General features: G+C 42.4%; 2 protein-coding genes across 2 annotated transcripts in view; one reads left to right on the forward strand and one right to left on the reverse strand.

The window, feature by feature from the left end:
- Positions 1-4,913, forward strand: part of LOC109400069 (transmembrane protein 245) — a gene marked incomplete at its 5' end in the record, with an annotated part of 16,226 nt that extends 11,313 nt beyond the window's left edge. Inside the window, 2 exon segments of the mRNA XM_062846286.1 lie at positions 3,859-3,895; positions 4,467-4,913. Of these exon segments, the coding sequence (XP_062702270.1) occupies positions 3,859-3,895; positions 4,467-4,658 (229 nt within the window).
- Positions 4,914-26,634: 21,721 nt separating this feature from the next.
- LOC109400071 (1,5-anhydro-D-fructose reductase) lies at positions 26,635-59,237 on the reverse strand. The gene is made up of 7 exons (XM_029851843.2): positions 58,951-59,237; positions 58,645-58,825; positions 40,984-41,165; positions 27,686-27,802; positions 27,497-27,612; positions 26,950-27,201; positions 26,635-26,877 (listed from the first exon to the last, which is right to left on the reverse strand). The coding sequence occupies exons 1-7, from the start codon at positions 59,020-59,022 to the stop codon at positions 26,847-26,849; spliced, it is 951 nt and encodes a 316-aa protein (XP_029707703.1). The 5' UTR covers positions 59,023-59,237; the 3' UTR covers positions 26,635-26,846.
- Between the last annotated feature and the right edge of the window lie 12,852 nt (positions 59,238-72,089).

Here is a 72,089-nt window from a genome sequence, read left to right on the forward strand (position 1 = left end):
CTACGCGGCTGACTCGTAAGCGGGGGGGTGCGTCAGGCCCCAGGACTTTCGTCCCTGCTGCCCTGATTGTCGGGCTTCAATGACAAATATGTGTCATAATGACAAACAGTCTAATGGCACCTTTATTCTCAAGGAGCTCGATACACCTCCTTCTTGAAGATATGATCATTCCAATGGCGTTCTTTCATCATAGAAGGTTTCTACCAGGAATCGGTCAACACTCATCAACTCATCGAGCGATTCTTTTTGAACTAATTCGTATTAAATTATCAATAACTTATCCGAAAGTTGCGCAAATTCTTATTACCTACCCAGTCATATTTTGATCCGCTGCTTTGGCGTCTCCTTCTTCTGAGACGAGACATAATTGCCTGCTCCGGTAGGATTTTCATCCACCGCTAAGGCATCTCCCTCTTTCGAGACGAAATTTTTCTGATCCAATCAGATGCTATCCGTCGGAATCGGAAAATCAGACTGTTCATGTTTATCTTCTCTGGTGGCCCGATTTATCACGGTTACTGTAGACTCAGACTCCTTTAAACACCAACAAGCCTAAATAGGGTATCGCGCCACTTGGGCGGTGGCTTCTATATTCGTCTATTTTCCACTATAACTCAGTCAATTTTGAACCATTTGTCTTGGAATGTTGTACACGGGTAGATACTATACCTATCTCACCACATTCCAAAAGTTGTGTCAATGTGTTCACATTTGACTGAGTTATACAGTCCCGATTCGTTCGTTGGCGGCTCGTTAGATGGGCTGTCTCGATAGTTGAATGTTCACTGGTTGGGTCAAAACCCAACTAAAAAGCACTGTCAATGTCAAAATCGATGTCAAAACGAGTTTGACGTCTGACCGCCGTCGCATCGCAGCTCCTATGTACAGAACGTTTGTGCAAGTATGTAAGTGTTCCGTGACGTATTTCTCGTCACTTGCTTGTGTCTAGAGCATTTTGATCAGTTGTCAGTTGCCCCAACTAACGAACACGATTCGCTAATCGGGGCGCAGTCGTGACCCAACGAGCGAATCCTCACTGTAGTGGAAAACAGACGAATATAGAAGCCACCGCCCAAGTGGCGCGATTCCCTACCAATTATCAACGACGCTGATAAAAACTAAATTTATATTTATTACCGTGTTTTTGCGCTTTTCATTCACCTTCTCTACAGTAACGAACACTCGAAAATACAGCATCTTGCACACGTTGCAAACGGTATGCAAATCGAAGCAAATGGGTTCTAAAGCTTCCCAAACATATACAGTGAGGATTCGCTCGTTGGGTCACGACCAGTCTTGTTAGCGATCACAGTCTTTGACACCTTTTCGTCGATATTCGGCTGCCTTTGTCTCCAACATTCGCAACACAAGCGATCAAACTACTGTACGGAACAAAAATGTCGAATGAATGCGCTTGACCACGATTGCGTCTTCGGGAGATGGTTCGGTTTTTGTTATTCCTGTCTTTCCCATAAAGAGAGCTGTTTTGGATAAATATATGTGTCGTAATCGATTTATCACACACGAATAAACTAATATTATACCAATCTCAATCAAAATTGGCTGAAATCTTGCAAAAAGCTGGAATTAGACAAATGTCATCGTGTCAGACGACGATGATTTGATCCACTTTTTATTTATTGATCTTCGTTCTGCCGCTCGTGTTGTGTGTAAAAGGTAGCGGTCGCGCTCGAATGAAACAAAGCAAGCTGACACCCGACCGCGGCAACGAAACGCAGGTAGTGAAAAGTGTCGAATGTTTACAAGCCTGGTCACGACTGCGCCCCGATTAGCGAATCGTGTTCGTTAGTTGGGGCAACTGACAACTGATCAAAATGCTCTAGACACAAGCAAGTGACGAGAAATACGTCACGGAACACTTACATACTTGCACAAACGTTCTGTACATAGGAGCTGCGATGCGACGGCGGTCAGACGTCAAACTCGTTTTGACATCGATTTTGACATTGACAGTGCTTTTTAGTTGGGTTTTGACCCAACCAGTGAACATTCAACTATCGAGACAGCCCATCTAACGAGCCGCCAACGAACGAATCGGGACTGTATCTGACAAACGGAACATTCTACAAAGATGTAATTTTGACTGATTACTTGTCGCAGTTAGCTTGAAAAAATGTCAATTTCAGGTTTTAGAGTAAAGTTGGTCCATTTGATTAAATGCATAACTTGAATTCGACCCAATTAAACTGGCACCACTTGAAATTCACCACATTTGGACATTCGCTAAAAAAACGGAAGCCAACAAAGACAGAACAGGCATGTGTTACATGTTTGCTATTTTTACTGATAACAAGCTCTTTTCAAATTCCAATTTAGATTGTTTTGTTCACTTCTGCCCAGAACAAAAGCGAAGACTATTTATTGCGATTTTTTTTTCGACTTAGACTTTGATGCGATAAATTTCGTCGTACTCATATTTCGCTTTCGATTTCGCTGCCAATCTCAGTCGCAGGGTTTTTGCAACTCGCCCGATAATATGACAGTTTTCGCCGGCCGTCTCAATGTTTACCATTAAGGTCTTTTGTTCTCGGTCCACCAGCTGGTCATGTTTACACAACAAAATCAGCTGGTTCACCGATGTTTACGTTCATCCTTATTGTTCTCGGCTACCAGCTGTTTATGTTTTCACAACAAAACCAGCTGGTTTCGCCTGAATCGGGGAAAGAAGGCGAAAATGTGTCATAAATGTTAGGTTAGTGCCATATTTGAGCGAGTTCAATTTCGTCGCCAAAGTCTGATTATTCGTAAAAAATACAATATTTACTTTATCAAAAATACATAGAACTACTATAGGGGCAAGCGTCAACAAAGGCACCGCCGCCTGTTGAACTAAGGTGGTACCTTCCCTAATAGGACAGATCGGCGAAGTACTAGATTTGTAGTAATGAGCTGAATTTTAGTATGGTGAGATGGTCAATTCTCCGTTTTTGCAATGAAATGGTGCAAAAAGCGTGGGTATTATTATTCCTTGCCTAATTTGATGCTGTTTGAGCAAAACTTTGGGCAATAGTGTTGTTGTTTTCTCCATTTCTTGCAACATAAACAACATAGTTATTCAAAGTTTTGCTCAAACAGCATCAAATTAGGCAAGGAATCATAATACCCACGCTTTTTGTACCATTTCATTGCAGAAACGGAGAATTGACCTTCTCACCATACTAAAATTCAGCTCATTACTACAAATCTAGTACTACACCGAACGTGCCCCATAGAAAAATATGATACAACCCTATCAGTAGTGTATATGTAATACATTATTATTAGGGTTTGTATAAAAGTATATGAGTGTATTGGTGCGAGTATGAAGATTTACTCAGACTATCATGAGTAATTTCACTTTCATCCGTGGTGGCGCTGCTAACAGTGACCCCCGATTTTCAGTAGTGCTGCTAGTCTTCTTGATTAACTGGTCTTCGACAAAAGTCTTCACTGTTTAGATGCTGAGATTCATATCAAGGCAAACATATTGATGAACATAAAATAAACTTCAATGGACTCAAAACACAAACTTAGATTCAGTGTGAAACATTTAATAATAGATTTGTCTATTCTTTTGTTATAGGTTCGGTTACGCGTCCATTTGTTTGATTTGTTTATGTTTGATAATATTCATCGTAGAAACTGTATTATTGGCTTAGATAATAATTTTGCATCGTTTATATTTTGTTTAAACATTGTTTTTACTTTAGTTTTTTGTGAAATTGTGTCACTAAATAAAATATATGCCTATATCTATGTCAATATCCTAGTTAGGTTCATAACTTTTCAACCAGGTTTTGTTTTCTTTTCGTTTGTTATTGTTCTCCATCAACTACAAAACTCAACTTTTGAATAAAGTTTATCTAAAGAGTGGCAAGCATTTGTCCACGGGGAAGTAAGTAACGGTGGTGTGGTTTTTGAACTTCCCCTTTGTCGAAATTCCCCCGCATTTACATTCCTTTAGATATTTGAAATTACTCTCTGATGCGATCGGAACGGTAGTGTATTAGGTAATAAATTAGATTAGATTCGTTTTAGTTTAATTTAATCCAATTGGTTTGGAATCATTTCTAAAACTCTCACATCTTTTTCATCAATCATCATTCAGAAAAACACCTGCCAATTATCTAACCCAAAGGACAAAGGATGCAAACTATCTCACCTCACCGTTAGCTTTGAACCATACCGACGGCAAGCTCCATTGATCCGTGTGTCCTTTTATTTTTAACAACCATTTTGCTTCACATTAATTCACCTTCAATCGGAATTGTGTAAATGTTCAAATTGATTCAGTAGTTCATGTCCAAGGTATATAATCTACCAATTATTTCCATTTTGTCTTCGTTTCACTATCACTGCTCAAATAATGGATTTTCCGTTATGCCTCGTCATCATTCATGTCGTGTTTGTATATGACTTTGTTTGAATGTATTTGTGCACACACACGCGTACACACCCAACAAAAGGACCAACTATCGCTTCAGCGGTTACCCGGAAATGGCGGACGCGTCCGGATCAGCGCTGATGATGGGCTATCAGCCGATGGGACCACAACCGATGACGGCGACGACAACGACGACGGCAGCGACTACTCCGGGAGCAGCACCCCGTCCTACGTAGAAAGTCTACGCGGACCGGAAGATAGTTTTATTATTTGATTTTTGCAGTTGCTCACTATTACTGAGGACAGGTGCCTAAAGAGTTTAGAAGGAAGCTTGGACCTATTCTGGAGTGGTGTGGAAGCTTTGATACGGGCCAAAGTGTAACGTTGACTATGGATTATTGCTTAGTGTTTTATGAAACTCGCATTTGCCGAGTTCAATATATTTGTTTATACTTAATTATTATTAATAAATGTGATATGCTGTAGTTTTAGGAAAATTCACTGATTAAATAATAGAAAGCTCTCAATAGTTAATATTGTTTTACTAATGTTTTTTATTGTTTTTATTCAAGAATGTGAAATTGTTTCGCCTAGGACGTGCCCTTGCAGGCGCTTCGAACATAGCCCAAATAACATTATTATTCAAATTGATATGAGAAAGCCATTATAAAGCCTAAATAGGATCAAATTTTATGACATGTTTAAAATCTCTAAAAAATCTCTTGAGTGTTCCTCGTTGAGACCGGCCCAATATTCACACCAACGAGGTCGAAAGAGAGGTTATAATCTCCAGTTGCTTCTTTTCTTCAGCTCATCAATGTTATTGGGGATCTCGTCTACAAATGCTTTAGCACTGAGAGCGTACGCCAACGTTGATTCTGCATTGTGCGTCATATGACATTCGTTGAACCGGGTCGGCACTTCTTTCGCTCGCTTCTGCACTGGATGCTCACTGAATGTTTCATCAGCTGGACAACCTCGTTTCCTACTTGGATCTTCCTCAACGTCAAGAATTTCACTTGTATCAGCTGGTCTTGGAACAGGTTCATCTCCCGCTTCATAATGTTCAGCATTCACGTTTTCAGGTTGCGCCTCTTCCAGATAATTCTCCGGCTCGATTACGATTCGCTCCTTGCTATCCAGGTAATCGCTAAACTCATCCACGTCAACAGCAGGAAATACTGTTGGCTTCTTCTTCTTTCTTTCATCAAATATAACGTCACGAGATTATGTATCCGCTTGTGGCATATCCAACCATGATGTTCCCTTCCCTCGTCGCTGTTTTGGTACTTGCGTGTAGACAATTGATCCAAACACTCGGAGATTGTCTGTGTTCGGCTTTCTCGAGTACCACATCTCGTACGGTGTCTTCACTTCCAAAGCACGAGTCGGACTAAGGTTACTCAAACTTCAAAGCACAGGCTTTTTGAAAGACCAGCATCACAGATCATCGAACAGCATCGAACGGGCCTTGTCCAACAGAGTCCTATTCATGCGTTCGGCAACGCCATTTAATTCTGGACTGTTGCTTCGATGGTGATTCCTTCTGCTCGACACAGGCTCTTGAACATTTTGCTTGAGTTTTCTCCTCCATTATCACAACGAATCCGTGCAATCATCCGTCCAAAGCATGATGTCGCCTTCGCTATGTATTGTTTGAAAAAATCATACACTTCATCTTTTGATTCCATCAGATAGACTACGGTAAAGTGGGTGTAGTCGTAGTCATCTATAAACATGACAAAGAAACGTTTCCGATACCACGTCGCAGGCGTGTAAGGTCCTCCAACATCCGTGTGTATCAGCTTCAATGGACGGCTTGATCGTCTTCCAGTTGACTCTCCAAACGGTTTCCGAGACTGTTTGCCTTCCATACATTTTTTACAAATGCTAGTTTCCACTGATTCAGGAAGCTTAGAATTTATTTGGACCATTTCATTCCGCCACAGCTTCTTCAAGTTCGCTCCTGCGAGAGTCCGTAACGTCTATGCCACAGATCGAAAACTGCACTGTTCGCAACATGTGCCATGCCACGGCTTCACGCTTGAATTCCAAGTTCACTTTCGCGTTCAGCTTATACAATCTTCCATATTTGGTACGGTACGATCAGGCTAAGGCCGGGGTGGCCTTTGCTGTGTACATAGTAGCCGTCTCCATTCCACTCGGTCCATGGCTGTTTGTCTCCAGTTCCGCACTCTGCTTAGGGTCCGCAGATCCTCCTCCACTTGGTCGACCCACCTAGCTCGCTGCGCTCCACGTCTTCTTGTACCGGTCGGATGACTCTCGAGAACCATTTTAGTCGGGCTGCTAATAGCAGCCTGCTATCCGACATCCTGATGACGTGATTCGCCCATCGTAGCCTCCCGATTTTCGCGGTATGGACGATGGTTGGTTCTCTCAGCAGCTGATGCAGCTCGTGGTTCATTCGCCTTCTCCAAGTCCCGTCTTTCATCTGCACTCCACCGTAGATGGTACGCAACACCTTCCGTTCGAAAACTCCAAAGGCGCGTTGGTCCTCTGCACGTAGGGTCCATGTTTCGCGCCCACAGAGGACGATCGGTCTAATCAGCGTTTTATAGATAGTCAACTTCGTGTTACGGCGAACTTTATTCGATCGTAGAGTTCTGCGGTGTCCAAAGTTAGCACGATTTCCTGCCACAATGCGCCTCTGAATTCCTCTGCTGGTGTCGTTGTCGACGGTCACCAGTGCGCCCAAGCACACGAATTCTTCAACCGCCTCGATTTCATTACCGTCGATATAAATTCGGGGTGGCGGGCGCGGTGATTCCTCCCTGGAGCCCTTTGTCATCATGTACTTTGTCTTCGACACATTAATGACTAATCCGATTTGCCTGGCTTCACTCTTTAGTCGGATGTACGTTTCCGCCATCGTTTCAAATTCGCGAGCTATATGTAATATCAATATCATCAGCGAAACCAAGCAGCTGAACGGACTTCGTGAAAATCGCGATACTCGAACTACGCATATAACATACAGGGGATGGCCAAAATGTTTGGGATAGGCAACTTTTTTTCTCTAACAAAAAAATTCAACATGTTGTAACTTTTTATAGAGTGCATAAAAAAATCTCAAATTTTGTCTGCTTGTCAACCTATTATATGTGCATCATTGGTACAAATTTGGGCTTGATTGATTAATGTTTCGCAAAGTTAGAGCCGTTCGGGTAAAACACTATTTTTAAGACAACTCATTTTTGAGCTGTCATATCTCGGATACCAGTGAACCGAATTGAATGAATTTTTTAACGTTTATCAACAATATATTGATACTCAATACGACGTTATAAAATATAATATTTTCTCACGGCGAATTAAGTTATACCGGGTTGGAATTTTGACCCATATAGAAGAAAATAGGTCAAATTTACAATACCACACAAAAATTACGAAATGTGTTCTTCCTTCAATCTAAATAGGCTCCAATATATCTGATTAGAGATAGCTTGAGAACAGAGGTGGAAAATCTTTGGATATCAACACTAAAATTTAATGACATTGATGTAAAAAAATACATTATTTCGAGAAAAATTAAAAAATTGTCAATCCATGATAACTTTTTTCAACGTTTAAAAAGTACCTATGTTTAAATAGTTTGTGAAGCATTTGCATAGTGTTAGTGTACGTTCAAAATTTAATTCAATTCGGTTCACTGGTTTCCGAGATATGACAGCTCAAAAATGAGTTGTCTAAAAAATAGTGTTTTACCCGAACGGTTCTAACTTTGCGAAACATTAATCAATCAAGCCCAAATTTGTACCAATGATGCACATATAATAGGTTGACAAGCAGTCAAAATTTGAGATTTTTTTATGCACTCTATGAAAAGTTACAACATATTGAAATTATTTACGAGAGAAAAAAAAGTTGCCTATCCCAAACATTTTGGCCATCCCCTGTATATGCATAATTTGCCATAGCTTTTCTCGATCGATTGTATCATCATACGCCGATTTGAAATCGATGAACAAGTGATGTATAGGCACGTTGTATTCGCGGCATTTCTGCAACACCTGGCGGATGGCGAACATCTGGTTCGTTGTAGCGCGTTCACCCATATTGTATTTTTTACGAATAATCAGACTTTGGCGACGAAATTGAACTCGCTCAAATATGGCACTAACCTAACATTTATGACACATTTTCGCCTTCTTTCCCCGATTCAGGCGAAACCAGCTGGTTTTGTTGTGAAAACATAAACAGCTGGTAGCCGAGAACAATAAGGATGAACGTAAACATCGGTGAACCAGCTGATTTTGTTGTGTAAACATGACCAGCTGGTGGACCGAGAACAAAAGACCTTAATGGTAAACATTGAGACGGCCGGCGAAAACTGTCATATTATCGGGCGAGTTGCAAAAACCCTGCGACTGAGATTGGCAGCGAAATCGAAAGCGAAATATGAGTACGACGAAATTTATCGCATCAAAGTCTAAGTCGAAAAAAAAATCGCAATAAATCCAGCCTGATATTGCCCCACGAACTCTCTTGCAATCGGTGATAGACAGCGGCATAAAGTTTGAGAGAGTATCTTGTAGGCAGCGCTCAGCAGTGTGATCGCGCGATAGTTCCAGCAATCCATTTTGTTGCCCTTTTTATAGATGGAACACACGATACCTTCCATCCATTCCTCCGGTGATACTTCCTCCTCCCAAATCTTGGTAATGACCCATGCTCTCACCAGTGCTTCTCCACCATATTTTAGAAGCTCGCTTGGTAATTGATCTGCTCCAGCGGCTTTGTTGTTTTGACGTAGGACTACGTCTCTGTTTTCTATACCCGGTGTCATTTCAAAATTTATGAACCCAAGAGCGTTACGTTTGAGTGAAAGATTTTAAACGCTCACTGTATCTTTCCCACTGAACGAAATGATAAACAAATTCCGTTATCCGAGAGATGAAACTCCCGCGTTCAATTTGTAATATTCGATGAACCTAAAAATCATTGATAAATAGTTGAAAAGTTGTTTTAAAGTCAGACATTGAAATCGCTGAAATCTATAAATATGGGTAGCGGACAAATTTTCTCGTTCAGTCTACCAACGCTCTCTGATTGGTGCACATCGTGCGGTGGAGCTACGACGCAGGAAGGAATGCGATCATGCGAGAGCTGATTGTCAGTTCCATTTCGACCACCGTCGAGGAGAGAGCAGTTCGCAGTTCGTTGATTTCGTTGGAACAACCAACAAAGGTGAATGTCACCTCCAGCTGAGCAGCGGCACATCAACCCAGCGACGACGCTCGACTTTCGATAGCACCAGGAATCGCATCCAGGGCAACAAGCGGCGGGCCAGTTTTCGACGGCATCCAGCATTCAGCGCGGAGAATACCGTGCGTGGCATGGTGAATTCATTTCATTTCCTTCCTAAAATCGTCCATTATTCAAACGGTTCTTTTCAGGACCATCGAAAATGATTCCTAGAGAGTTAATTAGATAAATTTCCTCCAGTGAAAGTGAAAGCAAATAGTGATAAATTGAATGCTTGGTGGTTGTTCAGCTACGGTGAAGCCGGTCATAAATCTCAGCTACGGCAGCAAGCGGCGGGCCTATTCGCGACGGCGTCTAGCATTCAGCGCAGATAAATCCCACAAGCATTGCGTGGCGGAGTGAAATAATGCAAATTATTTGCCCATCATACGTCCCGGTCCTTTTCAGGATTTTCGAAACTATTTCCATAAGAGTTATGATTCGGATAATTTTCCTCCATCGATCGAGAAAAGTGTGGTGCAACCAAAAAGTGAAAGATTGAATGCTTCATGGCTCAGCAACAGTTACGAAGCCGGTCACTAATGATTCCACCTGGAATTTAGCAACGCATTTTCCTATTAAGACCATTTTGAGTGAAACATTGTTTAATTCTAACATTTCTCGAATTAATATTTTGGTAACTTCATCCGTTCAAAGAAAATTTACTCATTTCTGGGTTGATTAATCGTTTGGTGCGTCTGAGTGCGTGCAGGCGGGGCATGCAAACGAAATAAACTGGAGAGCCAGCCAAATGGGAGGAGCTTCATCTGCTAATCTAGGGGTATAAAAGCTTTGCCCTCTGTTTTCTTTCGTCAGTTTTATCTCTACCTCTCGAGCGTAACGGTCGCAAGAGAAACGCGGTAAATTATTCGAAGTCGTAGTAGTGTGAAAGCGAAGTCGGCGGAATGGGCCGGCGCAAGAAAATAAACGCTGATCAGTCAGCCACCACCACAGCCAGCACACCGGAGCTGGCAGGAGCCAAGAAGAAGAAGAAGCGGATGGATGATGAGCAGTCCATCGTCGAGTCGCTGCTTTCGAACAACCGATACAGCACTGGCGGTACGGCCATCAACGACAGTGACCTGGGCGACTTCGGCGGCGAGCCGGACACCGTTCAGGAACAGGACGGGCAGCGAATAACGATCCAAGCTGCTGAAACGAACGCGCCAAAAGTGAAGCTTCCCCCACTCGTGGTGAAGAAAATTCCGCTGGACAAGCTCTCCAGGAAAATCACCGCTCTGGGCGTCAATGCCGAGTACAAGTTGTCGGGCATTGGCACCAAAGTCATGCTCCACACCAAGCCGGAATACGACCGGGTGTGCTCCTTCCTGAAGGAGTCAAGGGTAGAGTTTTTCACCCATGACATTCCCGGTGAAAAACCATTCAAGGCCGTCATCCGGGGGTTGGCGCTCACCGACCCCAGCAAAATCGAAGCGGAACTCCGGAATCGGTACAAGCTGGCTCCAACCGCAGTCTTCCGGATCACTCGGCGGGACGAACAGGAGAAAAAGTACAAGGACTGCCTCTACCTTGTACACTTCCAGAAGGGTACAGTGACACTGAACGCCCTGCAAGCGGTTCGCTCTATCCGCTCGATCATCGTCACCTGGGAGCGTTATCGTGGCGGCCGCCGCGATGTGACGCAGTGCCAGCGGTGTCTCAACTTCGGACATGGCACCCGAAACTGCAACCTCCTCCCACGGTGCAACATCTGTGCCGAAAACCACCCTACATCCGATTGTCCCCAAAGCGGAGCCGCAGCGGAGGACGCGGTGGCATACAAGTGTGCCAATTGTAGCGAAGCCCACCCGGGCTCCGATCGGCGGTGCCCCAAACGCGAAGAGTTCAAGCGTATCCGGAAACAAGCTTCAACGTCGAACCAACCAGGACGCAAGAAGGAGAAGGCGCCAGCGTTCAGAGCCGAGGACTTCCCTCCACTGAATGCGGCCGGTTCATCCCAAGTGTTCCCCCCACAAGCGGCCCCCACCTGGCCGCGTCGACACCCCCCTACCGCTCATGCAAACCAACCATTTGGCGAGGCCAATGACGAGTCCTTGTTCTCTGATGAGGAGCTTGTCATCCTGGTCACGGAGGTTCTCACGATTAAGCGGTCCTGCCGGACCCGTGCCGAACAGCTGCGAGCTGTCATCTCCATTGTCGGCAGGTATGGGAACTAAGCCGCTCAAAATCGCCACCTGGAACGCTTGCTCGCTAAGAGCAAAACACATTGAGTTTGCAGACTTCGTCAGCGAACACAACATCGACGTGGGTCTTATCTCCGAGACCCACCTCAAACCATCTGACAGCTTCTGGCTGCCAAACCACAATGTTATCCGGCTTGATCGCACCAGCTCTAGGGGGGGTGGTGTTGCGATCGTCGTCAAAAGGGGTATCAAATACTCCATTCTTCCCCAGCTTCGTGTCACCACCATCGAAGCTCTCAGTGTGGAGGTGGAATCCTTGACAGGAAACATACGATTCGTCGCAGTGTACTGCCCTCGGCAGTGCAGCACAAGCAATGGATTGAGCAGCAGCTTCAAGAACGACCTGACGGCCATCACAAACTCAAGAACCAAATTCGTCGTGGGAGGAGACCTGAACGCCCGGCACGAGGCCTGGAAGAATCATCGGCAAAATCAGAACGGACGTCTGCTGTTCGACCACGCGCAGCATGGGCTGTACGTTGTGCACCACCCGGACGAACCAACGTTCATCTCGCCGGCAGGAAATCCTTCCATCCTGGACTTCTTCCTGTCGAACACCGCTATTTCCAAGCCGGAGGCCATTAACGATCTCAGCTCTGATCACCAACCGGTGGTGGCTGAAGTCAATGCCGCTGTGACTCCCGTTCCAACGTCCAAGCGTAAGGATTACCACCACGTCAACTGGGCGGTCTACGCTCGCATGGTGGACCGAAATCTCGATGAAAACCAGCCGCTCGACACCGTGGAGGACATCGACCGGGCCTTGGAAGGACTCCAGCAGGCCATACACGTGGCCGACGAGGCGTGCGTCAGACGAGTTCCTGTCAGAGGTAAGTTTGTCGCAATTGATGCCCACACCCGACTGCTAATCCGCTTGCGTAACATCCGTAGACGCCAATTTCAGAGGACTGGTGATCTTCAAAAGAAATATGAAGTGGCCGATCTGAATAGGGAGATCGCTTCCAGAATGGTCACACTCCGAAACGAAAGTTTTCGGCATGTCATCCAGAACCTTGACGATCGATCTAGACCATTCTGGAAGGTAGCCAAGGTCCTGCGTACCCATCCCAAACCGATTCCTCCTCTGAAGCTTGGTGACTCTCTCTTGATAACTCCGCTGGAAAAGGCAAACGCTGTCGGCGAACACATTGCCTCGTCGCACATGCTTGGTTCTACCATAGTTAGTCCACTCGAAGAGCAGGTTGCGCATTGCGTCCACGATGTTGATATCTCCCCTTGTGTCGTCCCACCAGAGGATAGGATCACTCCACAGCAGATTTGCTCAGTGCTGAAGCATGCCAAGAACATGAAGGCACCCGGGTTTGACGGGATCTTCAATCTCATCCTAAAACGCCTTAACATCAAAGTTTTTGAACTCTTGAGCAACATCTTCAACAGATGCTTGGAATTGCACTACTTTCCAAGCATCTGGAAAATGGCCAAGATCATACCGATCCGCAAACCCGGGAAGGACCCAACATCGCCTTCAAGCTACAGACCAATCAGCCTGCTTTCGGCACTGAGCAAATTGTTTGAAAAGCTTATCCTCAATCGTTTGAACAACTTTGTGGAGGAACATAACATTCTCCTGCCGGAACAGTTTGGGTTTAGGAGGGGGCACTCCACCACTCATCAGCTGGTGAGGCTGGTGAATAACATCAGAAGTAACAGAGCCGTATCTAAGTCCACGGCCATGGCATTATTGGACGTTGAAAAGGCGTTCGATAATGTATGGCACGATGGGCTTATATACAAGCTCTGTGGCTTCAGTTTTCCACCATACCTCACTAAAATCATACGAAGTTACCTTCAACAAAGGTCATTCAGGGTATCGCTGGACGGTTGTTTGTCTAACACCTTCCCCATCCCAGCAGGGGTGCCACAAGGCAGCCTTTTAGGCCCCCTGCTGTACACCATATACACCTCGGACATCCCTCCCCTTGGAGATGGTTGCGTGTTCTTCCTGTTCGCAGACGACACGGCCATATCCGTCAAGGGTAGGATGCCTCGGGAAATAACAAACAAACTCCAGCGGTGCCTTGATGTCTTCGTTGACTACGCAACAACGTGGAAAATCAAGATCAATGCCTCGAAAACACAAACCATAATGTTCCTCCACCGGCAATCACCCAAACTAAAACCTCCTGAGTCTTGCACTGTTATCATGAACGGCACAAGGGTTGAGTGGTCCACCGAAGTCGTCTACCTCGGAATGCTATTCGATGAAAAACTACTGTTCCGCTCCCACGTCGAAAAAACTTTGGTTAAATGCTCCACTCTGATCAAAGCCTTGTATCCTCTCATTTGTCGAAGATCCCGCCTCTCTAGGGTGAACAAATTGGCAGTCTACAAGCAGATAATTGCTCCTGCAATACTGTACGCAGCTCCGGTGTGGGAATCATGCGCGCAAACCCACCGTAAAAAGATCCAAGTTGCACAAAATCGTGCACTAAGGATGATCCTGGATCGCCCCTATGGCACCAGAACAGTAGACCTCCATGAGGAGGCTAACCTCCAGACTATTAGCAATAAGGTTGAACAAATCAAAAACAAATTTGTAGAAAAATGTAACATATCCCAATATGCTTTGATCAGCAATCTGTATATAGTAGGTTAGTAAGTTGTATATAGTAGTTTTAAGTAGTCTTTATTATAATTCAAACAACTCCATGCAAATGGTAAACATCGTTAAGACAATGTCTAAATAATGTAAATAATTTTATAGTAAATAAGCACCAACTAAAGATGTAAAAAGAAATTTGATCACTTAACCCTAAAATGACATGTAATTCACCGTATACAATCAATGAAATAAATGAACTTTTAATGTAAAAAAAATAATATTTCTTTCGTCAGTTTCGTTGGATCAATCAAGGAGGATGGAGGTGGATGTCACTTCCACAGCTGGCAGCTTCACATCAACTGCGTCAAATCTCGGCTGTTAGTACCAGGAATCTCATCCACTGAGCACAGCAGCAAGCGGCAGACTAGTTTTCGGAGCAGCGTTACCAGATCTACGGAAATTTCCGTAGATCTACGGAATTGCGCTTATTTTACGGAACTACGGATCCGTAGAATAAATCTACAGAAAACTCGGTTTTTATACGGAAACCTACGGAAAGCTACGGGAAATCTACGGATTTTCAACCTGAATCTACGGAATAAAAATTCTGAAATTCTCCCCCCCGCTCATCAGTTTCCATCTACGGAAGCACTTGTGAAATAATCTGACATCACTGTTTCGGAGGCACCTAGCATTGAGCGCGAAGAAAACAGACACGCATTGCGTGGCATGGTGAATTCATCAAAATTGTCCATTATTCCAACGGTCCTTTTCAGGACCACAGAAAGTCTTTCCAAAAGAGTTAAGAATAATTATACCTCCATCGATCGAGAACAGTGTTGTAACCGAAAAGTGGAAGACAGCTCCGTTTGTCAGCAAGAGTGAAGTCGACTACTAATTTTATCCATGGCAGTAAGCAGCAGGTCAGTTTTCGGTGGCCCAGCATTAAGCGCGGAGAAAACCAACACGCATTGCTTGGCATGGTGAATTCATAACCAAACGATCCTTATCAGGACCACCGAAAATGATAACTCATGAGTGGATAATTTTCATCAATCGATCGAGAAACCAAATAATAAAGATGTAGTGGAACCAAATAGTACAGATTGAATACTCGTGTCTAAGCAACAGTGAAGCCGGTTACTAAATCTTATCCACGGTAGCAAGCGATGGGGCAATTTTCGACGGTATCCGGCATTCAGAGCGGAGAAATCCAACACACATTGCGTGAAATGGTGAATTAATGTAGTTTTCTTTCTTAAATCGTCCAGATTCCTTAAACAGGTTTCATTCCATCGGTCAGGAAAACCGTGATGCAACCAAAAAGTGAAAGAATGAATGCTTGGTGCTCTTTTCGATAAAAATTTACTCGTTTCTGGGTTGATTAATCGTTTGAAGCGTCTGGGTGCATGTAGGCGGGGCATGCAAACGAAATAAACTGGAAGCCAGCCAAATGGGAGGAGCTTCATCTGCTAATCTACAGGTATAAAAGCTGTGCCCTCTGTTTTCTTACGTCATTTTCGTTGGATCAATCAAGGAGGGTGGAGGTGGATGTAAATTTTCTCATTTCTTGGTTGATTAATCGTTTGAAGCGTCTGGAGCATGCGGGGCGGGTCATGCAAACGGAATAAACTGCAAAGCCAGCCAAATGGGAGGAGCTTCATCTGCTAATCTAGGGGTATAAAAGCAGTGTTCTCTGTTTTCTTTCGTCATTTTCGTTGGATCAGTCAAGGAGGTTGGAGGTGGATGTCACCTCCAGCAAGGCAGCAGCGCAACAATCCAGCGACTACTCTCGGCTATCGTGCTGATGAAGGCGCCTGGAATCGCATCCGTGGCAGCGGAGCAGTGGGCAAATCTTCGACGGCGTCCAGCATTCTCCGCACGCCGCAGAGAAAACACGCATTGCATGGCATGGTGAATGCATCAAAATCGTCCATTATTCAAACCGGTCCTTTTCAGGACCATCGAAAATGATTCCTCAAGAGTTAGTTGGATAATTTCCAACATCGATCGAGATGTAGTGCAACCAAAAAGCAAAAGACAGAGCATCGTTGCCAGCAATAGTGAAACTGGTCATTATTCTAATCCACGGCAGCGGTCCAGTTTTCGGTGGCGTTTATCATTCAGCACGGAGAAAACCAACACGCATTGCGTGACATGGTGAATTCATGCCATTTCGTTTCTAAAATCGTCAATTAATCAAACGGGCTTGTTCAGGACCACTGTAATTTATTTCTTAGGAGTTTGTGAATCAGCTAATTTAATTCCATTGAACGAGAAAAGTGTGGTGCAACTAAAAAGTGAAAGATTGAATACTTGGTGGCCCAGCAATAATGATGTAGCCGGTCACTAATGGCCTAATGGTTCCACCCAGAATTTAACAACGCATTATTCTATCCGGACTAAAAATAGGTTTAAACATTTTTAGAATTAAACTGATCGAAATTATCCAATATTATGGTTACTCTATCCGTTCAATGGCAATTTTATCATTTCTCGGTTGATTAGTTGATGGATGCATCTGGAGCATTCGGGGAGGGTCATGCAAATGAAATAACCTGGAAAGCCAGCCAAATGGGAGGAGCCTAATCTGCTAATCTTGGGGAATAAAAGCAGTGACCACTGTTTTCTTCCGTCATGTTCATTGGTTCAGTCAAACAAATGGAGTGGATGTCACCTCCACAGCTGCGCACCTATCCTGCGACGACTCTCGGCTATTTAGCTGATAGAACCAGCAATCTCATTCACGGCAGTAAGCGGTGACCGTTTTCAATGGCTTCCAGCATTCAGTGTGGATAATTTTCAATTATCTTGCCGAAATCTTCTGTTATTTAAAAGTTTCTTTCAGGATCAGTGAAAATTATTCAAATTATTGCCAAATCTAGAATATTTCACGAAATTCCAATCAAAATTATTTAAAATTTCGTTAACAGCAATTGGGTTGTGTCAAATAGACATGGCTACGGTGGCGCTATCTGTTCATTTCATAGCGGCAATTTTAGTTATTTTAATGATTGTTGCGATCGCAATATGATGTTTGGGAAGCTATGGCTTAACGCCTTTCTATATTATAATCATTTTATACTTTCGACGAAAATTCTTTCAAACAACGGTTGAACCGCAGACAGACGTTCAAGTTTGACTCAGCAGCTTGTGTAAAAAACATGGCCGCCACAAATTGCCAAGTGGCAATCAGCGAACAGATGGCGTTAGCGACGTTCATATTCAATCGCTGCCTCACATGTGCGTTGCGACCAACAACTGTCACCACGGTCGTCTTCCAGCCGGATGACGGGAAAAGACCACACATGTTGCACGCTAATAATTTTTTCACATAATTTGTGCAGAGTAAATGGCTTTTATTTAATGTCTAAAATCTTTTGGACAAATTAACGCAGAACTCTTGTAAAATATTTTACACATTATTCTTTTATTTTACATAGATTTGCTTGAATAAAACTGCATTTGGATGAACTTCACTCGCATTGGAAAATCTTTGTGAATGTGACGAACATGTAGGAATGATTTAGACAGTGTTTGTTTTGATTTTATTTTTCGGTGGGTGGTGAATTGGGTGGTAAGTAAGCGGCTGGAAGCACGTGGTTTCTCAAACTGTCAACTGCACGCGACTGCACTGTGGCAATCGTTTGCCTAGGTGTCGCTAGTGAAAATTTACATAGAAAATTTGAATAAATTTGTTCGAGCTAGAACGTCTGTCTGCGGTTGAACATTTCGTCCCCTTAATGCTAGAACTAGATAACTCGAAAATCATAGTTTCGAGAAAAACGACTTTGAAAATTTCACAATTTTTCATGCAGTTGTTCCAAAGGTATGGAGCTTTTAAAATAAATATTTTTTAGCATTGATTGCTTATTCAGCTTCTACTCTTTCTGCTACAAGAAAAAGTTTTGAACTATTTTGGTTTAAACTTTTGATAAAAACAATAAATGGTTGAAGAATGGTCGAGTTACCTAGTTATAGCACTCAAAATGCAGCATAAATAATGGAGGAGATGTTCTGAGATACCTAGTTTTTACCACTATTGATATCATTCTTTTCAGTTTTCTTGTTGCAGTATGTAAATTTAAAAGGGTTCACTATTGAAAATAACGTGTAATTACTAAATTTACTAAGATGCCTGCTATTTCACCACATGACACCTCAAAATGTTCATAAAACAAACGTCTACGAACAATCACAGTTTTAGCTAAATCAACACAAGTAAAATATTTTAAGTTTTTAGGCCTAAAATGCAAAAAGTTGGAGGGGTTGTATACTAGACACGACCGCAAGTCTGACGTTGAATAACGTCCGTTTATGCATTAGTTTCGATTATTGAATGCTGTATTAACATTGATAAAGCCTGTGATTTGAAATTTTGGTTTGGTTTAGTTTGATTGTAGACGGCAATAGATAGTGGAGTTTATTATTTATCATTATTTTCGATCCGATTCATTCCTTGTGAACTCTGGCGTTCAATTTGAATAGGTCGTAAATTTGCTGGGATTCCTATACAGATACGACCTATTCAAATCGAACGTCAGAACTATTTAAACCTGTGTACTAGCCCAGCACTAGGTTTTCTTGGTTCACCATTTATGGGCAGCCTAGATACTGGTAGTCGTAACTAGTTTCTCTTTCATTAAGCTATGTTGTTGCTCTCGAAATACAGTGAGTCAATTTGCAGGATAATTTCAGCGGGCCAACTGTAGTTTGTTAAACCTTTGAATTTCTTTGGATGCTAACAGGCAATTATTTTGCGAAGAAAATTTATGCAGATTTCAAATCCTCTCGCACAATTTCTCTGCTTTTGCAGGTTTATATATAGAAATTTAGAATGGACGCGACAAGACTTGTTCCGCGTAGTAGTTGGTTTTAAAATGTTTCCATAAACGAATTTTTCAAAAATCTTTACCTATAACAGAATTGTCTTGGTAACCGTTCATTTTATAAGAATTTAAGCATATGCAATTCTACAGATCATTCAAAAATGCAAATCATTAAGCTTTTGCTAATTGGTGGACTGAAATTACCAATATGCATTTATATAACTAAGAATTTCTAGATATCATACAGTTTTCTTCTAGATTGTGTGGCAAAAATGGGCAAAGAAATGTTTAATTTTTGCGAACACAACTCACATTGATATTTGGCTGGGAAATATAAAGGATGCTACCACAATCTAATATATTTCCACTATTCCGCTTGCAAAGTTTATGCTACGGTTTTGAGACTTAGTCGGTTTTGACATATCTGTGACCCGACGCGTCGTCTAAGAAAATTATTCGATTCACTCTTGTGAGGAACATTTTTGAAGCCCTTAGAAAGGCTGTTTAATTTTATTGGTTGTACAATAATCGTTCAATTGTTGCATGAGTTGAAAATCGGTAGCTATGCCAACCAAATCCAGAACGGCATCGGTGGCGTTGATTCCGATGGGGGTTTTGCGATGGCGATGCTGCGCAAACTCGGGGCAAAAGAAAGCCCTCGTTATTGCCGCGCACCAGTTTGAACTGGCTGATTGCTCCACTGGCGCCGCGTACAACGATACGAAGAAGAGCGTAACAGCCGACAACCACTGCGCTCGGCTTGCCAAAGCGTACTGATGGAAAACGCAAACGGAGAAACTGGCTAGCTCTCCTTCGATGCGATCCCCACGAGGGGTCAAGAAAGAATGATGGAAGATGAGAAGAAGCAGTTTGCTTTTATACGGCACAATCGCCTGGCTTCCCCTCTCGAACGTGATTGGTTAGATGTGAGGGGAGTAAAATTCAACGATGCCATACAAATTTATATGCATTAATTTATCATAGCGGAGTATTAAAATATACTAAAATGATTATTATTAGCCATTGCCAAATCAGTAGGTAGGCTTAGGATTAACCAATATTATAATGTTTAGTAAGGAATGACAGTATATAGTACAAAAGTCATGTATTTTCGACCAAAATTTCTAAAGATCACAGATATTTGAAATTCTAAAACTCTTATTGAAATTTGGCAACGCTGGTTAACAGTTTTCATTTCCAGTAAACCCGCTATTTTTCAAAGTTGTAGAAAAATATTCCCAGTTGTTGCCATGCCCATCCGCTACCGCACTGGCAAAATGCGAATGTGCCACCTGCTTCTAGGTTGCTGGCGGTGCTCTCGAAGTAGGTTCCAAAATGTTTGCAGGAATTCGAATCAACTCTTACGTGGAATTTAAAATTGTAGCCCTAATAATGGCTGTTTAATTTTGATCTGAGAATTTTGATTTCACAAAACCAAACCGCGTTACTGCCGTGTCGTCAGCGCCCATCCGCTTCCGAACTGGGGAAATGATAAATTATTCCACCACCGCGCCGCTGCTGCTCGATTGTCGTCGGTGCGTCCCGTCCCGCGTCCATCCGTCTACCTTGGTCGACAGCGTGAGAATGCTGAGCGAAAATGCAAACCGAGCTGTGCTGTGCTCCTCCGTCTCTGATCCGGTAAACGAGCTGCCACGCGCGAAGACGCACCGCACCGACCACCGCGCTCGGCTTGCCAAAGAACACTAAATGAAAACGCAAACGGAGAAAACTGCACAGCTCTCTGCCGATGCGTTTCCCTCGAGGTGTTGATGAAGAATGAAGGAAGAGGGGAAGAAGAATAGTTATTTATGCAACAAGTTGCAAAATGATGATTTTTTCAGCACGAGTCGTACATTTATCCAACGAGGCTTGCCGAGTTGGATAAATACGACGAGTGCTGAAAAAATCGAGTTTTGCAACGAGTTGCATACAAAGTTTTTTGTAATTGCAAAAAATACCCATTCAGTATAATCCTTGATACAATCTTACTACACGTACATGTATCAAGACGAACCACGTGGCAGCATTCATGCGCGTCTGCGTGGTGCTTTTGTTTGATCAGGTAGGCTATGATAGGCTAGGTGTCAGAAATTTGCTCCCGTCGTCGTCATACCGTAACCGCACCATGGGCAAGAGCAAAAGTAGCTTCAGCTGCTGCTTCTACGCCTGATCTGCAGTCTTAATCTGAATCTGGATAGTCCTGATTCGGATTCGAGCTCATCAGAGGATGTAGAAGTAGCAGCTGTGTCTACAGTAGCCTCGAAAGTTATCGAAAATTGGGTTCTGGCAAAGGTGCCGAAAAGTACTACTTTTCAGCACTCTCAAGAGTGCCGAAAAGTAGTACTTTTCGGCACTTTTGTTTTAGTGAAGAAAAGTAGGCCGTTTTAACATTACAACCGCGAGTGAAAAGTAGGGGAAAATGCAACGCAATTACAAAAATAGCTTTTATACTGCCAGGCGCTCGACGGAAAAGTCCAAAACTGCGCTCGAACGTGATTGGCTGGATAAAACATGGGTTCACTTTTCCTAAATTTTCAATAGTTCGCTGTTGAAAATCAATAGTTGTTATTAATTGACATAATTGCTGGAAATATTTGCGTCTGATCGGTGCTAAAATTTTTAAAATTCGTTCATAAATGACCGAGTTATTAGCGTTCAAAAGCTGACCACTTTTCGTGACGCGGCCGATTTTTGGATTTTCTGAAGTTACACCCCTATATGTTGCCGAAGGACGTTATTCAACGTCAAAACAGTAGTAGATTTTCAATCTACAGTGACCCCACACCGATGAATCACCTTAATTTTTGTACACTATTTATGAATCACCATGTTGATCAAATGGAGTGATCCATAAACTGTGGTCATTTTTGCCGATTCATAAATTGTGGGGTCACTGTACTAACAAAAGAATGACTAGTAACATTTCCACGTCCAAGCGTCCCATAGCTTTGAGCCGGTGTGGTTGGAAATAGATATGATTCTCTTAGTTACCTAGTTATAGCACTCAGTTCGTGTATTCTACACTGAGATACCTAGTTTTGAAAATGGCGAATATTTTCGTCGTTTATAATCGTATTTCATTGGTCTTTGGATATATTATAGAGCTCAAAAAGCTCGATATAATGGTATATTCAACTCAAAAACGTCAAATTTCAAGTTACCTAGTTCTAGCATTAAGGGGACGATTTATCTTCAAAATGAAATAATGCTCAACCCTCAAGTGATGGCCGCGCGAGTCACGGAAGGTTAAACTAATTAACATCTTATGAATGCGTTCAGTGAAATGGATCACATAACAACTTTAATCAACACATCACTCCGCCGATTTGAATTTTGCCAGCATACATTGTATAGGCCTTTTATGTGATAGGTCCGTTATGCATTTATTTACGAAGGTCGGACAACAATGAACCGAAAAATCAGCTGATTTAAGACTTCAAATCGTCCCCTTAATGCTAGAACTAGGTAACTGGTTTTGCGAAATCGCAAGCAATTTGTTTATATCTGAACGTATACCACAATAAACACAAGTTTGTCAATTGAAAATCCGAAAACACATATTAATTCAACATTTTAGACCAACAAAGAGTTTGTTTTATACCAGGATGAGTTTTACCAGCCATTTTTATCCGCACTCTCCAAAACGAGTTACCTAGCTCTAGCATTAAGGGCGCGAAATGAAAGGGAACATTTAAATATATAAAAGTCGGAACCTCATTCCCGCCTTTGTCCTACGTCAACATTGCGGTTATGTCTCAGACATTACCCACCCCTAGTTTTTCAACCGGCCAACCTCCTCCCCAATCTCTTGGAGGTCAGGGGCCGGAAGTCTTTCGTCCTGTGCACATACTCCTAGATCTGTTACCACGCCACCTTCGGTACTTGAAACATCGCCATTGAGGTGCTCATCGTAATGCTGCCGCCACCTCTCCAGCACCTCACGCTCGCCCGTGAGAATATTCCCGTAATTATCTCGGCACATATCGGCTTGTGGCACAAAGCCTCTGCGCGAGCGGTTCAGCTTCTCGTAGAACTTTCGTTTGTCCTTAGCGGTTCAGCTTCTCGTAAAACTTTCGTTTGTCCTTAGCGCGGTACAGCTCTTCCATCGCTTCGCGATCTCGTTCTTCCTGCTGGCGCTTCTTCATGCGGAAGACTGAGTTCTGCCTGTTCCGCGCCTGTTTGTAACGTGCCTCATTCGCTCTCGTACGATGTTGCAGCATTCTCGCCCATGCTGCATTCTTCTCGTTTTTCAACTGTTCACATTCGCCGTCGTACCAGTCGTTTCTGTGATTCGGAGTCGCGAAGCCTAGTGTTGTAACCGAGGTACTACCTATGGCGGATCGGATGTCCCTCCAGCCATCTTCAAGTGTAGCTGCGCCAAGCTGCTCTTCCGTTGGTAGGGCCACTGCAAACTGCTGCGCGTAGTCTTGAGCCACTTCTACGTTACGAAGTTGCTCGATGTTGAGCCACGGCGTTCGACTTCGACGCGTGGTGATAACTGTCGAAAGTTTTGAGCGCATGCATACAGCGACTAAGTAGTGATCCGAATCTATATTCGCACTGCTGCCACCCGATCACACGTTGTCGCATCTTGCCCAACACTATAAATCCTGTTCCCAGTTCATTAGTGGTGTCACAGCTTTGGTAGAAGGTAGCCGCTCGATGCCCGCTTTTCCACACTTTCTGTCCAGTCCAACAAAGTTCCTGCAACGTCACGATGTCGAAGTTGCGGGGATGTAGTTCGTCGTAGATTATCCTGTCACATCCTGCGAAACCTAGGGACTTGCAATTCCATGTTCCAAGTTTCCAATCGTAGTCCTTATTTCGCGTGGGTCTTTGCCGATTGTATCGAGTCGTATTTTCTCCTATGTTATTCGCAATGGGGATTTTTATGGGTGGCTTATTGGGCCTACGCCAACACTCCTGTCTCGCCGGAGGGCCATCGTGCCAGTTCTGTTTAACGTCCCAACCAACACTGGGACGACCACGCTGATGGGGCTACCACCTTGGATCTAGCTGGGCGTGGTGCAGCGTTTCTTACTCAGCCGCTGGATGCCAGAACAGACGCTGTTTGAGCCGCACCTCCTTGGTGAACAGACACTCGGATCGTACCTCCTCAATCTAGCTAAAGTCAGAAGGACAACAGTGCCCAGGCTGCACTACCAGCTAAGCACACAACTCTTAGCTGGCGGTCTTTGTCATCGCTTGACCCGTGGAAGCATGAGGTAGGAACTTGTGAGGACCAGAGCTATATTGGACGCTCTCCTTATCATCGACTCACCGTTTTGCAGCCCACTGCAACGTGCTCGTGCTTTATACGACGAGCGAGGTTTTTTGGAAGTGTCTTACTTTTTACATCGGCGCGCGTCTTGAAGGGCTAACATCTTAGTAGAAACAGCATTTTTGAAATGTTGCTTAAATGAAATCACCTGCCCTCCCTTATGCCACCGAAGTTCGGTGTGTGTGGATGGATGAATCGGAACTCAAAGCCATCGGTATTGGTGTTGTTAAAATGCACCGGTGGTCGAAGATCACAAGTAGGTGAATTTATTCTATAGAATGGTATACCACTGAAGTTCGGAAGCTTGATGTTCAGCAGTTTCGCACAGTACACTGGCTGAACTTCGACCACGTTATCGTCGGTGGCTCGTGGATCCTCCTTGCTCAAATTCGATGTTGGAGTGCTTAGGAAGGCTGTTTTGAGTGCCACATAGTTAACCCTTATGTGGCCAGCAGGGTATCCGGGTACCTTTTTCGATTTCAAATCTCGATATTTTTATGATTATTGAGAGTAGGAAGTTGAAACTCTGCTAGATCTTAGAACTTGTGAATATATATCTATTAATGGGGTTGACCGAATTCCCAAGTGAGGAGGGGCAGGGGGGATGTTTCTGATTTTTTTTATTACGCGGAATGCCGGCAGGGTACCCGGGTCCCCACGAAACTGAAACAATCATATTTCCGTCAATTTTTCACCGATTAAAAAAAAATGGCTCATTTAACTCAGAAACTCATCTATCTAAAAAATATATGGTTGCGCCGATCTGATGACTGTAGTTTTCTGAAAATCCACATTGCACTAAGGGGATTCAGGTGGCCAAAAATCGAAAATTGACTATTCAATTTTAGTTTCAGGTTCGGTAGTTGAAAGTAGACCACTTGGACCAGCAAACTCTAGAATATTAGTTTGCTAATCCTTATACTTATCGAGATTTTGGCAGCAGAATGAGACCATTGCCAATTTTTGGTAAAATTGATGAGATGTTCAACTTTTTGCATATCTTCGGCTTAAATGAAAAATGTTTAACTTTTAAAGCAATTTCTAAAAGCTTGCTAATAAACCTTTTGAATGACGTATCAGACGTAGAAATGTTGATTTTAAAACTATTAAATGATGCCACATTGAAAAAATTCAAATTTTTCCCATACAAACCGTTTCATACAAAAAAAGTTTCGCTGAGTTTCGCTTCGGAACTACTTTTATGTCGTCATTTAGGATCCCTGGGAGACATTGAAATCTAATTTGGCTGCTACTAGCTGCTATTCTGCAATTCCAATCAAGTTGTCGGCGATGATTGAGATATTGCTATATAAAATCACCCTATTGGCCATTAAATACCTCTGAGGAAGCATTTGGTTGTCATGGCCGCTTTTCTCGATAGATCAATCATAGTGCAGTCTAAATCTGATCTTGGATCACTTAGCGAAGCGTGTTTTTACGAATTGGAATCCATTTTGTAAATAGGAACAGAAATCCTTAGACGCCTAATAGTATGCAATGCCCTTGTAATTTCATGCTGTTTGAAACTGTCGTGTTGGAACAACCTGTTTAACATGCTTTTCTCATTTTTCAGGCATAAACCCTACGAATAGAAGCAAGGCATTAAAAATTGACGAGAAAATATTTTTGGCCACTTGTTTGTATGGAGCCGCCCCATAGTGAATTGTTGAGCCTAGAATACCGTATAGTGGCCATTGCCAGCCATGGCCCCACGGGAAGCCTGATCTTCAGTTTCGTGGGTACCCTGCCGGCATTCTACGGTTTTTTTTTTGCTGGCCACACTACGGTTAACGTTGGTGCGTGGATGCCGGAAGATGCTCCGGCACAGTTCGCTGGTTGCATAACTTATAGGCATGATATGATGAATTAATTAAAAAAAAATGCATTAATTTACCAAATATTTACGGTAACAAAGGATATCCAAAGTTTTTGAATAATTGTTGTTAAAACTTTGTAAATTGCCTAGGTCAAACAATCCATTTTTGAAAACATGCAATGAGCAAGTTTTAGACTAATTAAAACCGGAGAGTATAAAAACAGAAATAAATGTGAGACGAGTAAATAATGAATGTGATATATCATCAAAACTAATTACATACTAGACATCAAAGAGTGCGCAACTATCAAACTATATTGTTGTACTTCTAATACTAAAATAATTATTTTTGAAATGCAAATGATAGCCATCCGATAGGCTTGCGATGAAAGCTACTAGGTCATTAAAATATTTGATTAATATGTTATCTGTTTATTTACTTTGTAGAAAGTAATGAGAAATTTCATTTATTTTTTGTTAAAATATTTAAATTCTTCCTCTCGTTTAGAAAGGGAACTCCGGATGTTTGGTAATGCTGCAAAGTATAAATATGTCAAACCATTAGCATAAACGACATATTTTAGTCTCCACCCATTACCGCACTTACCCGGGGAAAAATCCGAAATCGCAAATGCGAATGTTCTGATCCAGCTGGTTCAGCCGTACCATGTCGGAATCTTCGATTTCGAACCCGAACAGATCGATATTGTCCCGCAGGCGCTTGGGGTTGGTGCTCTTCGGGATCGTTGAAATCCCACGCTGCAACAGGTGGCGCAGCAGTACCTGGGCGGGCGATTTGCCCAGCTTTTCGGCAATTTCCTTCACCACCGGGTTATCCAGCAGGTCCGGGACTTCGCGGCTAAAATGTGTGGATGGGAACATGTTTAGCACTGACAATGAATAAACTGATAAATACTATTGTTTGATTGGTCATTGTTGCAAAGGTCTAAAATAATGAAATTTTTGCGATTGCTCTACCCGTAAAAAAGTTGTCGAATCGCGTGCCCGACAGATGAACGGAAACATTAATTGTATCCGTAACGCTGCACGTAGAATTTCTAATAGTTTTAATAAAATAAAGCAATTAGACAACTTCACTGTATGGTTGAATTTTGAAAACATTATACCCCTTACTTCAGTAACTCAATACTCACCCAAGCAGCTTTTCGATGCCCTTGGATCCGAGCGGGGAGTACGCGGTAACGGTAATGCCGTTGGCCTTGCAAAACTTTACCAGTTCCGGTTGCTGCAGATAGATGTGGTTCTCGATCTGCGCGGGTGATAACGAAAAAAAAAACAAATAACTGAAAGCAGAAGATCGAGGGAAACACGGATCACCTTACCTGCAGATTAGCCGGTTTGATTTGGCAATTATCGAGGATCCTTTGTATCTGCCGTTGGTTGAAATTCGATAGGCCTATGTTGCGTGCGAGACCGGCTTCGTACACTTCCTCCATGGCCTGCGGGAGAGAGGAAGGTAAGAGATCCGAAAGCTGAGAAAGATGTTTCTTTTTGTGTTTGAAGTGGGAAAGCTGGGCAAAACAAATAAACACATGAAGTGTACCCTCGGAAGGAAGACTATACGATTGATTTCCATTGAATTTTTGAAACAGTTTGCTGAAGAGGGTGCCGATTGTAACTGATAGGCTCCTGTGTTAGTCATTAAATCGAATGGGATTTTAATGGTTTGCGGCATTGAAAAGAGGACGACGAACGCCCTCGTTTGTGGGAATAACTATCGTTTGACTTTTGTGTTCGGAAGGTTTGAGAGCGATTCCTATTCAATGAGTGGGTCCGGAAATTAAGACACTGTGAGGCGATTGAAAAAAAAACTATTTAATTTGATTAGTTACTGTTCTGATGGCATCCAGAGGCTGAGTATGAAATGTTCCTTCACCGAAAACTATACCTAAGGTGGCAGCCCCACCACGGTGGATAGGGGACCCTAGGTCAACAACCTACTGTTCTCGAAACCCAAGAACCGTTACAGAAATCGAAAATGAAAAATTACGAACTGATTTAACGGCAACGACTTTTAGCCTGAAACAACCGACAGAAATTGGAACTTGGAATGTCCGTTGGCCGAACTTTGGAGATCTCAGATTAGCGTCGGGTAAAATTCTGACGTACGCTACGTTGAAAAGGTCCTTCGTCGAGGAGCTAGTGAACCGTGCTGCGGACATTCCCGAAAGGTTGAAGTATATAAGATCAATGGAGTGCCATCAAGAACGCCTTCATCGCCACCGGCGAGAATAATTTGGGTGAGCTACACAGCCAGAGAAAGCAGTTCATTAAAGCTGACACCTGGAGGAAGATAGAGAAATGAAGGAATGCGAAAACCGCGATAGAGCGATCGAAAACACGAGGAGCCAAAGCCGTAGCCCGTCAGCGCTATAGGGCACTGCATTGTTTTGATTTTGTATGGGAGTTTGACGTTTCTTGGCTTTGTTGTTTACAATTTTTTTTTGTAAGAGTGAAATAGAAGGAGAGAGTTTCATGCAGTGTCCTATTCGGCTCTCGAGAAGGAAGTGAAACGCTCATGCAGACGGAACAAAAGAGCGTGGGCGAGAAAGCCGCAAACACCGATTACGCTTATAGATATAAAACTCTGTACTCGTGGAAATTCTTGAAGACCTAGAACACCTTTGGAAAGTAGTTCTCTACAGAACCATGCTCCATGAACTTGTAGGATGTTCAGGGTGTCTACTACCTGGAAAAACCTGGAAAACCGGGAATCCTCAGGGAATGTTATTTAACATGGAAAAACCTGGAATACTCAGGGAATATCGTGATGACTCAGGGAAATTTTGGACCAATGAAAAAAAAAAATGAAAATAAAAAAATTTGGTCGGTTTTTCCAGAAATTCTGTCAGCGTTTCTTTCTGGAATTTCTTTGGAAATACCTCTTGAAATTTTTCCCAGAATTTTTTTTACTAGATTTCTTCCGTATTTTTTCACGCCATTTGTCTTGGTATTCCGTTTTGAATTCCTTCCGGAAATTCTTCCGGATTCCTAACAGCATTTTTCCTAGATTCGAACATTTCTTTCCGGGATTCGTCCTTGAGAATCTTCCGCAGTTCCGATTGATTTTTTTTCTGGAATTTTTACGGGGATCATGGTGGATTTCTCTAGAAATTTTCCTAATATTGCTCCCGTGGGTTCTAACAGGATTCATCCCGAGATCTCCACAACAGTTTCTCTAAGGATATACCGCAGATATTGTTGCGGAATTTCTGTTAGAGTTTCTCTCGGAATTCCTCTTGAAGGTGTTATTCCTAAGATTTCTACTAAAGGTCCTCCAACGTTTTAATGAGTTTTTCACTTATTTTCTGCGGGAACTCTTTCCGGGATTTCTTCCGAAGTCTCTCCTGTGAATTCGTCAAGATATTTCCGAAAGCATTCTTCTCCTTGGATTTCCACAGAAGTTTCAGCTGGTATATATCCCAAATGTTGTCGCGGGATTTCTTTTGAGATTTCTCGGAGCTTCTCAGAGAAAGATTCCTCCCGGTGTTGATTCTGGGATATCTCAGAGATTTTCTAAATTTATCCTGGACTTTCTCCTTAGATGTTTTAGAGAGTCTTCTGGGATTTCTGCAGGAGATACAGCTGGTGTTTCTTATGAAGTTCGTTCCGTGATTTTTTTCGGATATTTTCCAAAACTTTTCCTTGTAGTTGAATATCTAATTTCTTGCAGTGATCCACCTGAGATTATTTTCTTACAGAATTTCATATTTCCAGAGCTCTTCCCGGAACCTCTACCAGAAATTATCCCGAGATTATGGATGCTCCTCTTTGGAATTTTTTTTTTTAAATTACTCTCGGAGTTCTTACTGGATTTTTTCCAAGAGTTTTTTCTCGGAATATCTGCTGGGATAACTTACGAGATTTCTTGTAGAAAATTCTTCCTTGAGAAGTATCTGAAAGAATCTCGGTCAAATTTTGCGAAAATCTTTGCAAAGACGTATCGAGAGGAACTAAGGAAGAAATCCTGAGAGAAAATGGTATGTCTCGGCAAATAGTTCTGGGACCAATCCCAGGAGGAAATATTAACCCTTATGTGGCCGACAAGGTACCCGGGTACCCAGCGCCCATTTAAAATGCACGGTGTAGAAAAAAGAAAAAAGTTTGTCGGACACATAACGGTTAAGGAAATTTAAGGAGGAGCTCTGAAAACCTCTAAAATTAATCCCGAGAGAAACTAGGTGCGAAATCCCGCAAGGAAATCCACGAGGAATATCTGGAAACTGCCTTGGTAAAAAAATCCCTAGAAGAACTTTTGCAAAAATCCCTAGAGAAACTCTTGGAAAACTGTCCGGAAACTACTAAGAGAAATTCCTGGCAGAACTTAGGAAAACATTTGGAAAGATCTACAGGAGGAATCCAGCGAGAAACTCTGAAAAAAGTCCCGGGGTACGTACTCTAAGTAAATAGTTAGCAGAATATCAGAAATGCGTAAAAACCTCTGGATGTACTTGGGAAAACTGGAGAAAGCCAGATAAGAATATTTTTGATAATTTCAAGAGAAAACTCTGCGAGAAACTGGAAACGAATTTAAATCAGGAACTCTGGACGGATTTAAATTTCAACGCGGACGGGTAGAATTTCGAAATCTCATTACTACACCACCAGCACAGTTCAAACATCCTCTCTCCTCTCCTCTTCTTGGCGTAACGTCCTCACTGGGACAAAGCCTGCTTCACAGCTTAGTGTTCTATGAGCACTTCCACAGTTATTAACTGAGAGCTTCCTCTGCCAATGACCATTTTGCATGTGTATATCGTGTGGCAGGCACGAAGATACTCTATGCCCAAGGAAGTCAAGGAAATTTTCTTTACGAAAAGAACATCCAAGTTCAAATTCAAAACTGTGTATGGAATTTAACTGTCGCATACTGCCTATGACCGCATATCAGTCCCATATTTGCTGGATTTCCTATTCATATGGGACAGTTATGCGATCATAGGGAGTAGAGTCTGTGGAATTACTGATTGAACTCCTGAATGTTTTTTTCCTGATTTTTTAGAGTATTTGGATGTCATTGTAGGTGGAAATGTCAGAGCATTTTTTTTTTGCAATTAACCCAAAAGAACCTTGGGAAAAGATTAAAAATAATCCTCAACAGATTTTTCCATTATTTTCGAAAGATTTTTGTTGAACAGTTCTTTAAAAAAATGCAACGATTCAGTGGAATCACCTGAACAATAAATCTTGCACATTTTTCCTTAAATTTTTATCTTAAGTTTTGAGGATATTATTGTATAATTTATTAGAAGTATAGAAATTTTATAAAAATTATGCTAATTTTTGATTTATTAATATTTGAAATTTCTCTCTGGAAAAACCTGGAAAACTCAGGGAATTTTATTTTGTCTTATGAGTAGACACCCTGATGTTGCAACGCATCAGTGATGTTACAATACTCTATTGATTACTAGCTGACCCGACGTGGTTAGCCACGTTTTCAGAATCCCGAGAATTATGACGATGGCTTCAAAATGCGTTAGACGCAAAAAAAAATCCGTTCCAATATACGTGCCCTCCCAATATCGGCAACGCGAACAAACGGGAACTATGCATAGCAACGATAACAACAATAAGAAATGTACACCCTAAACTAGATTTCACATTTTCTAGAACGCCCATATTGACAGCTGAAACTAGTTCCAGTTAACAGTGTATATTTGCTTGTTCTCATATTTGCGTTTGCTTGTTCACGTTTATCAGAACGGTTTTCTGAGCGTTTATGCGTGTTTTGCTTACCTACAACTTTATTCAGAAACCATATTTATTGCGGTAAAATAGAAAAAATCCAACGGGGTTGCGGTGGTTTCGACCGCCGCAGTCGTTCCGCAAACGTCAAAAGTGCTCGGTTCACGCTAAAAAGCTCTCACTCACTTGGTTGCCATAAAATTCAAAAATAATGAAAATTGTTTCATATGGTTTATGTAATCGCAATTGCTGCCACAACATGTAACTTATTTCTAAACTATATTAGGTGTAGTTTTAGCACTTAAGTATGCAGCTTGAACATAATTTTGATTTTCAACTATTTATTTTTGTTTCAAGGTTGTGTGCATACTTTTTGAAGTGTGCAGCAGTTTGACGTTTGCGGAACAGGTCTTCTTTGTCTTCTTCACTCCACCAGGTTGGAAGATTTCTCTGGATAATCAATATTCATCTGAAGTTTTCTAGAATATGTATCATGCTACGTAATACTCTGATTGTTCCCATCGTACACCGATTTAACGGTTCAATAAAAAAAATGATAGTTGGCCAACTGATCATCCGTGGCTTTTTATTCGAGTTTGACGTTTGCTCACTATCGCCACCTAGTTGATGGTTGGCCAAACTCAGTCCTTTTAGCATTGGGCGAACATGCTTCCGTGACTATTATTTAAATCGAAAAATGTTCATAGTTTACGTCTGTTTGTCTGTGTTACTACTCTCCTTGCCATGTGAGGCTCCAAAAACTTCTCCGGATTCTAAACAGACAGTTTTTAAATATAAGCTATTATTTGTGGAAAATACTCGAACAATGTTATTGTTTTGATTCCTACGAAGAATGTTCGAGAATGTTCATGAATCTTCGATTTCATCTTCTGATTCCCACAGGAGTGTTTCTATTTTTTTCGTATTTAAAACAGAAAGCTTCTAAACATTACATTATTTATTGGACACGAATGCCAACTTTTTTGGTAAAGTGTCTTTAATAAAATATAATAATAATAATTACATTATTTATCGAAAACACTCGAGTATTTTTGGTCAATAGTATTTTTATTCATCTGAGAATGACATAGAATCAGAGTTGATGTACACGTGCTGTAGTCCCATGTACGGGAGCCACATTGCAAGCAAGCTTCCAGGAGCACAGTACATTTTGAGACTGAAAGTTGTGTGCCTCATTTTTCTCAAGATGTGTCTCATGAGCTCCGTCTCATGCGCCGATTAAATTAGAAATTCTCACAACAAAAACTTCCTAAATAAACGAGAATTGAAACCTTAACCTTTGCATTGAGAGTCCCTAGTCGTATCGCATAGACCAACCAAACACTTGTGTTCTGTACCGAAAAAAGTTGTTGAGGTTCTTCGTTACCAAGAAGTTGTTTTTCACCTTAGATACCAACAGCTCACGCAGCGCATGAGACGAGCTCCCCGGGAGCTAGGTGCCTAGCTCGCACCCACCAGATTTTCGTGAGCCTCTTAGCAGCGCAGCACACTGCGATTTTGAAGAGCTGGGAGACAATTTGGTGGGAGGCTCGCTGTCACATTTATGTACACATGAGCAATGGGAAACTCTGCCTAGAATATTCCAAAATCATGCGTATCTTTGTATCTTCTCGCTCCTCTTCTCCAACTTCTTTGCCCAGGAAAGTTTCAGATATTTCTTTCAATTCGAAATAAAATGTTTACGAACATTTAATTTATGAAGGAAAGTTCTGGAATACGCCTCTGCATTCCTTCGAAATATGTCCTAGATTATGTTCTTACCTTGTTTTAGTTTCGGAAAATTTCTTCCAATAATGACAAAATAGCATATTTATTCGTTCAAAGAATGTTCTAGGATGTTCTACAAACTTATTTTTCTTCTTGGTGAAGTTTTTTTTTGTATTCTATGCAGGGAACTTTCATTATGCTTGGAAAACTTTTGAATATTTGTAAAAATAGTCCTATTTTCATCCCTCCGGGGAAATGTTCTTAAATATTATTCTTCTCTTCTGCTTCTTCCTCTTTGCCCAGGAACTCTTTGTTCTTGTAGAAAAAGAGTTTCTTCCTTTTTAAATCTTCGACTTCACTCTCGAACACTCATGGAAAGTTCTCTAGATCGTGTCGTATTTCAGTCATTTTTTTCTTAGCGTAGCGGGATGACAGATATACAACACCTGGATTTATTACATGCCCCCCTATGCGATTTTTTGTCTCCTTAATTTAGATTCAGAAAATGTTCACCCATTAAGGAGATTCTTGAACATTTTCAAAAGTTTCCTCGTAAGCCATTGTAAATATGCGAAACATTTCACTCAGCATTGGGCTCATCAGAAGCGCCAGAAGGTATACTATCATGTATCCAAAAATGAAAAACGCAAGAAAGTATACTTCTTTTACACACCTTTGACTCTTGAATGACTGTTATCGAGTTCTAATCCCTGAAATGGTAAGAAACTTCTAGAAGCTTCTCAGGAACTGCGAATTTTTCATTTCATTTCAGCCACCGTAATTAAATGTTTGAAGCGCATACAGCCAAGCAGTAAACTCGCGGGTATTTAGCAAAATCATGTTGAGAGCAAGAGAACTTCCAGAAACTTCAGAAAAGTTCTCGAAAATTAGAGTAGTTACCTCAGATGATTCCAGAACGTTCTTCTTTTTTTTTTCCTGAAACCTTTAGTATTTTCCAGAAAATTCCGGAAGGTTTAAGAATTTTAATATTTCAGAATGTTCTCATTATTATTGTTTCTGAAGCATCCAATTACTTCCAGAAAGTTCTCGAAGGCTGAGAAGCATGCTTTGTTCCAATTGGGACGTTATGCTAAAAAGAAGAAGATGTTCCATAAAATTACATCTTCTTTCTGGAGCGTCCAGAAATTTCTAGGAGGTCTCAAAATTAAAAAAAAAGTTCAATGCTCTATCTACCACATTCCAGAACGTTCTTCTTCGTTTCTGAAACTTTCAGTAACTTCCAGAAAACTCTCTTAAGTTTCAAAAATGTTCATGTTCCAGAACATTTCAACATGTTCTTCTTATTTTTTTCTGAAAAATTCAATAACTTCCAGAAAGTTCTCGAAATTTTTAGTAGCTTGATATAGCTATGGCGCAGCTATGGCAGAATCGCAATCTAGCGGAACTAAATTAATCACTCCAAAACGATGGATTTCCGACACATGGTGTCTTCGACAAAGTTGTTTGACATCAGCAGGGGCACCTATTGCTTAGAGCATAGATGGCGCCACTATTTAACTTCTTAGTTTAAATAGAGACTTGACGTCTTCGGCAAAGTTGTTCATTTTTGCAAAATAAACAACTCTTTCTCAGATGTCAAAATTCCACAGCCTACTGTTTTCGATTTATTTGAAAAATAACAAACTATCATTTTTTTAATATTAACGTGTATTTTAACTTTTTTATTTTGGGCCCATATAGCCGAGGCGGTAAACGCACGGGTATTCAGCATGACCATGCTAAGGGTGACGGGTTCGATTCCCGGTCGGTCCAGGATCTTTTCGTAAAGGAAATTTCCTTGACTTCCTTGGGCATAGAGTATCTTCGTGCCTGCCACACGATATACGCATGCAAAATGGTCATTGGCAGAGGAAGCTCTCAGTTAATAACTGTGGAAGTGCTCATAGAACACTAAGCTGAGAAGCAGGCTTTGTCCCAGTGAGGACGTTACGCCAAGAAGAGGAGGAGGTGTATTTTAACTTAAAGGCTAATTCTACACTTCCAAACTATCAATGAAAAAATCATTTTTTAAACTTATGTTGACATTTTTACTAGAAACCATGTGAGTTTATTTTTTTTCTTTATACAAATGATTCAAACCAAACACATTGTACGGGGATATGTTGAATATTATCATTAAAAATAAAAAAAATAAAAATACTAATTCGAAATAGTAGTGTGAATTTCAAGCCTTAATATCTCACAAAGGGGCTGTCCATAAACTACGTAGACTTTTTTTCGGCCATCTCAGACCCCCCCCCCCTCCCCCCTCGTAGACTTTTGTTCATACAAAATTTTCGAAATTTGTATGGAGCGTAGACTTTGACCAGACCCCCCCGACCCCCCCTAAGAGTCTACGTAGTTTATGGACAAGCCCAAAGCGCAAAAAATCACAACTTTAAATTTTCAGCAAATACGAAGCAATACTAGATGAACATACTGCCAAAAATTTGAAGAGGTAGTTTTAGGTGTTTTGAGTAAATAGCTTTTTAGTAATAGTATAAATAACTTTAGAGAGTTTATGTCTTCGAGAAAGTTGCTCATTTTGACTAAATAAACAACTATTTCTTAGACGTCAAAACTCCACGGCCCTAGCCACGGCCTACTATTTTTGAATTATTTTATATAAACTATAAGTTATTGATAAAAATTGACAACACATTTTGAAGCAGTAGTATGAACCATTTTTTATTGGTTTTACTTTTACGATACATAGAAGGTCTTGAAAATGTCAGTTTCGTGGACCTTCAGTTCAACAATCTCTAGAGATGGATCAACGTCCTTTCCATTCAGGAAAAGATCCACGAGCTTTCGACAAGATATTTCAAGCTCTAAAATTTGAAATAATTGACAAAATAGGTTAAGTTTAAAACATTTTGAAAATGACATGCAAAAAAATTAAAAGATTTCTTGAACCATGCTAACAATAAAAACTGACATTTTCATGACCTACTATGTATCGTAAAAGTAAAAACAATAAAACATAGTTCATACTATTGCATCAAAATGTATTTTTTGTCAATTTTTATCAATAACATCTAGTTTATAAACAATAATTCAAAAACAGTAGGCCGCGGAATTTTGACGTCTAAAAATAGTTGTTTATTCAGTCAAAATGAACAACTTTCTTGAAGACATAAAATCTCTAAAGTGTAACAGTAAAAAGTTACACGCTGACACTACTTATATTTATACTGTTACTAAAAAGCTATTTTCTCGAAACACCAAAAAATACCTCTCCAAATTTTTGACAGTATGTTCACCTAGTATTACTTCGTATTTGCTGAAAATTTGAAGTTGCGTTTTTTTGCGCTTTGTGAGATATTAAGGCTTGAAATTCACACTATTTTTTCGAATTTGTATTTTTATTTTTTTATTTTTAGTGATAATATTCAACATATCCCCGTAAAATGTGTTTGGTTTGAATCATTTGAATTAAGAAAAAAATAAACTCACATGGTTTCTAGTAAAAATGCCAAAATAAGCTTGAAAAACTGTTTTTTATTGATTGTTTGTTATTTTTCAAATACAGGGTGCGGCAGGAAAAAATGCGAAAAGTTTAAAGCACTATTACACGCTAAATATTGGATATATATAACTATTTTTTCATGGCAGAGTATCAGTCAATGTCTGTATTCTAGCACTGCAAAATAAAAATGAACATATTTGATGTTTAACATGTGATAATATAAGCCTAATAAGCAGGTATCAATAAACTGCGCGCCCAATGGTCATTAAACAAATTGAATATAAAAGTAAAAAAATAGCTTAAATTCGATGAACAACCAGACCACACTAATCCAGAGCCATGTAGTTTCACATACTAGATGAAATAAGTGCATATATTTGATGATATTATAGAGAAAATTAAAAATTTTGTTTTATCAGATACGAAATTTAGCGACCTGTGTACTTTTCTGCGGTTTGAAAATTCTGATTGTCTTCAGCTTTTGGCGCCGCCCTGTAAAGGTTAGTGACCAAAATGGGAAATTTTTTAACAAACTTTTCAGAAAACAAGCCTATTAGAGATCATGGAACGTTGAAATATAGATTGATTAACGTCAAATGAACCGAAATGACGTTTGAAGTTGAAAAACACTTTCGCATTTTTTTCCTGCCGCATACTGTAACTCGAAAACAGTAGGCTGTGGAATTTTGACATCTGAGAAAGAGTTGTTTATTTTGCAAATATGAACAACTTTGCCGAAGACGTCAAGTCTACAGGACGTAAACCTAAGAAGCTAGATAGTGGCGCCACCTATGCGGACGAGTTGCGAACTACTATGTTCTAAGCAATAGGTGCCCCTGGTGATGTCAAACAACTTTGTCGAAGACACCATGTGTCAGAAATGCTTCGTTTTCTAGTAATTAATTTAGTTCCGCTAGATTGCGATTCTGGCCCTTAGTGCAATGGAATGATACACCAATGCAACGATGCAACAATGCAACGAAGCACCTATGCAATGAAGGACAAATTCAAAGATGTACCAATGCAATTATGCACCAATGCACTGATGCATCAATGCAACGATACACCTATGGAACGATGCACTAATGCAACGATGCATCATTGCAATAATGCACCAATTCAACACAGGTGCAATGCTCCAGTGAGTGCAATGATTATTGTAGCTTTTATTCTGTGAAACATTTCAATGAAACATTTCAACGTCACGCTAGGACAGAAAACTCTAGGATTTTATATATATGATGCTTGATTATGAACTTAAGACCTTTATTCGCGGAAGTTCTTGGATGACCTAGTCCATCTTTGCAAATTACATCTCCGTGTCCCATACATCTGTATGATTTTACACCGTATCCGTAATGTAACAACAATTGATTGAATACGCTAGAAGATATTCAGGCCTATACTTGCGGAAGTCCTTGGATAACCTAGAACACGTTTACAGAACCGTGCGCCTTTACTCGCGGAAGTTTTTGAATGCCCTAGAATATCCTTGTACCGCGGACCTAGAGCATATTTCAAGCCTAACTTTACCAAACATCATATCTAACAAAATCCATGAACGGAGAAAATCGAAGGGGAAATTCGCTGTTCCCATAGCAACTCATACATTGAGCATTTCAGAAACGTGAAAAATCCGGGTATTTTTTCACAAACTATCCCCAAAGGTAAGTGGTACAAGTAGTCCTAAACGAAATTCAGCGCCTCATGTGAAAATCTCTTTTTTGTTTACATATGTTACATACGGTGTTTGGTAAAGTTAGGCTTGATTTGGGAAGTAGTTTTCCACAGAATCATGCTCCATGGATCTGGAGGATGTTACACCGCATCAATAATATAGCAACAATTGATTGATTACGCTCGTAGATTTTCAGGCCTGTACTCGCGGAAGTTCTTGGAGGTCCTAGAATATCTTTGAAAACTACGTCTCAACAGAACTACGCTTTAAGGACCTGTAGGATGTTGCTCCGTATCAGTAATGTAACTACAATCCATCGATTACGCTTGTAGATCTTAAGGCGCTTACTCGCGAAAGTCCTCGGATAACCTAAGTTCTTGGATAACCTAGAACATCTTTTAATTTGTACTTAACAATACTCCAGGAAATACCTTTACGAAAACCCCAATTTACCCCTCCTAGCCCCCCCCCCGTGTATTACCCCCCTTCCTCCACCAAACAGACCCCCCCCCTCAACACCACCATATATCCCTTTCCTATAGACCTCTTACATCATCATCCGCCCCCACCTCATACCACTCTTCAACCCCCTTGCAACCCTATCCCATAAATCCCCTTTCATGCTTTTAGTAAGAGCTCCCTTCTGGACACTTAGCCCGAGAAAGTTGAAAAACCCGTGTTAATTCGCGAATCCGTGTAAAAAACCGTGTTAATAATTCGAGAAAGCATGTAAAAAAGCTGTGTAAAAAGACCTTAATGTATTACACTAAACAGAGAAGTAGGCTCCATCCAAGTTGTACAGCTACGCCACGGCGATGAAAAAAAACAAAGACATATGATTTCTAAACCGATATCATAATTAATGTATGCGCAGGAAATAGCATCCAATTAAATCTTTTCTTTGGTGGGCCTACTTTTCCCTAATCAGTTTAACGACCATAATTTCCGTGACTCAGCAGAAGGTCAATACCGGTTCTCAGGTTTATGTGTGGTGGAGAGTGAATTGTTAAAAACCCTTTTGGCGCATATGTTCATATGCGGTACGGTCATCGTTGTTAGTTGTTCTTCATTTGCATACAGAAAGTGGAACACGGAAAAGAAATTGATTACTTTATCTTTTTTTTACCCTCTACTTCCCATAGCTGCTCTATAACACCATCGACTATCGACGAACTCGAGACAAACGGAATTAGAAGAGTATGATGCAATAGTTTTTATGTTATAATTGTAATCTTATTAGGTAAACCAATCTGTTAACTACTTGTTTCAATAAGTTCGCAGTTTAAATATAATATAGCATCAGTGGGTATTTGAGGGCATAATTCCAATTCAATCTGACCACGAAAACCACCAAACGGAATTGCATGAAAAAAAATGCATACATTGAATCTAGGTGGCCTAGGTTTTTAATGAACTTGGTAAAAGCGTACAGTAAAATCACAGACAAACAGACGCTCTACTCACTTCCCATTATTCTCCTTTTTAACGGATTATTCAAATATTTCGTAGTTCGCAAATCGCTCGCTCATAGCGCTCGCATCGTTTTTGCTCCTGTTTGACGTTTGTTCACTACAGCCATCTACTCATTGGGTTTGCGAACCACAGCGTAATTAGCATTGGGAGATTATGTTTTCATGACGATGATTTTTATCGCATTTTGTTCCAAGTGATACGTCTGTTTGTCTGTAGTAAAATGTTTTTGCAAATCAAGATATTTCCTAACAATGCTTTAAGGTTTTGATTTTTAAATTTCATGAATTTTGGTCCAGCCTAATGTATATGCATAATGCACAATCACTTGAATAATTAATTCCAATTTAAGCTATCTGTTACTTATCCAGTATGTATTATTACTACCAATCTTCATTCTACAACTAGCGTCTATTTTACCATAATCGTGAGAAGGGTAGGAATTGAATTCTTTTCCTGCGCCCCTTCTGATATAATCGTGCTAAACCGGTTAGCCACGCCTCCTGTTCCTTTCCCCTCGAATGCAAGTTCTACCTTGTTCACAAGCTATGTTACCTTCAAAAGGGGTGAATTTTATATTGACCTACCTTCCATAGGGCGATATGATCCGTTGTCGTTTCCAGCACGATCAGTCCATCTTCCACCAGGAATGGACCGTCAACCTCCGGCACGGTGAACGGCACGTGAACGTGATACAAATCCACGTACTCCAACTGTAGATCATCCAACGATTTCCGAAGGAATTTCTCTACCGTGCTGGCTCGTGTTCCTTGTTGAGAGAGTTTTGGGGGAAAAAGAAATACAATTCAATTCAATCTATTTATTTATTTATAAACGGTCTTTACATACATAGTTAAATCAATTATTTCACAGTATTTGTTATAAACATTCATTAATATGCTCATTGGACCGTTTATAGTATGATGTTCGTTGTGATTAGAGCTGAATTATGTTTTGTGATTTATGAATGATCTACAAATGAAAGCTTGTAATCCAGTAATAAGCTTAAATTTCGTACAACAGCTTTAACAGCATTAACCAACAATCAGTTGAAATTCGATGATTCGTGTTTTCTTGTAAAAGATAGGGGAGACTTAGGAGACTTGATCCCTGGGAAGACTTGTTCCCCCCATATTTTCTCGGAATCAAAAACATTTTTCTTCTAGCATAATTTTTCCAAAACTACTCCTGGACAAACGACTGCTACAAGTGATTTCGATTGTACATTGCATTATTTTTTAACGGCTGATGGTTTGTTTTCAGTCCTTCAGAAATCTTTTTGACGATTCCGAAAAATCTCAATAACTGTTGAATCAAATCGTGTCAAAATTTTACAGCACATAGTGTAATTAAAATACTTTCAAACTTATTTATCCAAATAAGGCTGTTGTTAAGGTGTCATGATGCTTCACTATGCTTTCAAACGAATCATTGACCTTTTGCTTTTCAATGATTGTTTGCCTCGCGTTTTTGAAGTGATAAAAAACTGTCAATTCTTCAGCAACGTATCAGAAAAAGTATCATCGCGATCACTGCGAGTGAGCATATTTATATTTATATTTTTTTTTTATTTATATTTTCATACGAATATTGGCTTTGGTGGCAGAGAATTATCACTTTAAAATTTCGAGCCACATTTCCAACATGGCTACCGATACTGATGATGCCGTAAAAAGCCTTAACATATTTTAATTAATTCGGCTTAGTATACACAACAGTGACATGGGGAGACTTGACCCCTCGAGGATTACACGTACATTATACATGTGAAAAATTTAATTCTATTCGGAAGCCTCCATTTACTTGGAATTCTAGTCTATTCAACGATAGTATGTGTCAGATAACTATAACTTTAGTACAAACCAAGAAAGGGGGATCAAGTCTCCCCATTTTGAAAATACGGCATTTCCTTAAAAATTTAAGGAAATCTTACAATTTCAAACACTCCATGTTCATCGAAAATACAAGACAACTCGAAAAGAAAATGAATAGGAAGACCCTGGAATTATTTTCCCTTGAAATAAGCCATGTGCTCAAAGGGGGATCAAGTGTCACCCATTTTTGGAAAATAAAATCATAAGCAGGGATGGGACCATTCATTTACAAAGAGTTACATTCACTTGCTATTATTTCAGTTCAGAAGCATGCTATCAAAAAACAATGTATGGATGAATTTAACCTTGTAGTTTTATCTGAAAGTTTGCCGAATAACATTGGGGTCGCACACGCATACCAAAGTCGTGAGCGAGCTGCGAAGGCAACTCTCCACGCGGTCAATGCAAATTACATTCACGCCGTGGAGAGTTGCGTTTGCTGCCTTCTGTTGACTTAACTATCGGTTCTACGCTAATATATTCTTCTACGAAGTTTCAGGTAAAACAAAAATGAAAAAGTGTTCCATACATTAATTTTTGCTGCGATGTTTTTGAAGCGAGTAAACAGCAAGTCAATGTAAATGATTGCAAATGAATGATCCCATCCTTGATCATAAGACATGCCTCCCTAAAAACACAGTTTTGAATACTTTAACAATAATTTAAAGGCCTTCTGTTGTGTATTAACTTGCAATAGATGTTTACCTGCCATTTTGAACGGAAATCGGATTTAGTTTGTGTTTTTTCTTAAAGTTTCAGATAAATTAAGAAAAAGGGATCAAGTCTCCCTTTTACATTTATATCAAGCAAGTTCAGAAATGCATCAACCTCGCGTTGGATTTTTATCAAATCTGCCCTCTTCATTATCTCCATGTACAATTTCATATCGTCAGATTAAATTAGAACTTTTGTTCAATCAATCGTCCGATGGATTGCTACATTGTTTTTAAACTCTTAAGTACAACTTATAAAATAGTGTACCACATGGTTCAAAAGTTCAAAAGTAACAGAGTACATTTTTTTACGTTCACGATTACTCAATGGTTTGAATGGTAAATTTAACCTGAAAATGAGGCTGAAATGCCTATAACTTATAGAGTTGGTTAGATAAATATTTATTATATGAATAGGGAGAAGTCAATACTTGTACATATGCCTAGTTTGTAAAAGCGGACAGAGAACGTCGGAATGGTCGGAGTTAGTTCGAAATGTCGTCAAGGATGGGAGGGCCCATATAGCCGAGGCGGTAAACGCACGGGTATTCTGCATGACCATGCTGAGGGTGACGGGTTCGATTCCCGGTCGGTCCAGGATCTTTTCGTAAAGGCAATTTCCTTGACTTCCTTGGGCATAGAGTATCTTCGTGCCTGCCACACGATATACGCATGCAAAATGGTCATTGGCAGAGGAAGCTCTCAGTTAATAACTGTGGAAGTGCTCATAGAACACTAAGCTGAGAAGCAGGCTTTGTCCCAATGAGGACGTTACGCCAAGAAGAGAGAGAGATGGGAACACTCACTTTCAGAAAGTTACACTCACTTGCTATTTCCTCAGCTCAGAAGCATGCAGTCAAAAAATGATGTATGGACGACTTTTGCCTTGTGGTTTTGTCTAAAACTTTGCCGAATAGAGTAGGGGTCACACACGCATACCGAAGTCGTGAGGGAGCTGCAAAGGCAACTCTCCACGAGGTGAATGTAAATTACACTCACCTCGTGAAGAGTCGCTTTCGCAGCTCTGTCACGACTTTGGGACTCGTGTGCTACCTCTACTCTATTCGGCAAAGTTTTAGACAAAACCACAAGGCAAAAGTCGTCCATACATTGTTTCTTGATTGCGCGCTTCTGAGCTGAGAAAATAGCAAGTGAGTGTAAATCTTTGAAATTGAGTGTTACCATCCCTGAATGTCGAATTAAAATAATTTGTTCTATACCTATATCAAACTTTTTATTTGTGAATTTCCATTTTTGTGATTAATCCACCTAATGATGGTGGATGGTGTTTGATGGTGTTCTTGAAGAAATCGCTGGAGGAATTTTGAAGAAATTTCTAAAGGAGACGTAGCATTCCTACAGGAATTAGGGGAATGGAAATAGATTACTTCATGCAATTATGGTCATTGCGTAAGCAGCCTTTTCTTTTTGCTTTATATGTTCACTCCAAAAATGACTTTTTGATAGAAAACTCGAGTCACATATATCAATCGACTCAGATCGACGAATTGAGGTGATGTCTGTGTGTAGGTATTAGCGTGGTTCAAAAAATAATTTTTGCTCCACACCGCTTATTCGATTCGTAACCAGATTATATGCCTTCTCCAAAAATTGAGCTCATTTGATTAAACTTTGAGACTGCACAAGCTCTTCAAAGTTTGTATGGAAATTACTAATGAATGAGGCATGCGATTTCAATGAAGTCTTCGACAAAGTTGTAGCTAATAGTGTAACCTTGAAGTACCAAGGATCAACTATCGTTCTAGGACACTTGGGGAAATACCACGGTCCATTGTATGAAAAACATCGTTTTCCATAGTAATTCCCATACAAACTTGTGAAGTCTCAATTTTCAACCAAATGAGCTCAATTTTTTGGAGAAGGCATAGAATCAGGTGACGAATCGCGTAAGCAGTGTGGAGCAAATACGATTTTTTGAAGCACGCTAGTATGTATGTGTGTATGTGTGTGAACAAAAACACTCACTTTTTGGCAGTAAACCTCAACCGATTTTAATGACCAATGGTTCATTCGACGCGGAATCTGGTCCCATTGTTTCCTATTGAAAATGATTCGGATCGGTCCAGCCGTTCCGGAGTTATGGCCATTTAGGTGTTCCGTACTAGTACCCCTGGAAGCGGCTAGACATGAAAATGCACCAAACCCATGCATACGACACATCAAACTGTGGCATTTTCGATAATTTGATGAACGTTTAGCAAGAAAATAGTCTCAGACCATATCTGAACCGGTAGTGTTCCGGAAGCGATTCCGGATGTCCCGCCGGAAGTGACCAAAACAGTTAACCAAACCCATGCATGCGACACATCGAAGCGCGACTTTTATTGATAACCTAATTAACGGTTGGCAAGAAAATAGTCTCAGACCATATATGAACCGGTAGTGTTACGGAACCGGTTCCGGGTGTCCCGCCGGAAGTGGCCAAATATAATAGTGAACCAAACCCATGCATGCGACACATCAAATCACAGCTTTTCCAATAACCTGATGACCGGTTATTTAGAAAATACCGTGTTTTCGGGTGAAATTGATCAGTGGGGTGAAATTAATCGACGTAAGAACAATTTTTATTTGTCAAAAATAGAGCTTCGAACTTAAAATAATTTGTAGAAAATGGCCATCATCTGGCTCAAGGGTTATTTAATGATGAGCTTACATATTTTACAACTAATTAGTCACATATTTCTGCATTAAATTTAATATTTTCCGAAACTGCGTGTTTGGCGAATTTCATGAACGCTTGCAAACTTTTGTAACCGTAGCTGTGTCGCGCATGGAATAAATATTTGAATCAATGTTTATAGCTGTGAAGTGTTCGCTAAACCTGATTTCGTCATCAAAAGTTCTATAAATATTGATATTTATGCATAAAATAGTACTTTTGCCTAAATAATGGCTTGTTTATTATGGAAATTGCATACTTTTAGGCGTTTTCTTTAGATTTATTAAGCTTTAATCTTAAATAATTAGGAATTTACTAAACTTGTATAAGTTTTACAGAGCTTTTCGCATTCTAGGGTGGTTAATTTCGATGGAAAATTTGTTTTCAGCACTTACAAAGACATTTGACTGACTGATCAATTTCACCCCGAAAGTAAAATTTCTGATTTTTTATTTTAAATGATATTTATTGCAATACAATGATTTGCAGTAGAAGTTCCAACCTCGTTAACTGATGAAAGTCGTGGTCGTACTTATTTTAAAGTATTGAGTTTGACCATATCGTCAACTATTCAAAAATAAGAAGCCAAAAACGGTGAAAAGTGATCAATTTCACCCGAAATCACGGTAGTTTCAGACCATATCTGAACCGGTAGTGCTCTGGAACTGGTTCCTTGTGTCCCTCCGGAAGAGGCCACATGTAGAAGTGAACTAAACTCATGCATGCGATATTATGTACTGGGCGGAGGAACTACCGAGAGAACCGAATTCGGACCGGCGGAATTGAATTAGTAGAAGCAAAACGCGTAACTTTAAACTGATGAGCTTTATTCTTCTACTCTCTTCGAAATGGTGGTACGGAGTGATCTTTTCACTACGGTGTGGTCCCGTTGCGGAAGTTGTTGTGGTTGGCAGGTTGGCACGAGTGGTTGCGCTCGTGCGGTTGACAGCTCCAGTGCTGCCAGAAACGCTACTCGGATATAACAGCTCTTCCCCGCAAAACGAGCTTCTCGCTACAGGATGAGCCGCTGCGGAGGTTTGGTCGTCCGCTGCGATCGAGGCAGTCCTTGATCTGCCGGCAAGCCCGCTGAATTTGCACATCTCCCAGTGTTGGCCATTCCATTCGAAATCGGCGATTGGATGCCCGTTGAAAGGTTAGGAACGGTCGGATTAGGAACAGGAGTCAAGTCAGCGGAAGCATGTATGTTTTCTTCCGGTGTTGTAGTCAACGGCATGTCAGAAGCTACTGCGGTAGCGTTGTCTTGGAAAATACGACAACCGATCTCTCCGCCGCGTGCAAAAGTTGCATCTGCTGGAGAGCTCAAGAGACCTGCACCAACGCTACGCATTTGGTCAATATGGCGTTTCCAGACACGTCCGTCATTGAGTTGAACCAAATAATGGAGTTTACCAAGTCGTTCTTTAACAATCCCGAATTCCCACTTATTTTCGTGAACGTATTCGCGAACTGCTACTTTAGAACCCACTTGCAATTCCCTTACTTTAGACTGAACTTCGCTTCGGTTCGGATCCTTTGACGGAATCATAAGATCAAGCCTAGACCGGATCTGGCGTCCAAAAACTAGCATCGCGGGGGAGTATCCAGTGGCAGGGTGAATCATTTTTCGATACGATAGGAGAATACTACAGATTTCGCCGTGCACTTCAGAACGGTTGCAGTTCAAAGATTTGAGCTTAGACTTCATCGTCTGTATGAACCGCTCTGCCTGGCCATTTGTGGCAGGGTGGTACGGTGCGCTGAGTTTGTGCACAATACCATTCATTTTCAGAAAGTTGGCGAAGACTGCGGAGGTGAACTGAGGTCCATTGTCACTTACAAAAACAGAAGGTAGACCGTAAGTACTGAAAAACTCCCTGCAAAAACGAATCGTGGTTTCAGTAGTCATGTTTTTGACCACATAAACCGCGGGCCACTTAGAATACGCATCTATCAGAATCAGGTAGTAGAAACCCATGAACGGACCAGCATAGTCCGCATGAACTCGTTGAAACGGTTCGGAGGGTGTATCCCAGCAATGGAACGAAACTTTCGGTGGGTTAGCCTTAGCAGCCTGACACGAAGCACAATCCTTAACAAGACTCTCGATGTCTTTGTCTATGCCTTCCCACCAGCAGTAGCTACGAGCAAGTGACTTGATTCTAGTAATACCGAAATGCGTTGAATGAAGTTCACGAAGAACCTTTATTCTCAGCGACGGGGGAACATACACACGACTACCACGCATCAAACAATCCTTCTGCAAACCGAACTATTCTTGATCCACGCCGAATCGAAATTTGCCATCAACTGTCTTCCCTGTTCTCAAAGCGCGTACTAACTCACGAACACTGTCATCAGAAAGGGTAGCTGAACCTAACTCATCAACCGTGAGCGGAAGCGTCTGAATTGCATTCACCTCAACTGCATCTGGCTCTTCAATCTCCGACTCGGGGTCGGTGTGAGGTGTCGGTAATAGGGACATGGCATCGGCGTTGAAATGATCGGATGACCGGCGATGGCGAATCCTATAGTCGAAAGCCTGTAGAAATGCCGCATAGTGCTGCATGCGCATTGCGGACATAGTTGGGAGTCCTTTGGATTCTGAGAAAATCTGACTAATGGGCTTGTTATCCGTGACAAGGGTAAACCTGCGACCGTAGAGGTATTGGTGAAACTTGCGAACACCGAAAATGATCGAATAAGCTTCCTTGTCAATCTGCGAATATTTTTGCTGCGTACGGGTAAGAGTCTGTGAGGCGTACTGCAAAGGTCGCTCAGTTCCATCAGGGTACTGATGACTGAGGACCGCCCCGATACCATATGGGGACGCATCGGTAGCCAGAACCACCGGAAGCGAAGGATCATAGTGGACTAAGAACCTGTCACTCTGCATTTCCTTCTTGACGTACAAGAACGATTTCTCACACTCCCTACTCCAGACAAAAGGCACGTCATCTTTCAACAAGTTATTGAGCGGATACAAAATCGTACTAAGGTTTGGGAAAAACCGACCATAGTATGTAATCAACCCAACAAAGGACCGGACTTGTTCCTTATTCTTCGGAACCGGCATGTTTTGTATCGCATCAACCTTATCGCGCAGCTTATGGATACCCGCCTTGTCGACCATGTAACCTCAATACTCAATCCGATCTGAGAAGAAGTCACACTTGTCCCTATTGACACGCAAGTTGTATTTCCAACCTCTTCAGCACCTCCTCGAGTCGAAGCAAATGTGTTTTACTGTCCGGTCCAGTGACACGAATATCGTCAATAAAGACGGTAACGCCGGGTATACCTTGGAGGATTTCTTCCATAAAACGCTGAAATATGGCCGGGGCGGAGGCAACACCGTACATAAGCCTGGTAGGGCGGAAAAGACCCCTATGGGTACTCAACGTAAGCAAATCCCTATCTTCCGGGCGAACCTCAAGTTGCAAATAGGCTTGAGACAAATCAAGTTTAGAGAACGTCTCTCCCCCGGCGACAGTCGCAAACAGTTCCTCAACTGTAGGAAGAGGATGGTCATCAATAAGCAAATGCGGATTCAATGTGATTTTATAATCACCGCACAATCGTACCCTACCGCCAGCCTTTCTCACTGCAACGACAGGAGTGGCCCACTCTGAGTGGTCCACCCTTTCCCAGATGCCATCGCCCACAAACTGCTCAATCTCTTTATCGACCGCGTCCCGTACCGCAAATGCAACTGGCCTTGCCTTCACGTAGACTGGCTTTGTATCTTTACGAACAGTCAACGAAGCTTGTACACCCTCAATTTTACCCACACGTTCATCGAAAATATGTGAGAACTTGTCAAGCAAAGCATTTAACGCACTGGCGGTGGATTGATCCTTGCCGCCACAGTAAGAAACCGAATGTGTACCGGGTCTGAATACGCGATTGAAATCCAAATTCATAGCAAGTAACCAATCGCGTCCCAGCAGGGGGTGCCTGCTAGATTCTGCGACGTGCAGAGGCAGTGTGAGCTCCTCACCATTGGCAACAACATTTACCATAATTTTACCGAGTACAGTGAGGATTCGCTCGTTGGGTCACGACTGCGCCCCGATTAGCGAATCGTGTTCGTTCGTTGGGGCAACTGACAACTGATCAAAATGCTCTAGACACACGCAAGTGACGAGAAATACGTCACGAAACACATACTTGCGCAAACGGTCTGTAAACAGGAGCTGCGATGCGACGACGGTCAGACGTCAAACTCGTTTTGACATCGATTTTGACATTGACAGTGCGTTTTAGTTGGGTTTTGCCCCAACCAGCGAACATCCAACCATCGAGACAGCCCATCTAACGAACCGTCAACGAACGAATCGGGACTGTACACCGATATCATTATCGCAGTAACTTACGAGCCGTGTAGTCGTGGGGAGAATGTCCAAGTCGTTAAAGTACTGTCGTTTGTCACGTACATTTATGAGGGATACGGGCGATCCGGTGTCGACCTCGAATGTGAGCTCTCTGTGATTAATCGTCAAATTCAACAGAAACTTACCCGCAAGACCTTGAACCACGCTCAGATGAAAAACGTCCTTGATGACGCTTGCTTGGTTGGTGGTGGGAACTTGCTTGACTCGACGACTGGAAACTCTTCTTCTTCCTCGTCTTCTTGGATCCGTGCTCGATGTGCTGCACCTCGCTCTTCGATCGGGAACCATGCATTTCGTCGGTTCCGCGGTGAGACATCTCCATTCCGAATCCGATTTCTTTTGCCTTCGCCAGCGTCAGGTTCCGAATTTCCAGTAGCCGCGACTGTATCACACGGTTCCGGATTCCGAAAACGAACTGGTTCCGGATGGCTTTGTCCAAGTGGTCCTCGAAGTTGCATGTTTGGGCGAGTTTCTCCAAATCCATCAGGTACTCGCTCAGGGATTCGTGCTCCAACTGCTTGCGGCTCGCGAACTTGAAATTTTCCAAAATTTCCAAAGGAACCGGACTGAAGTGGTCCTTCAGAAGAGCCACAAGTTCGTCGAACGTTTTCGTTTCAGGCTTTTCGTTCTTCAGCTTGTTGCAGAGCACGTCGTAGGTAGCGCCGCCCATGTAATGAAGCAGGTAATCGCGTTTGTCGGCGTCTGGAACGTGGTAAATCCGGAAAGAAACTTGCAGCCGCTCCAACCATCGGTCAAACTTCGATGTCGCAGCATTGAACGGCTCGAACGTGAAAGTAACCGGCACCACAGCAACGCCACCGGCAGCAGCAGCCGCAGCCGCCCCGCCGCCAGCTCCACCGACTCGTGGATCCACCATGGAAAAAAATGCAGCAGCCAGCCGAACGCGATGTCGAAACTTTTCAGCACACAAATACCGGAATTTCGCGCAGCTCCGAACTTCTCGTCGCCAAACTATTATGTACTGGGCGGAGGAACTACCGAGAGAACCGAATTCGGACCGGCGGAATTGAATTAGTAGAAGCAAAACGCGTAACTTTAAACTGATGAGCTTTATTCTTTTACTCTCTTCGAAATGGTGGTACGGAGTGATCTTTTCACTACGGTGTGGTCCCATTGCGGAAGTTGTTGTGGTTGGCAGGTTGGCACGAGTGGTTGCGCTCGTGCGGTTGACAGCTCCAGTGCTGCCAGAAACGCTGCTCGGATATAACATGCGACACGTCAAATCACGGCTTTTTTAATAACCTAATAATCAGTAATCAAGGAAGTTGGCTAAGATCACATAAGGGATCTAATTTAAGGTAACATGATGAACAGTTGGCAAGAAATTAGTCTCAGACCATATTACTGTGTTACGGAACCGATACCGTGTGTACCGCCGGATATGGTCAAATGTACAAGAAAACCAATACATGCGATATATCAAATGATTTATAAGGTTACCTGATGAACGGTTAGCAAGAAAATATGCCCAAACTTATTTGGGATAACAGGTCGATTCCGGGAACCGATTTTGGTCAAATATAAAAGTCCGAACCTATGCATGCGCCACATCAAATCGAGGCTATTTCAATAGCCTAATGAATAGTTAGCCAGCAAAAAGTCTCAGGCCATATTTGGTAGAACCGGTAGTGTTCCAGAACGAGTGTCCCGCCAGAAGTGGTAGAATATAGAAGGGAACCAAACCATAGCGGCTGATGAACGATCAGTAAGAAAATAGTCGCACGCCACATCTAAGACTAGTACATAATACTGTTTCGAAATCGGTTGCGGGTGTTCCACCAGAAGTAATAAAATAGAGAAGTGAAGCAAAATCATGCATGTGACACATAAAACCGCGGCTTTTTCAATTCATTATCGAAGGGTTAGCAAGAAAATAGCCTCAGATCGCATTAAAAAACGACCGGTAGCGATCCGAAACGGGTTCCGAGTGTCCCGCCGGAATTGATCAAATGTCAACCCATGCATTCAACACATCAATTCGCGGCTTCTTAGGTAACCTGATGAACAGACAAGAAACAGTCTGAGACCATATTTGGGACAATCGGTAGTGTCATGGAATGCGTTCCAGGTTTCCCGTCGGAAGTGGTCAAACGTAAAATTTAACCAAACCCATGCATGTGGCACATCAAATAGCGGAACAAAATTGAACAAAATCAATGCTTGCGATAAATCAACTCGTGGATTTTTTTTTATTCTTAATCACTTAACCTAATTTTACAGCTCTATTGTCCACTAGGGCATTACGTGAGCGATTTCAATTGACAGCTGTACCTACAGATTGTACAGCGCCTAGATGTATTCTATTATACTTTATCGAACTGGTTGCCTTTCTGCTGCTTTCACTTTTTCTACTCTATACATGTATAGAGAATGATGAGCACAATGATGATAGGTGGCCGTTGTTCCTTTCCAGTCCGATTGGGTTGTCCATTAGTATGGGACAAATATCAAATCCTCGCTCCAGTCGACTTTTTAGATCCCATATGAACTGTGCAAAATTTCAGCGCAGTCGGTGAGACTATAATTTAGCGCAAGCGGTTCAAAGTTTTCATAGGATTTACTATGGGAAAAGTTACACTTTCAGATAAAAATCCCAGAGGTCGTCCCTTGTCTCCTTAATTCAAATCAATCAATGTTTCTTGTAGAAAAATCAATTATGAAACTTTCCTTCGAAGACCGCAAAACAATTGGATGCTTGTGGAAAAAGTTATTGATTTATTACCGATTAGTGATCCAATGAACGGCTTTTTGTTTTGTTTTATTAGCAGCACTGTAGCTGCTGCCTTGTCTGCTGCTGTTTCTGGGGGTGGTGATGCTTCCCGCCACCCCATGCAACAACAGCAGTAGCAGTGCTGCTGATAAAACAAAATAAAAAGCCGTTCGTTGGATCACTAATCGGTAATAAATCAATATTTTTTTCCACAAGCATCCAATTGTTTTGCGGTCTTCGAAGGAAAGTTTCATAATTGATTTTTCTACAAGAAACACTGATCGATTTGAATTAAGGAGACAAGGGACGACCTCTGGGATTTTTTATCTGAAAGTGTAACTTTTCCCATAGTAAATCCTATGAAAACTATGAACTGCTTGCGCTAAATTATAGTTTCACCGACTGCGCTGAAATTTTGTACAGTTCATATGGGACCTAAATGGGATCTAAAAAGTCGACTGGAGCGAGGATTTTTTTTTTCCATACAAGCGTGTACCATACTATTGGTCACCGTTTTTTTCGTTCTCGTGAATTATTTATTTGTTCAACAAAATCTCATTCCGACTAGGAAATCGTCTGTCACTTTTCCCTCAATGATACGTGGTGTTCCGTTCGGCCGATAAATTTGCAAAACGGCTGGTAGTGCTTTGCCCCCGGAATTGTTTTCAAGATTATTGATAGTTTTCGCGAGTATTGTTCCGGTTCCGATCAGTTCCAGTTTTAGCTATTAGTGTTGCTGCAAAGAAAGTGTTGGAATTCCTCCCATGTGATTTATGGGGCCTCCACGTGCTAATCGATTCGGCTGGCGAAAGAGTGCACATGCTGCTGTGAATATTTTTTTCTTAATCGATGATTTTAGAAGCAAGTTTTTGCTGCAATTGTTATTCTGCTAGTGATTTAAATGTTTGTTTTTCAATAATCGAGCGGCGTTCAAAGTTGGAAACAGTATCGCGCCATCGCGGAATCAGATAAATCGGTTTGTGGAGTGAGTGTGATGAGAAATGGGCAAAAAAAGGAAGAAAACAGAGGTGGCAATACCGGTGGCCTTCGTCGTTGATTAAAACCTGAAACAAACATAAACCGTTCCCGTATGTTTCTGGTCGGAGATGGTTCTAATCACAGTGGTATTGAAATCCTAAAAAACGGAGACCTGGTGAGAATGTTCCTATTTATTTTTGCATATATTTATCTCATAATAACCATTTTGCTTGAATGCGTGAAGGGGGTGAGATCATAACTTCTTCTCGTTTCAGAGAGCGAGCACTGGCGCTTAAGCCTAAGCTTTCGAGCTAGGACATGAGGAATAAATGCCTATGTCCCATCCCAGGAGAGGAAGCTTCAACGGAGTGACATTAACCTTCTTAGCAAAGTCACTCCCAACGTTTATGCATCACTTTTATACCACATACTATACGGATCGGCTGACGAGATGTCGCCGTTCTATGGTTTAGTTCAATTGTATTCAATGACGCTGCACAGTAGGCCTGGCCGCTTCAACACTTGTAATGCATTTATGATGCGTTGCAAGTATTGATAATGACAAGAAGAATGATAGAAGTAGTCGACTCTATCATTTTCCAGGATTCTTTCAATGAATGGCTGTGTATGTGTAGACTAGACTAGACTAGACAAGCGTGTCCCGACTAGAAAAAAATATCAAGTTTATAACACATTGTGTTATGATGTTATGGAATTTTTCTATAACTTATTATGTTATAAACTAGATGCAGGATGATGTTAAAATAACTAAAATTGTAACAAAAAGTACACCGGTCTAATCAAAATAATAACCTATTTTGTTATAATCAGATCAAAATTTTAACACAATATGATATAAATTTTAGCTTCAAGAAAACTAGTTTCTATCATATTTTGATACAATTGTGTAAAATGATGTTCTGAATGTCAAAGTATCAAAACTAAATTATTTCACAATGAGTTATTGAGCAACATCTATAACATAATATGATACAATTGAGTTATAATATTTTTAAACACCAAAGATGTTAAACATGATTATATCGCAATAAGTTATGAATATCACGGTTTGTTATAATTATGTTATATTTTTGTTAGAATCTTCTAGTCGGGGTACCATACTATTGTCCATTATGAGTAGCAGTTCGCCGATGTCCAGGTATCCGGGTCCGTTTGAGCCATTGGGCTCAGAAGAGGGTCAGTGTCAGCCGTTCTCGGTGAAGAGCAACTGACGAAAAATTGCAAGGTGCCGGGGCTGGCAATCAAACCCATGACCATCCGCATATGAAGCGAACGTGTGACCAACTACGCCACGGGCCCCGGCTTGTGGATTTTTTTATGCCCTGGAAATCTTTGGGTAAGATTAAAAGTTAAGAAATTGTCGAAGTCTTCATATGTGCTAGAGATCAAAATCGTGACCAAAGCAATCTCATCAAATCACACCATTTCAGATTCGTGCGGTGTAAATATATAGAAGGATGGATCAACCATTAATGGGTTTGTCGGGGCCCGTGGCGCAGTGGTCCACACGTTCGCTTCATAAGCGGATGGTCATGGGTTCGATCCCAGCCCCGGCACTTGCAATTTTTCGTCAGTTGCTCTTCCCCCGAGAACAGCTGACACCTGACCCTCTTCGGAGCATATGCTCCAACGTACCCGGAAAACTTGGATATCGGCGAACCGCTACTCATAATGGACGACCCCCAATTGGACTGGAAAAGGAACAGCAGCCACACATCAGTATCATCTTGCTCATCATTCTACTGTGGACAGGGTAGAAAAATGAAAGCAGCACAAAGGCAGTTCGATATATCCAGTTCGATATATATAGTTAAATTAGAAAAGCATACATTTAGGCGCTGTACAATGTGTAAGTGCAGCGTCCAATTGGAATCGCTCAGGTAGTGCCCTAGTGGACAAATGAGCTGTAAGTTAGGTTAAGTGATAAAAAAAAAACAATAATGGGAAAATAATAATTTGATCGCATCAACACCAAATAAAGTCTTTCGAATCCCTTTTGTGTCTAAAATTACTGCTCACAATTTGGGTGCGGCTGGTTGAGCCCTCGCTGCGATTGGAATGTGAAAGAAAAATTGCGATTGGAATGTGAAAGAAAAATTTCCCTTTTCTGTATTTTTCTCATAAGGAGGTCAACTTTTACATGAATCATGTAACCAAGAATAATAAAATATAGCCGAAAGTGTAGTGAAAAATTTTTTTGTCGAAGATCGTAAATGATCTGGGATTTTGAATAAAGTTAAAGTAGTCAAGTAGTCAACTGAGAGGTCTGATATTTGTCGGCTCTGTTTTGTCGTTGAACATAACATCGGAATGTGTGCCATCAATAAGTTTCCCAAATCTATGATGGCTGTGTTAAAATTGTTGCTTTTCTATATGAAATGTTCTCAGGATTCAGGAACATTTCGGCTAACGTCGACGGAAAGATCATGAGTAGGTACATATTTGACGAGAAAGGCACGATCACCACTAGGTGGATTAATCTGGTTTTTGATAACTCGTTCTCCTTGATAAACACGAGAAAGAACGAGATTAAAGACGGGGCAAGTAGTTCCGGATAACACCTTAACCACCCCCCCCCCCCCCCTGGGCTACGCCACAGACCTGTATACTGCAGAGATTTATTCAGTGGTTTCGGATAGAATCCATAAGGAAGTTTGCTAGGATTCCTCAAGCAAATTCTGCTGGGGATCCTCCTGGAGTATTCCCAACAGCAATTACTGGAGAAATCCCAGCAGAAAATACTTTAAAAATGCTCTATCAAGAGTTCACAAAGAAATCCTAGGCAACTTCTATATAGGAATCCATAGAGACATCTTTGGAGAAATCCTTGGACGAATCACAGGAAGGCTCTGAAGGAATTCCGAAAGGATTTCTCCAAAGCTTTCTTCTGGATTGCCTCCAGGAATGCCTGATGAGGTTCTCTAGAAATCCGTGCTGTGAATGCTAAAGAAATACTTTCAAGGATTCTTCCGGGGATTTTTCGAAAAATTCCTGCAAAAGTTCCTCCAGTGATTTTTCCAAGGATAGTTTAAGATATTCAAAGATCTTTCCGAGGATTTCTCCACGGTGTTTTTTAGATTCCTCCAAAAAAATTTGCAAGGGTTCATCCAAGAACTTTTTTGACATTTCTCCTTGAAATTCTTCTCCATGATTTTTTTCTAGGTTTCCCATGCAATCCTGGTGGGATCAAGCACATACAAACTGGCGTAGCCAGAGTTAAGTTTTTGCTGGAATTTCTCGAAGGATTCCTCCAAAGATTCCTCCAACAATTCCTTTCGGAATACCTAAAGAAATTCTTGCTGCATGAATTCCTGCCAGGATTTATCCAAGCACTGTTGCTGACATTTCTGAAGCATTTTCAGATGGTCTTTTAGCAGTTATCATTCTTAGGAGTCCTTGAGGATTTCTGGAGGGTTTCAGCAGAAACCGCTTGAAGAATCCCATCAAGACTTTTGGGAGGTTTCTCGCCACATATACTTGGAGAAAATTCCAGGGGCATTCAGAAGCAATTCCTACATAAATCCTCAAAGGAATTTGAAGAGAATTTTCTGTGAGAATATGAAATGAAATTTCCAGAAGGATCGTTAGAGGAATAACAAAAGAATCCCTGAAAAAACAAACACTGGGTGAATTTCTTGAGGAATCCATAGAGAAGCAACAGCAGGGATTGCAGGTTGAACAATTGCAATGATTGGCATAATTGGAGATATTCCAGCAAGAATTTCTAGAGGTAATTCCAGAAAAATTCTTGGATAAATTCCGAAAGGAAACTCAGTAGACATTCCTGAGGAGTTTCCAAGAAGAATTTGTGGAGATATTTTTTAAATCCCTGCGGAAATCACAGGCGAAACTTCTGCAGGAATCCCAGTTGGCTTTTTAGAGGAATTCCTGAATAAACTCCGTGGAGAACCTAAGAAGATCTCTTGTAGGAATTCATGCAGAAATCTTTGGGAAAATCCTCTTGGAGTACCTCCACAAAAGCGTGAAGGAAAAATCCTGCTGCGATTGCGCCAGAGGTTTCTCTCCTATAGAGATTCTATAGCATTGTTATAGAAATTCCTCACGTTGTTTTTCACAGATTTCACTGTTTATGTATTTCTGCTTAAGTGTTCTACAAGTATTCTTCTTGAAAATCCTCTCAAAAGGAATTTCCTTAGGATTTTCAGCAAGACTTCCTAGTGCATTGCTCTAGAAATTCATGAATGCATACCAGCAATATTCCTGGAGCAATTTCCGCAAGAATTCCAAGTGGATATCAGCTGGATTTACTGGGTGAATTCTATTACAAATTTCTGAAGGAATTTTTGTAGAAATTCCCGAAGGAATAACAACAGATTTTTTTTATAGAAATATCTGGAGAAACCACAGTAGGATATTTTTTTATAGAAATCTTAGGTGTAATTGCATGGGGAATTCCAGCAATAATTTCTGGAAGGGTCCTAGTATCACTCCAGGAATTTCTGCTATATTTTCCCCGTGACTCCTCCAGGATTTCCTCAAAGACTCCACCAAAAAATCAGTTTAGAATTTCTCAGTTCATATGCAGGTTCTGTTTCAGTTGGTGCGTTATTCCAATACGAAAAAAGCAGAAGGTGTATTTCATCACAAAAAAAAAACAACTTTGCAATACACACGATAAAATTAGATGAATACTAGGCCGAAAAAGGGCGCCCACTACATGGAGGAATATTTCACAGCAATAACTTGGCCCTCCGAACCATTTATCACTAAACGAATTTTCAAAAAATTGAAGTCTCTTTTAAAGTAATAAAGGAAACTGAACGGGTTTTGCAACTTCACGAAATGTGCCTCTTTGTTATATTTTGTAAACTTTTTTTAACGAAGTCGAAAACTTACCGTGAGGTGGCAATTTGGTCACAATGAACAGTTCATCCCGGGTCACCTTTCCGGCATCCATCCACTCTTTCAGCACCTTGCCGATGGTTTTCTCATTAAGATATACCGGTGCAGTATCGATGTGACGATAACCGGCTTCCAGGGCCTCATTGAGCGCTTTCTCCACCTCTTCATCGGATGCCTGTCGTAGATGTACATATGAGACACAATACGAAAAGGTGAAGAGTTGAAAATTTCCCACATCAGCAGAGAGGTGTAATTAACTAGTCACTTAACATAAAGCTGCCCATCAAACTATCAACTTACCCGCCAAGTGCCGAATCCGAGGGCTGGCATCTTTGTCCCGTTCTCGAACGTGATGTCCATCTTACAAGCCATTGTGCACTTGACCGATTCACAATTCGTTAACCCGGAAATTCGTGTATGAAAAATGTTTACCCAGCAGCAGCGCGATAAGTCCAAACAGAATCAAAGTTTGTTTCGTTGTGGACTTTATCTACCTTACTGCTATGGGACGGAGCTCCACCGTAAGTTAAACCGATCGCGACGCGTATTCGTAAGCAACTGGCAGGTCAGCTCTCGCGCGTGCGATCACACACTCATCCGCGTGGCTGTGGGAGCTCGCGTTCTTCACAGTTTTGTGGTGCATTTAATTATTTATACTTGCTGCGCGGGGGAACCCGTGGGACATGTAAACGCTGTATGGATTTTAAAGGGCTAGGGTGGATATGACAATAATAGTTGATTCATCATGTTGGTGCATTAAAAATTTAAACTATGATAGGGGCCCAGGCCCACGGTACGACAGCAAAGACGATGAATCAATTCTTTGGTTCAGAATTTTGTGTTATACTATATGAAGAGACTCCCTGTCCATAATCAATAAAGTACTCTTGGCGATAGAGTAATATTAGTTGCATATTCTAACATTCATGCACATGCATATAGGCAATTATACGCGTAGTTGCCTAACATCATTATTATGCAGCCATTCCATAGAAAATCGATACATTCGATCGCCGAATGTAGTGATACTTGGTGGATGTGTAGACCCATATTATTTTATTTTGTCATTAGGGTGGTCCAATAATTAAAAGTTTTCTAAAACTGATATTTTCAAAAATCAACTTTTGAATCAGGTGGCCGATTTTAATTTTTAAAAGAATTGTAGTTTTCAGGTAAAATACGTTGAAAGGGCCACACTGCGTAGCCTACAGTAACGAACATCCATGATTCGCTTTGGAGACTCTATCACGATAGCATGCTGGCGCTTAGCCAGTTTCCTGATTGGTCCTCACCACTCCCTTTGTCCTAGAGGGCGGGCAGGGTCAACCCCACACCCGCGCCCAACTGTTTTGCAGACATCAATAACTGATGGCTACGTGCAACCAGATCTGACCTGCTGAAGGCAATAAGGATATCACTTCAGGCCTTATCAACTCCACCAGAAGGTTGCTGACAGTAGGGTCTTCACCTACCGGCGCTCCCTTTCCAACCGCGGCCTTGGATCCAACCCAGTAGACCGACGCCACGACACCAGAATTTCCTCTACGCGGCCACTCAATCGCGGTAAGGGTCGATTTCGACCACAAGGCACCAGTATGACCTACGAAGCCGACTTCGAACCCCTGGACCACCTTGTGTACCGCATCTGAACTAGCCATTCTCCGAGTCGATGCGCTACCTCCTCTGTAGCTCCAAAATGATGTGGGTGATAATCGTTGAAACGGCATTTTAGCCAAACTTATTCCTACACATCCTCTGGACAAGATTGTCCGGAGTTGTGTCCTCCCCGTATGTGGCAAGCATGCGGTCATGCATTGTGTGAAAACGCGGGCACACGATCAAAACGTGTTCCGCCGTTTCCTCTATAGACCAGTACAAACAGGGCATTCGGGAGAACCCGCATGACAGAAACGGTGTAGATACTGTCGGAGCAACCATGGCCTGAAAGGACCTGTGTCAGGTAGAATGTCACTTCCCCATGGCGCCTATTAATCCAACTATCTACCCTCAAAATCAACCTATGCGTCCACCTTCCTTTGGTGGAACTGTCCCACGCGCTGCCTTTTGACCATGGAGGCCATCCTGGAAGTCCTGCGTATGCTTCTTGTGCCGCGCATATCGAAGCACTCTATGTCCTCCCTGATAAGGATGCCGATAGGCACCATACCAGTGAATACGCAGAGCTCGTCGTGTGACACGGTACGGTACGCGCTCGCAACCCTCACACACATCAGCCTATAAGTATTGCGACATTTGCACCCATTTAGACTCGGCCGAAATTCATTGTTATCACAGTCGAATTTCGCACACGACTTCGCAGCGGCTGGCATACACAAGTTCCGTTGAGTTCATCACAGGTGCGTCGGATGCACAACAGGTAAACAAAATCAGTTTGATTAGTGTGAAATATCGCTGGGAAACGATGATTTAGTGGATTCTCAAATTATCACAGTAGTCTAAACATCAACAAGAAACCCAATACTTTCTAGCTTATCGTTGATCATCGCGCCCAAGTGTTTGACGGGATAGTGCACTCGCCTACACTGATCACCGCTTGTTGCTCCGACTTCCGGTTATTCACAACCATCATCTCAGCTTTGTGGTGAGCCAACTCCAGTTTCCTGTATCTCATCCACGCCTCCCCAACCTTGATCGACTGGGTAGTAGTCAACTCCACTTCTTCAATCGACTCACCGTAGACTTCCAGCGTAATGTCGTTAGCATGGCCGACGATCTCCAACCCTACCGGGAGCTCTAACCTCAACACCTCGCCCTGCATGACATTCCATAACATCGGACCCCGGATAGAAACTTGCAGGACTCCTGAGGTTATGTGAAAGCACTTCGTGTTGAACTCCAGCAAGGACTAGGACCATACATACATACATTTATTTGTTCAACATCATTAAGACAAGACATAATCAACAATATAACGCCACAATACTCGGTTCGTGGCTGCCGCTCTCCATCCTCGGTCGCGCCCAATGCTCGCCAAGTCACGCTCCACCTGGTCCGCCCATCGTGCTCTCTGCGCTCCACGCCTTCTTGTGACAACCGGATCAGTTGCAAACACCAGCTTTGCAGGGTTGTTGTCCGGCATTCTTGCAACATGCCCTGCCCATCGTATCCTTCCGGCTTTGGCTACCTTCTGGATGCTGGGTTCGCCGTAAAGTGCAGCGAGCTCGTGGTTCATCCTTCTCCGCCACACACCGTTCTCCTGCACACCGCCGAAGATCGTTCTTAACACGCGTTGCTCGAAAACTCCGAGTGCTTGTAGGTCCTCCTCCAGCATGGTCCATGTCTCGTGCCCGTAGAGGATCACCGGTCTTATTAGCGTTTTGTACATGGTGCATTTGGTGCGTGGGTGAATCTTTTTCGACCGCAGTTTCTTCTGGAGCCCGTAGTAGGCCCGACTTCCGCTGATGATGCGCCTCAGAATTTCACGGCTCACGTTGTTGTCAGCCGTCAGTAAGGATCCGAGGTAGACGAATTCCTCCACCACCTCGAAAGTATCCCCGTCTAACGTAACATTACTACCCAGACGGATTCGGTCGTATTCGGTTCCGCCTACCAGCATGTACTTTGTTTTTGAGGCATTCACCACCAGTCCGACCTTTGCTGCTTCGCGTTTCAGGCGGGTGTACAGTTCTGCCACCGTTCCAAATGTTCTAGCTATAATGTCCATGTCGTCCGCAAAGCACACAAATTGACCGGATTTTGTGAAAATCGTTCCCCGGCTGTTGAGCCCGGCTCGTCTCATCACACCTTCCAGAGCGATGTTGAAGAGTAGACATGAGAGTCCGCCACCTTGTCGCAGTCCTCGGCGAGATTCGAATGAGCTGAATAGTTCACCCGAAACCCTTACGCAGTTTTGCACACCGTCCATCGTTGCTTTAATCAGTCTAGTCAGCTTCCCAGGAAAGCCGTTTTCGTCCATGATTCTCCATAGCTCTGCGCGGTCGATACTGTCGTATGCCGCTTTGAAGTCGATGAACAGGTGATGCGTTGGGACCTGGTATTCACGGCATTTCTGGAGGATTGGCCGTACGGTAAAGATCTGGTCCGTTGTCGACCGGCCGTCGATGAAGCCGGCTTGATAACTTCCCACGAACTCATTTGTTTTAGGTGACAGACGACGGAAGATGATCTGGGATAGCACTTTGTAGGCAGCATTCAAAATAGTGATCGCCCTGAAGTTCTCACATTCCAAATGGTCGCCTTTTTTGTGAATGGGGCAGATTACCCCTTCCTTCCACTCCTCCGGTAGCTGTTCGGTTTCCCAGATCCTGACTATCAGCCGATGCAGACAGGTGGCCAACTTTTCTGGGCCCATCTTGATGAGTTCAGCTGCGATACCATCCTTACCAGCTGCTTTGTTGGTTTTGAGCTGGTGAATGGCATCCTTAACTTCCCTCAGCGTGGGAGTTGGTTCATTTCCGTCCTCCGTTGCACCGTCTTCCGTTGCCGTGGGCTCCCGTGCCTACGTTCTCCACGCCGTTCAGGTGCTGATCGAAGTGCTGCTTCCACCTTTCGATCACCTCACGTCCGTCCATCAAGAGGCCTCCGTCTTTATCCCTGCATATTTCGGCTCGCGGCACGAAGCCGTTGCGGGATGCGTTGAGCTTCTGATAGAACTTCCGTGTTTCTTGGGAACGGCACAGCAGTTCCATTTCTTCACACTCCGCTTCTTCCAGGCGGCGCTTTTTCTCCCGAAAGAGGCGGGTCTGCTGTTTCCGCTTCTGTTTGTAACGTTCCACGTTCTGTCGAGTCCCTTGCTGCAGCATTACCGCCCTCGCTGCGTTCTTCTCTTCCAAAACCGTTCTGCACTCTTCGTCGAACCATTCGTTCCGTCGATTCCGTTCCACGTACCCGATGGTGCTCTCTGCTGCGTCGTTGATGGCTGCTTTCACTGTACTCCAGCAGTCCTCTAGAGGGGCCTCATCGAGCTCGCCCTCGTCTGGCAACGCGGCTTCGAGATTCTGCGCGTATGCTGAGGCGACATCCGGATGCTTCAGTCGCTCTAGGTTGTACCGTGGCGGTCGCCGGTACCATCACCAGATAGTGGTCGGAGTCGATGTTGGCGCCACGATAGGTCCTGACGTCGATAATGTCGGAGAAGTGCCGTCCGTCAATCAGAACGTGGTCGATTTGAGATTCCGTCTGCTGTGGTGATCTCCAGGTGTAACGATAAGGGAGGCTGTGTTGGAAAAAGGTGCTACGTATGGCCATATTTTTGGAGGCGGCGAAATCAATGAGTCGTAGGCCGTTTTCGTTCGTCTGCTGGTGGGCGCTGAACTTACCAATCGTCGGTCTGAATTCCTCCTCCTGGCCTACCTGAGCGTTCAAATCACCTATGATGATCTTGACGTCGTGGCTTGGGCAGCGATCGTACTCGCGTTCGAGCTGCGCGTAAAATGCGTCCTTATCATCATCAGTACTTCCGGAGTGTGGGCTGTGCACGTTTATTATGCTGAAGTCGAAGAATCGGCCCTTGATCCTCAACCTGCACATTCTTTTGTCGATCGGCCACCAACCGATCACGCGCCTCTGCATATCACCCATCACGATGAAAGCTGTTCCCAGCTCGCGTGTGTTGCCGCAGCTCTGGTAGATGGTATGATTACCTCTAAACGTTCGCACCATGGATCCTGTCCAACACACCTCCTGCAGCGCTACGATGCCGAACCCGCGGTCCTTCAGTAGATCGGCGAGTATGCGGGTGCTCCCAATGAAGTTGAGAGATCGGCAGTTCCACGTACCGAGTTTCCAATCGCAAGTCCTTTTTGTTCGCTGGGGTCGTTGCCGTTGGTCTCGGTTCGTATTATTCTGTTGCTGATTTTCCGTTACAATGGGTTTTTACGGCTGGCTCGTAGGGCCTGACACCAACCCCCTACTTTCCGGAGGACCATATAGTGCACAGTTAAGCTTAGAGTCCTTCCCTGGCACTCGGACGTAGATCAGCCGCCCCTAACATGGGGATCAAACGCAGTTGTGAGCCGCTCCTCCTGGAGAACAGACGCTCAGGTTTGCCGAAGCAAACCCCCCCTTCCCTGTCAGCCTACGACCAAAGTTCCCACCGGGGTTGGTTACCCGATCTTCCCTAAGGTTGTTCATAGTTTCCGGCCGGTACCGCGTGGAGGTAGGGATAGGAGTTGCTGGGCAGAGGCTAGATGATCACAATGGGATCTGAATTGCGCAGCATACCCAGCCTTTACCGTGCCAAAGGACTAGGACCATGACGCGGAAAAAGCCCCTCGCTCTGTAGGAGCTATTACACCTCTCGTCTTGGCCATCACGATTCTGTAGGTATTACCCCACGGATTCGCATTGGCACTCTGACAGAGACCCTCGAAGCAGGCCTTTTTGCTTGCCCGTATCTCGGTCTTAAGCGCGGATTTTGCAGCGACGAAAACCACCTAGGCATGATCGCATCGCACGCATACGAGAACACCGCTACCAACTCGTCGCCGTCAGAACCAAGTAGGTTTCGCTCACGGCGGAGCGCGTTCCTAAATACCCCTTCTTCGAATTATGATGTCTTCAACCTTGGCCTAGCCGCCTCTTCCTCTACCCGCTGCCTGCTGTTGTTGTAGTCGATACTGTAGCGAACCGCCAGGTGATCACTGTGAGTGTAGCTATCGTCAGCTCCATTCCACGGCCCAGGCATTCAAGTCACCCGCTATTACCAACGGCCTACACCCTGTTAGCACGGTCGTCAAACAGTCCAGCATTTGCGTAAACTGCTCGATCGGTCACCGCCTTCGGCGCCGCATCCCCTACACAGTTTGCTCCTGTCAGGGTCTCTGCAGTCCCATGACTTGTGTCCTGGTTTCAGACGCCTGAAACAAACCTCCGGTGGCTCGTGGAATGTCCCTAGCCTGTCTTGATCCTCCCTACTTTAACGGACTTTTTTACGTCCGCCACAGGTAGGTGAACCAAGGATACCTGTGTCCCTGTCGGCCGCTTCCATAGCCTATCGGATGCAGTGGCCACCTGCACGTCGTACATTTCGGCACTTTTGTTTTAATGATAAAAAGTAGGTTGAGGAAGCGCTCTTTTGCTCAGTGAAATATTGACGTTTTCAGTGAGCAAAAGAGCGTCAAAACGGCCACTTTTCGACACTTTTGCCAACAGGGACCATTCATAAACCACGTTGACTTTTTGTGGGGAGGGGGGTCTGGTCAAAGTCTACGCTCCATACAAATTTTAAAATTTTTGTATGGACGAAAGTCTCCGAGGGAAGGGGGTAGGTTCTGAGATGGCCAAAATTTGGTCTACGTGGTTTATGAACAGCCCCACATTTTTTTTATTAGTGTGTATGTGCGTGTGTAATTGATAGTAGGATGAATTGCATGTTAAATGAGGCTGACTGACCATGATACTCAGTCGTACTCAAGGTTGTACCTCATTCTACAGAAATATGTAAAAAATCACATTCAAACCTAATTTTTCGTAATGACAAAAAATAACCATTTTTAGTTGAAGCTTCTATAATAAGAGACAATTTTTAGAAAAATAAAACAATGTAGTCAAGCGGCTTTCGACCACCGTGGTGTATCTCAAGTTTTAAAATCGAACGCAAAATAGCAAATACATGATCTTCAAAAATCGCCAGTTTTTTTGTGATTGGAAGCCACAAATAAATACCTATCAAATGGTCCAGTTTCCCACAAAAGAAGCTTTTCTTCCCAGGGATTATCCGGAAGCAGACTAAATGCACAAAACCTCGGCACAGCCACAAAAAGGCTCCGCATGGCGTATTAATATTTCACACAGAAATACCGCCTCCCACATTGGCCCATCTTTGCAGGGTAGCAAACAACAACAGATGATTAAATCCGAACGTTCAATTTAAAGATCATACTCAGAAAAAGGCGCATCCTCGTCCGGACCAACACATGCCATAGCCGGCGGACGGTTTGCCGTTTTGCCTAGTGCTGCGATAGATTAAATAAGTTTAATAACTTATCTCCGCAGGGAAGTTATGTTATTACTCTGCCGGACAGTGTCTTTCGTTTCAGCTTTTAGCCTGTTCTTTGAATTTTTCAGCATAGCCATGTGAAGCCGAATGTAGCCATGTATCGAGTCGAAAAGATCTACAAATCCGCAAGCGCACACTTGAAAAGATCAATAAGAGCAACTTCGGTCCGATTGCAAGATGCACCTTTTCAGACCTTTTCTATAAGCTTCTGTGCTGCAATATACACGGGTCTCTGCTCAGGGCCCCTAGTTCGAACGGAGAGGGATCAACCGGAATAATGGACAAAAGGAGATAATCGTCAACTGCTTAGGAGCAAATATTTGCGGTATTAGTGATGTTTGTTTGGATGTCTTCCGCCTTTCAGGAGCAGGCGCGGCTTGATGTGTGTACGAAGTGATCGTAATGTTTTCAAGATTTTGCCACTGTTTTCTACATTGTACCTTTGTTGGGACCCTCTCGAGAGAGGACTTTTGTTTGCGATTTTAAGAATGGAGACACGGAGCAAAAGGGTTCTCGCTTCGAGCCATTCCGGCTGTGCTGTATAGAGATTCAACGTTGTCGTCTTTGGCTTAATGTGTAGGATTTTCTTTCCTTCTGTTTACCTCTATTTTGGTTTACTTTCACCGGCTTTGTCAAGTTCAATGGCACTTTGATTGTAAACATTTTCGCATCAACTTAAGAATGAGGACTCTGGACGGCTAGAAGATAATCAACTACGTTAATACCCATTTAATGGTTGTTTGCTCTAACCGAACTTCCTGCACTCAAAGATGCGTTAAGAATTATTAGGCTGAAGTTTGGCTCACTTGATCAACGCGAAAGTTAGTGTTTATTAATCCATTGTCAAATTACATCACCAACCATAGGGGACTCCAAGATTGACAATGTACCATACCCTACTAACAAAAATCCCTTCCTGAGACAAACGTGGAGTTGCAGCGATTCGCGGTCTTTATAACAACGTTTGTCTCACTAACATTCCCTCCCATCCTCGATGACCGCAAGGACGTGGCCGGTGCCGTTATTGACCTTACTATAATTGAGAGCTCTTGAACTGTGCACACTGAGAATAGTAGGCTAGTCCCAAGCCGTATTCATTGATTCCTTGTGCAATTTCGATTGCTTTGGTCAATCACGGAGTCGCAACTACGAATTGTGTGGTCATCTATGCTCATGAAGTTTGGCTCGCTTGATCAATACTGATTTATGTATTCAATTTAATTCAAAATATTATTGGGGCCGCCCACACACCTCGTGGAGAGAAAATCATACGAAAACCATCCTAATAATGTAATATTGGGTGCCGACATTCTCGGTAATGCATTACCGAAGTGTTCGTCAAAGTTTGACAGCTGTGCTTCTCCTTGTTTTGCAGTTCAGCATTGGCGTAACTAGGTCATAGTTCTAGGGGGGGCCAAGGCCATGTCGATATAGATTTTTATACTGAAAAGATACTTTTCGCCTGAATTGCGTGATTTTTTTTCCGAAATGGATTATTCTGGAGGGGGCCAGCCCCCCCCCCCCCTGGCCACCCCCTATTTACGCCAATGCAGTTCAGTCGGCAATTTGAACTTTAATCGATATTTTTACCGAGCTCTCAGCTGTTGGATTCTCGGCAATTTTTTTTGCTGACCTCGGAGAAAGAAATTATGTGTACACCAGTTTCCCTCGCGGATCAGGATCATCTGCATCGCAAACGCCCACGTGGTGTAACTTTCCCGTCCTCGTAGCTTCTCAATGGCTGGCAGCGCCACGGAACTCCTGCTGACTCGTATGCTTCCTGCTTCAGTCACGCCTCGTCCGCCGGCGGCAACTTCATCTTTTTGCTGACCGGAACTCCTACTCGTGAACATCTTCCTTTTCTTCTGTTTGAAAAATCTTGAAATCTGCAGGTTAAATATGGGCTCCATAACCTATTATAGAGTGAAACGTGTGTGGTTTAGTTAACGGTTTACAAGAATGAAAATTTTATTCTGACAGTAGCGGCATGGATTATCACCGACTACTTCGATTGTTTATTCTAATAGTAGCCCACTAGCCTTGAGGGCCGTTCATAAACCACGTCCAAATTTTGGCCACCTCAGACCCCCCTCCCCCTCGTAGACTTTTGTCCATACAAAAATTTAAAAATTTGTATGGAGCGTAGACTTTGGCCAGACACCCCCCTCTCCCCAAAAAGTCTACGTGGTTTATTAACAGCTCCTTGTCAAAAATCGCACAAACTAATTCCTCTCTCCAATCAAACCGCTATCCTGCACGGAATTTTCACGAAAAACGCTGAGCCACGCTGTTTAGCAGACCCCGTATTCCGTTCCCGGATGGCGCAGCGCTAGTCAAATTTTCACTAAAACCACGCTGAACGAGACCGCGAAGTGAAAAGCGATAGCGAATGCGTCTTCCCGCGGCGAAGCCTACTCTGATTTATTAGACAGACCTGAAAATGTCACAAATATTTTCAAACTTCGAAACTGTTTTAGGAACATTTTCTTTTGGGTTTATGATTTCAGTTGACTGTAATCACACGTTTTACAGAAAATGTTATAACTTTGGTAATTAGTACTCTTTTCAAGATTTGAGCTCATTTGGTTGAAAATTGAGACTGCACAAGTCCGTTAAAGTTTGTATAGGAATTACTATGGGCAAACGATGTTTTTCATTCAATCGACCGTAGCATTTCCCCAAGTGCCACAGTGGGTTAGTCGACCCTTGGTTATCCTAGGCTACTCTATCAGCTACATTTTTGCCGAAGACCGCATTCATATCAGACGCCTCATTAATTAGGGCCCATATAGCCGAGGCGGTAAACGCACGGGTATTCAGCATGACCATGCTGAGGGTGACGGGTTCGATTCCCGGTCGGTCCAGGATCTTTTCGTAAAGGAAATTTCCTTGACTTCCTTGGGCATAGAGTATCTTCGTGCCTGCCACACGATATACACATGCAAAATGGTCATTGGCAGAGGAAGCTCTCAGTTAATAACTGTGGAAGTGCTCATAGAACACTAAGCTGAGAAGCAGGCTTTGTCCCAGTGAGGACGTTACGCCAAGAAGAGGAGGAAAGGAGAGGAGCAAAAACGATTGTTTGAACCACGCTAAAGTGCCCCACACAATGCATACGTTTGCGTGTGCGTGACAGTAGTTTGACACATTTCCCATGGGAAAACTGTCAAAAAAACGCAAACCTCGACGGAACGGACGCTATGTGTTCCAGGCTTAATATATACCACCTTCAAGCTTCACTCCGCTGATCAACTACTCCAAATATTACGGTAGGCATCGTAGCAATCCAGTTTTAATATCTAAGGTTTGAACCATTATTTGACCTTCATCGCTAATCTCAAAATAACTTGATCTTCCAATGAGTTCCACGGGCGAAGGCCGCTCCGATCCGAGGGTGGAAGCACTGAGGTGTGTGACCAAAATTTCCCGTTCGCCATTTTTCAACTTCGTCCGCTTCAATCGAAGGCGAAAAAACTTTCCCACTATGCGATCAGCCGTTCGTGACAGTGCCCAAGAATGGCGCGCAATGTCAGAGGAGGAGAAACGGCCATTCTTTCTGGAGGCTCGTAGTGTCCCACGGAACACAACGGTACCGCCCTACTTTATGCTGGGAGAACACATCCTCGGAAGGCAAGCTCGGCAACAACTGGAAAACTTCAAGGCTGCATTCGAACGGCATCTGGATAGAAGGGTGAATCGAGCTATGAAAAAATCAGCGATGCACTTCAGACGTACGGATGGTAATGCATAATGAACGAAAATTCGATATCATTGTTGAGAAGATGTAAATAAATATAAATTACCAAATGCGACGATCCGTGATTTCAATTTATTCAGCATAAGGGGTCTTTATTTTTCCCCTCTCAATGTCCTCCTTGTGCACCCTTTTAATTAGGTTTTGTGGTTTAAATATATTTAGGATGTGGGATTATTTAGGCATCGGGTCCTATTCTGCCATAATTCTGCAAAGTGATATAAGCAAGCGATATTGACAATTTGGGTATAGAAATTGTACTTACTTGATGCTCGATGAACTACAACTCATACCGATGACTCTACGCTGAATGAAGCATTTGCCCCTACTGGTCACGGTCCTATGCCAATCGTTTCCAATCGTCCAAAACGTTTAGTGTCCTTTAATTCCTCCTTTAACTCAACTGCAAAAATCCAACATGTGCACGACCTGACACGAAACCAACGGCCCCTTCCTGGTTCTCTGCTAAACATAGTTTTAGCTTGTCATTTCTCCGGCATACGAGCTATGTGTTTAGCCCAGTTTATCACTAAGTAGTTTAAAGCACTTTACGTTCGAAGACTTCAAAGGCTCTCCAATGAACTTCTCTCAATGCCCACGGAAGAATCAGGGTCTAGTACAATGCGAGTTTTTTCCTCGTTTGCAGCCTGCGGGATTTCAGCTGTTTTTTGCGGACTGAAAAAGGCCTGATTTGCAGCCGCAATCGGTCTTCTCGACTCGCGGGTAACATCATTTTCGTACGTCACTAGAGCACCAAGATAAGTTCGTTCACAACATTACCATTTTTACCTCCTATAGGGCACTGCACGAAGTTCTCTCCACTTTGTCACCACTTATCACGGCGCGATGTTGACTACCAGCAAACATATGCTTGGCCTTTTAATCATAAGTCCTATCCTTACAGTTTCCCTCTTAAAAGGTATGAACGCCACGGCTCGACGGTCGATCCCGAGATATCTATCTATCTTTATAAAAATGAATTTCTGTCTGTCTGTCTGTCTGACCGCTATGGGTTCGGAAACTACTGAACCGATCGGTGTGAAATTTTGTATGTGGGTGCTGTAGGGGCCGGGGAAGGTTCTTAGCATAGTGTGAGAATCCTTCCCCCTCTGGAAAGGGAGGGCTCCCATACAAATGACCTTGCGGAAACGTCCCACAGTGGGACGATTCTGAAAAAAGATGATCAAAAGCTGTAAGACCCGTTAGATGTTATTTTGACATATACATAGGTGTCTTTGGAGGATATGTTCAGAAAAATCTTCTCTATTTTTGGGCATATTTACTATATGCTAAAACTGCAAGATGAACCCGAGTAGAAGGATGTTTTTTTTTTCAAAATATTTTTTTAGAGGGTAGGTGTCTTGAGCAAAGTTGTAGAACATGTGATTTCAAGTAACTTTGCTGAAGACACCATATAGCTTGGACTCCATTTTTGGGAGATGATATTAAGGTTTTAAAAAACAACCTCAAAATCAGTTTTTGAACTTTTCCATGATCGTAAAGTTTCAACCTGATATGTTGTACAGGTTTGTGGGTGCTACTGAAATACGCTATTTTGCCGAAGACACCAACTCCGTATAATTGAGTATTGTGACAGTAAACCAATTTTTTTGACATTTTTTCACTATTTTCACTATTGAATATTTTTTGAATAGGCACTTTTTGGCAACCGTGCTATCAGCATAGACTTAATACTAAGACATA

This window comes from Aedes albopictus, chromosome 1, assembly GCF_035046485.1.
Source record: "Aedes albopictus strain Foshan chromosome 1, AalbF5, whole genome shotgun sequence".
NCBI classification, from domain to species: Eukaryota; Metazoa; Arthropoda; class Insecta; order Diptera; family Culicidae; genus Aedes; species Aedes albopictus.

Excerpts from the sequence above, each read along its gene's own strand:
- LOC109400071 (XM_029851843.2), bottom strand. The coding sequence starts at position 59,022 with ATGGCTTGTAAGATGGACATCACGTTCGAGAACGGGACAAAGATGCCA. Across the intron at positions 41,166-58,644 it reads GACCAAATTGCCACCTCACG|GAACACGAGCCAGCACGGTA; the intron begins GTAAGTTTTCGA and ends TCTCTCAACAAG. Across the intron at positions 27,613-27,685 it reads TCAAACCGGCTAATCTGCAG|ATCGAGAACCACATCTATCT; the intron begins GTAAGGTGATCC and ends TCACCCGCGCAG.